The following is a 72089-nucleotide window of genomic DNA, read 5'->3' as shown; positions in this document are numbered from 1 at the left end:
GCAATATTATCCAGAGGTTACAAAAGTCACATCCATATAACATAAATACATACCTATGTGATACCTATGTGTATGTAATAGACATACAAATATACAGAAAGATACAAACATAAATCATAGCTTTTGTTTTAAAGTTTTAGCCATGAGACAGGTGTGATAATGTAAAACTCACTAGTTTATTAAAAAAAAGTTGGATCCAAATTATGTTTCTGGCAGATGGAATAAGTTCAGGTTAATTGCCCAGATGGCTTAAACTTTTCACTATATGTGTTGAAGATCTTTAAGATTTTTATTTGCTTAGTTTCCAAATAGCTTTTCCTTTCCTTTTCTTTTTTCCTTCTGATAAAAATTACTTCTCTGAAGTCTTCATTTCAAAGAGTTGGCCCTTATTTCTGAGAGAAAACAGGGTAGAATATTTATATCTCAAAGGCACATAAAAAAGAATGAAAGCTCCTCCAAGAAGGATTTTTGTTTCCTAAGCCCAGAATTTTTACAATATCTACAAGCCTTTTGAGATAAATGGGGGAGATTTGCAGACTGGTAAAAAGGATAGGTAGGCTTTTTCTGTTCTGTAAAGACTCAACTTGTAAGACAAGTTGTACAAGTTGTCCTCAATTTTTAGGACAGTTATTTTTAATTCCTCAAAGAATTGGGTTGCAACCTGAATGATAAGATGGAAATCAAAAGATTCCTATGTTCTAGATTTGGAGCTGTTTGTCTTGGGAATGTTTTAGTAAGTCCTCCCACAAAGGTTTCAGAATATTTTTCTTTCCCTCTGGGGACATAGTTTTATCTTAGCTTAGGGGAGAAGGTCTTTTAAAAAGTTCCTCTCAGGCTCTATCAGCTGCCAAGTTGACCAACTTTTAACCACAAAGCTACTTAAGAGAAATCCTTTCAAATATCTTGCCAGGTTTCTGCAAGGACAAACAGTAAATATTCCTGGCAGTATTAAACAACTTCATAGACACAAGAGCTGTCCCCAAAAGGGTGCAAAATATACTAGTCTCCCAAGACCTAAGATAATCAAAAGACAGACAATTCCTCTAAGAGATGCAACAGTTGGTAGGACCCTCGCAGCAATTGGAGTACAACTCACACCTCTGTCCAGGAATATCTAGCTGGCAGTAGGGCGTGACTCACATTTCTTTCCAGCCATATTTATAGAGCCTTCAACCTGATGGTTGTCAAGCCAAGTTCTCAGGACACAAAATGAGATAAACAAGAAGGCAATAGCTTTCTCTGAAGAGAAAATATATACAACTAATGGGTACCAAAAAAACAAATTCATAAGTCACAACTCAAGATCTAATTCTTACCTTTTTTTTTTTATTTTTTATTTTTTACTAGCAAATCCGAATTTGGAAAAGAAGTGATAATGTGAAAACTTACCTTTTTCTCTCAATCAGGCACCGTAGGGAGAGATCTAGGAAAGTTGACTTTGATAAGAATTACCCTTTGCGAGCTTCGGCCAATTTTCCCAGGATCCCATCTGCAAGATCTGGAGGGAGTAGGATGTCTTGGAAGGTGTCATTCTGGTCACAAGAAACTTAAAAGAGAAAAGATAACTTTCATCTACCCTTTATGGTGAGTGCTTCCCTGAGACTCTTCTTTTCCTAGAGTACCTTATTTTTTTTTTAAAGATTTTAAAATTTATTTATTCATGAGAGAGACACACACAGAGAGGCAGAGACATAGGCAGAGGCAGAAGCAGGCTCCCCATGGGGAGCCCGATATGGGACTTGATCCCAGGACTCTGGGATCACGACCTGAGTTGAAGGTAGATGCTCAACCACTCAGGTACCCTAGGCAGGGTATCTAAATCTAGTTTATCTAGGGTAAATTGTTCTCCTTTGTGGCCACTGCAATTTGAAATTATTTTGATAAGGTTAACCTGTTTGTTCAGCCTTAAAACAAAATTTTAGTCACCTAAAAGCTCACACTAGGCCCAGTCCAGTTTAAGTTGTATGCAGTCCAGACCCAGACCAAGTTCATTTTCTAAGTCAGAGCCAGTCCAACTCTGGCCAGTTTCTGGAACCAGTCTGGAGAAAGAAATTCTTTTTTTTTTTTTTTTTCAATTTATTTATTATTTATGATAGTCACACACACACAGAGAGAGGCAGAGACACAGGCAGAGGGAGAAGCAGGCTCCATGCACCGGGAGCCTGACATGGGATTCGATCGTGGGTCTCCAGGATCGCGCCCTGGGCCAAAGGCAGGCGCCAAACCGCTGCGCCACCCAGGGATCCCGAGAAAGAAATTCTTAAATAAAGTCTGAAAGCTTAGAACAAAAAAATGGCAGAACTAGGATGAGAAAAAGACTTACCTACAACCTTCCAAGGCAAGAAAGCAGTGAGTTCAAGGTTTTGCTTGGTTTCTCATTGCTTCTGAGGGCTGTCAGGGGTCTCATTCAGTTCCCTCTTCTGATACTAAAACTATTAAAGGTAAACTGAGGTATATTAAATATTTGAGAGTTTGAGCAAATATTAATCTGAACCTGGCAGGAAGAGCTATAAAATGAAAAACTTTTATAGGTAGAAAGGAGTAAGAACAGGAAGTTACTATACGAAGCTAAAAAAGAAGGTTGGTTTTTGCAAGGTTACTTTTCTTTCAGGGATGGCAAGTGTCTATTAGGCAGATTACCTAATGGTTCTGATCAGGTGAGTACTAATTGAATCATTTAAGATTCCATTTCTGGGAGAGCCGAAACTGTAGGTCTTGGTCTTGTGACATTGGACTTAGCATAAATGACTCCATTTTGGGCCCATTGTCTTTTTTGTTGTTATTGGAGTTTGTTTTTGTTTTTTAGAAGAGAGAGGGAAGGAGAGGAGAGGAGAGGGGAGGGCAGGAGAGGAGAGGAAGGGGAAGAGGAGGTGGGAATCTTAAGCAGGCTCAATGCCCAGCACAGAGCTCCATGTGGGGCTCAGTCCCAGAACTCTGAGATGAAATCAAGGCCTGAGCTGAAAGCAAGAGTCAGATGCTTAGCTGACTGAGCCACCCAGGTGCCCTTTTATTTTTGATGTTATTTAAAAAGAACCCTACTGCTAGATAATTTCATTGATTCCCAAATGGATGTCTCACTCAGATTCTACTTCTAAAGCTGAGCTCTGCATGTGCAAATTTCTGCAGAATGTCCCCACCTGGAAATCCTCGCACTTACCAGCAGAGGTACACTAGCTCATACTACCTTGTGAAAGCTTATTGGGCTCATCCTTTCCCAACTTCTTGTGCCATGATATCATCTTGGTAGCTTGAAAGTGGCCATGATGGGTAGATTTACATGATGGGAATCAGCAAATGCTCCAAATAGATTTTTCTCCTACCCCTTACTCCTCAGAGGGATGCTTTATCAGTACCCTATTGCTCACAGAAATCTCAGTCAACTTGTCCAGTGGAATGTTTTCTATTCTGCTTCTTCCTCTCTCTCTCTCTCTCTTTGTAAATGGTATTCACTAATCAGAAAACTGGCCATTGTCTTTGACTTATTTAATTCCCTTATGTTTATATTCAGTTATTTTCAGACATGACTGAGTCAATGTGCAGAGACCATACTTGTCGCTTTCATTACTAATAACAGAGATGTAGCTCAGTAGTGGAATGTTTATCTTAGGCTTGTATGCCTAATGCCCTATCACAGTGCCTATGAAAGAAACTTGAATATGCTACCCCAAAATTTGACTCTTTGGCATAAAAATTATTTTGAGTTGCAGGCAAGTAAGAAACAGTAAATACAAATTAACCCCCCCACCAAAAAAAAAAAACCCAATCCAACCCTCATTTTATTGGCCATAGACTTTTTAGCCCAGAGATGGCACCAGAGGAATCTGCAAACAAAACCTGTTAAACTAACCCTTATTTACCTCAATTAGGAATTTAAGGAAGTTATCTAGCTAAGGAAGATAAGAAGTACCTAGACCTGAGATGCCTGGGTGGGTCAATGGTTGAGCATCTGCCTTCAGCTCAGGGCATGATCCTGTGGTCCCATAATTGAGTCCTGCATCAGGCTCCCCACAGGACCCCTCTGCCTATGTGTCTATCTCTCTCATAAATAAATAAAATCTTCCAAAAAAGTACCTAGCCCAAGTTCGACTAGCACTAGCCCAAACCCCTATGTCTTTACAAATTTATTGTCTAAAAGACGTCAAAGCTTTCTGTTCTGTTTACTTCTTTGAGTGTTCATTCTCTTATGAAGACTCTCATGTACTAGTAAAAATTCAATGAAGTTTGCATGCTGTTCTGTTACTCTGTCAGTTTAATTTTTAGATCCAACCAGTGACTCAAAGAGGGTTGAGGAAAACTTTTTCTTCCCTGACACCTGAAAAACACAGTGTTTAAAAAAAATAGAAAAATCAAATCAAATCAAATCAAATCAAATCAAAACAAAACAAAAAACTCCCACAGTGTTTGTGTTTCCCAGCTTCCATTGTGTTTGGGGGTGGCCATGAGACTGAGTTGTCTGAAATGGAATACAAACAAAGGGGATGCATGCCATACTCTAGCCTTTCCCTAAGGCCATGATATACCTCCTCCATGCATTCTTTTCTCTTCTCACTTGATGCAAACTAAATAGGGCAGCAGCCTGTCTTTGACCATGGGGATGATGACGATATCCTAACAGGGGTGTTCTTAAAACTTCTTTGTAACATAGACCCCTATGGCAGTCTAATGAAGCCCTTGACCTCTTCTGCAGATATTTTTAAATCCATAAATGCATAGAATTATAACAAAAATTAATTCTGTTGAAGTACAGTTATCAACATTTTAAATAATTATTATATAGTTGTATAGCAAGTCTTTTTTTTTTTTTAAAGATTTTATTTATTTATTTGAGAGAGAGAGAGAGAGAGAGAGCGCGCACCAGCAGGAGGAGGGGCAGAAGGAGAGGGAGAAGCAGACTTCCTGCTAAGTTAGGCACTTGATGTGGGGCTCCATCTCAGGACCCTGAGAATCATGACCTGAAGTCAGATGCTTAACCATCTGAGCCACCCAGGTGCCCCAGCACACCAAATAGTACTGAGCAGCCAAGTCTAATATTTTACAATAATTTAAAAATGATGTTAAGTGTGAGTGATATTTCCAGATTCTGTAATAGCTGAATTGTGGTATCTGTGATTTCAATTGGTGACTGGGCCACAGGTACTGTCAATGCTATTATGATTTGTTGTCATTATTTGCAATTAAAGATATTACTAAATTTCATTTAGAATCTAGTGAACACAAGATAGTTTTTTTTTTCTATTCAAGTTTACAGACTTCCTAAATTCTGTGTATAGGGCCATTTGGGTGTCCATTGACCTAGGTTAAAACCATTGGTAGTGAATGATAGAGCTTCCATGATGGATACCTGGCTTCCCAGATGACCTCAAGGAGCAGAACCTGCCTAAACAATTACATGAGGGAGAAACAAATCCCTATCCTGTTTGAGTTACCATATTTTGGGAGTTTTTCCCCCTAGCAGTTCAACCTGCCTACACCTATTATTAAGTATTTTTTTCAATTTGCAGTCTTTTTTCCATTATTACTATTGCTACCTGGTACAGTTATTGCTGAAATATTACTTAGAAATTGTAATAGGTATTTCTTTTATGACTTTGAGATATAACTTGTATGCAATAAGAATATGTTCATTCTTTTTTTTTAATTTTTTATTTATTTATTTATGATAGTCACACAGAGAGAAAGAGAGAGAGGCAGAGACACAGGCAGAGGGAGAAGCAGGCTCCATGCACCAGGAGCCCGATGTGGGATTCGATCCCGGGTCTCCAGGATCGCGCCCCGGGCCAAAGGCAGGCGCCAAACCGCTGCGCCACCCAGGGATCCCCGAATATGTTCATTCTAAGTGAAGTTTTCTGAGCATTAGCAAATGTATGCACTTGTGTATAATTTAGAGAAAGACAAATACATGATTTCACTCATATGTGAAATATAAATAACAAAACGAACATAGGAGAAGGGAAGGAAAAAAATAAGATCAATCCACAATGAGATACCACCTTACACCTGTCAGAATTGCTAATTGCAAATTGAAAAGATACTTAATAGTAGGTGTAGGCAGGTTGAACTGCTAGGGGGGAAAAACTCCCAAAATATGATAACTCAAACAGGATAGGGATTTGTTTCTCCCTCATGTAATTGTTTGGGCAGGTTCTGCTCCTTGAGGTCATCTGGGAAGCCAGGTATCCATCATGGAAGCTCTATCATTCACTACCAATGGTTTTAACCTAACCAGAATTGCTAGTATCAAGTGTTGGTAAGAAATAAGAAGTCTTGGAGGATGTGGAGAAAAAGGAAACCTCATACACTGTTGGAGGGAATGTAAATTGGTACAGCCACTCTATAAAACAGTATGGAGATTCCTTAAAACTGAAAATTCCTTAAAATTCCTTAAAAATGAAAATACCATGTGATTTAATAATTCTGCTACTGAGTATTTACTTTAGGAAAATGAAAATATGAATTCAAAAGGATATATGCACTGCTATATTTATTGCAGCATTATCTACAATAGCCAAAATATGGAAGCAACCAAAGCATCCATTGATAGATGAATGGATAAAGATATGGTACACACACAGAATGGATTATTATTTAAACCATAAAAAAGAATGAGATCTGGCCATTCATGACAACATGGTTAGACATAGAGGGTATTATGCTAAGTGTAATAAGTCAAACAGAGAAAGACAAATACCATGTATTTGCACTTAAATGTGAAATCCAAAAAACAAAGCAAGTGAACAAAAGAAACAGAATTATAAATACAGAGGAGAAATTGTGGTTACCAGAAGGGAGGAGAATGGGGGGATGTGTGAAATAGATGAATGGGTTTATAAATTCCAGTTATAAAACAAATAGATCACAGAGATGTAGAGTACAGCACGGGGACTATCAATAACGTAGTAACTTCATATGGTGACAGTTATTGTGGGGAGCACTCTGTAATGACATGATTGAAACACTGTGTTGTACCTGTGAAACTAATATAATATTGTATATCATGTATACTTCAGCGAAAGAGGAAACTATATCCTAAAAAGGTGTTTGCTAAGTGTTTAAAGGAAGTTGAATTAATGGAAATTGAATTGTCATAGGCCTTTTTTCTGATTATTGAGGTGGTTATATGATTTCTCTCTTTTATCTTTAAATGTTTTCTAGAGCTAAACACCCTACCTTGCTCACTTAAACCCAACTGGGCCATAATATATATTGCATTTTTATACATAAGTCTGTTGTACCCTTAGTGAGTATACCACAAATATAATAAAGTTTGAAAATAATATGGTAGCAGGTTTTTTTTCTCCCTGAAGTTGTGTATACCTATGTCCTAATCCAAGCAATCCAATTTGAGTATATCAGATGACTTTTCAGTCAGGTTCATAAAAGTATTACTTTCAAAATTTTATTTTTTTATTTCAGTTTCCTATATATGTGTAATTGCAGGGAATTAGATGGACTTTAATATGTATTACTATCAAATGGTTAAGAAGTATGTCTAATGTGAGACACCTTACAGCAGTCAGAAGCGATTTATGACATTTACATACAACATGGAGGGTTGCTCAACACATTGCTAAGTGAAGGAAAAAATAGGAGTATTTAGCATAAAACTATTTATGTAAATTAAAAATATATACACAAAATACAGTATAAGGATACTCGCATATTCAAAGACATAAATCAAAAAGATCTTCCTGCTTTTTAGCTTTATGACACATCCTGCTTCCCACCTGGGATGGCTTGCCTGGTACCAATCCAAACTTGATAGGCAGTCAGTCCCCAGCTTAGAGCCCATCTCTACAGAAATCTCTCCCACATTCCAAATTCCTGTGACATATATATACATTTTTCCACCCAATCAATGTCATACATGAAACAAGGCAAAAAATATTATCATCTGTAAGCAGGTATTTTTGACATTTTCTTTCTCCAACTAGATATTAGGTTGAGTGACTGTATATATGCTCATTCCCCATGGAGAACTGGGTACTTTGGATCATTGGTTATTAGAAAAATATTTTATTTTCATGCCATGTCAGGACAACTAGCCTGTCCTTGTCAAGAAGAGAGGCTCTTGCAATCATTTTTGTTTACTACATTTTTCTTTTGAACTTTCCCCTTTTTTCTTCCTTTCTCTTACTTGAAAAAAAAGATGTTTGGCATGAACACAGACTTTCTAATTCCCTTTGCTTTGCTTTTTCCTCTCCCCTACTCATCACAGGCAAGATTGAAGATAGTGAAATCTCTAGTTTTGCTTACTCACCTGTTTTAATGACTTCTTCATCTGAGTAGATGGAAAAGTACCTGAGTTCTTAACTCTCTCTTGTAGCTGTACGAAACTTATTTTTCTTGTCCCTGTAGACATTTATTTTCATCTATCTGTATTCACTGTCACTTGGTTTATGATTAACCCAGAGCATAAGTTTGAAGAGGCAAGAAAGAATAGTGCAATTGGATGGTGATAGAATTTCCTAGGCTCTGCTAACTGGGTGTGTCCCAGAAAATCACCCAGAAAATCTTTGAGATTCCTGTATCTCTTCCCATATGTTACCAGAAATCCTTGGAATAGAAATTTCTTAGTTTTAAGACACATAAGTCCTGTGGTCATAGTGTAAAAATACCCCAGTGGCTCCACTATTTGGGTAGACATTGCTCTGAAAACTTGGGGTCTGAAGATAACTCTACTTAAGAGGACACATTGTTGGTGAACACCAGGCAAAGAAATGGTGGGTGGTTGAGAGATTTCTACCACTTTGAAAAGGATATAATAAAACAGGAAGGATTATTTGCTCTGTAGGACAGAAAAAGGTGGTGCAATTCATATCTCTGCTGAGGGGGCTCTTCCTTCTTCCCTGCTTCAGACCCTTCCCCATCTAACAGCATCAGTTTTAGCATGTGGCTGCTACTTTAGCTCTGAAACAAAACTCCAACTTCATCTGTCTTTTTATGCCTGGATGCCTAAGCCCTATGCCAATTCCTAAGATTTGGTTTTGAAGATCACGAGTGACATATTCAGCAAACAGCCCTGGCACAAAGCCTCTTACCATATCTGTGCTGAAAGACAAGTTATTTACTTATTTCTAAAACTGTCAGCTACCATGACTTTTGAGACTATAAAAATCTGCAAAAATGTCATGGTAATTGAAACTGTCTAGAATGCTTCAAACGCTTACTCTCAATTCCTATATATATCTTGATGAGGACCAGTAAAACCAGCCAATGGACTGGCACATGGACTATATGTGCATGTCTTTGGACTGTACTTTGAGAAGCACTGCTGTAAAGATAAGGCTATGTAAGAAAACTGGTGGTAGAAATATCCTATAGGACAGGAGATTACAGTAGAAAATCTTCACAAGGGAGCATGAAAACACAGGTAGGGTTTATTTGCGCATTCTGATATCACCATATTCCTTTTACATGTTATAGGCCTTTGGTCTAGAGAAAGTATTGATAAATTCGGGTATGTGCATAATGAACTAAATCATTGTATGATACAATTTGCATAATACATTAATTCACTCATCTCTTCACCCAATATTTATGTCTATAATGTTTTAGGTGCTAGTGATTTAAACATGAATTATAAAACATTATTCTTGATCTTAAGAATTTCATAATTTAGTTGTCCCAAAATTATAATCTTTATAGAATTAACAAACTTATTCCTAGAACATCCCATCCTGCCCAGAGATTTATTTGCCTTCTCAGCCACAATATTCCTGTGTCTAGACATTCCCTAGGGACAATCTGCCCTTCTGGTGACTCACCTTTTAGGTGTCAGATCCATGGAGATGTACTTGATGTTCTTGATTCAGGAATAAGGTCTAAGGAGAAAAAGCTGTTAGAGAATTTTTTAAAAAGTCATTATGTTCTTCCAAGGGTTCGTTATTTTAGGTTAAACTAGATATCACAGCATCCCTTTTGTTTATATTTGCTATTTTCCCATTCTTTGATTTTCAACCTGATTTGTGTCATTAGGTCTTAGATGTATCTTTTGAACAGCTTAAAGAGGGACTTAATTTTTTTAAATTCTCATTTGTAAATCACTGCTATTTAACATTAAGGAAAATTTGGTCCACTTAAAGTTACCGTGATTATGGATATATTTGAATTTATTTCTCTCATCTGCTTTGCTTTTTATTTACCATATTCTCCCTTCTTTCCTGTCCTCTTACTAGAATTATGTGTTTTTTAAAAAATGTACTTTAAGAGCATTTTAAGATACAAAAAACTGATTGGAAAGTTTTTCTAATTCTCCATTCCCTCCACCCCCACCCCACCTTCACAGTCTCTCCTTTCAATATCATGGAGGGGTGCACTTGTTATGATCAAGGAACTTACATTGACACATCATTAGCACCCAAGTCCATATTTGATGTTAAGTTCATTTTGGGTATCATACATTCTATGGGTTTTGACAAGTGACAATGACATGTACTTACAATTGTACTATCATGAAAAATAGTTTCACTGCCTTAAAAATCTCCTGTGCTTCACCTATTCATTCCTTCCTCCTCCCTAACTTCTAGTAACCACTGATTTTTTTTGCTGTCTCATTATGCCTTTTCCAGAATGTCATATAGTTGGAATCATATATGTAGTCTTTTCAGATGGGCTTCTTTCATGTATCAATATTATGCATTTAAGGTTACTCTGTGTCTTGCCATGGTTTGATAGCTCACTTCTTTTTAGTTCTGAGTAAAATTGTGTTGTCTTGTTGTACTTTAGTTTATCCACTCACCTACTGAAGGACATCTTGGTTGCTTCCAATTTTTGGCAATTATGAATAAAGCTACTACATGCATCCATGTGCAGGATTTTGTGTGGACATGGGTTTTCAGATCATTTGGGGGAAATATCAAGGAGCATAATTGCTGGGTCATATGGTAAGAAGATGTTTAGTTTTCTAAGAAACTACTGAACTATTTTCCAAAGTGGTTGTTACCATCTGACCAGCAATGAATGAAAGTTCCTGTTGCTCCACATCCTGTCCAACATTTGGTATAGTCAATGTTTTGAATTTTGGTCGTTCTAATAGTATGTTGTGATATCTCATTCTCGTTATAATTTTCAATTTCTTAATAACATAGGAGGTTGAGCATCTTTGCATATGCTTATTTTCCATTTGTATATCTTTGATGAGGCAAATGTTCATGTCTTTTGCCCATTTTTTTGAGTTGTTTTCTTATTGTTGAATTTTAAGAATTATTTATATATTTTGGATAATAGTCTTATCATATCATCATGTCATGTCATAGCATATGTCTTTTGCAAATATCTTTTGTCACTCTGGTTTGTCTTCTTATATTTTGATGATTACATTTTTCTCCTTTTCCTCTCTTTATAAGCTTTGGAAGTTTAATTGTGTGTATGTGTGTGTATGCACATATGTATATTCAGTTAATGAATTTAAACATTTAATATGCATATTTAACAAAACTTAAAATTTATCTTTATCTTTTGCTGTTCCCTTTATGCAAAGAAACACTTGGCTCCCATGATCTCCTGTATTACATTATTTTATCTACTATTTATTTAAATTTTGTTTTTAATTCTTCTAATTATTCAATATTACAATTGTCTAATAGGTTTATTCAAAGAACAAATGTTTTTAACATGCTTACCAAGTGCCATTGTTCACTGTATGGAAAAAAAAAAACTCTACCCATTTTGTCATTGCCTTACTATGATCGGTTTCTAGGTATACAACTCATAATGTTGAGATAAGGATTAACTTAATACATGACAACATTTAGAACAGTGCCTTGCACTAAAAGTTCAGATTCACAGGAAGTTGCAAAGAGAATACAGAGAGCTCCTCTGTGCCCTTCTTCCAGTTTTCTCCAATGGTTGCAATTTACATAACTATAGATAAGATCAAAACCAGGAATTTGACATTGGTACAATGCATGCTTATAGTTCTCTAACATGCTATCCCATATGTAAATTTGTATAACTACCATTACAACCAGGATACAGAATTATTCCATCACCACAAAGATCTTCATTTATCCCTTTGTAATCACACCACCCTGCTCTCCCACTATTACTAACTTCTGGTGACCATTAACCTATTCTGCCTATAATTTTGTCATTACACAGATTTTACATAAATGAAATTATACCATATGTGATGCTTTGAGATTGGCTTTTCCACTTAGCATATAGTGTAGAGATCCATCCAAGCTTTTGCATATGCTAACAATTTGCTCCTTTGTATCGCTGATAGCATTCCATTGTTTGCATGATCATTTGCCTACTGAGGAGCATTTAATTATTTCCAAGTTTGGCGTATAGCAAATAATGCCGCTATGAACAATTGTATACAGATTCTTGCGTGAACATAACATTTACTTTCTCTAGGATAAATGTCCAGGAGGGTAATTCCTGGGTTGCATATTAAGTGCAGGCTTAGTTTTTTATTTTAACCTGAACTGTCTTTTGATTAGGAATTTTAGTTTTATATATAATAAATAACTGATAACATGCAGACTACCTTCTACCATATTATTTTGTAAATCCAATTTCCAGGTCTTGGTTTCTTTTTTCTCATTTCATTTTTTAATAAAATGTATTTCCTTTGTTACATATTTTTCCTCTTCTGGTTTAAAATTAGATATTTCTTTGTGAGTTGCTCTTAATTAAAAAGAACAGTAAGCTTAAATTTCTATTTTAAAAGATGCATCTAGAATTTGTTAGCATGTAAAATTTTTCTATTGCTACACTGTTATCACTCAAACCAGTATTAATTTGGTAGAGTTTCCATAACAAAATTCTACAGACTGAGTGGTATAAACCACATAAATCTATTTTCTCACAGTTCTGGAGGCTATAAATCCAAGGTCAAAATGTTGGCAAGTTTGGCGTCTTCTGAGGTCCCTCTTCTTGGTTTGGAATTGGTCTCCTTCTTGTGTTCTCACATGGCCTTTCCTCTGTGCATGTGCCTCCCTGGTGTCTCTTCTCTTTTTCTTTTTTTTTTTTTTTTTTCTTCTCTTTTTCTTATGAGGACAGCAGTTTTACTGGATTAAGGTCCTACATAAAAGGCCTAATCTTAACCTTTTTAAAGACCTCATTTTTAAATATGAAATTATATTCTGAAGTACTGGGGGCTGGGACTTCAACATACAAATTTGGGTGGGACAGTTTAGTACATAACACATGTTATTATCATCTGGAATCTCAGTGTTTATATGTTCACATCCTGGCTCTATCACCTACTAGCTCTGTGACAAATGGCAAGTTATTCAATTTTTCTGTGCCTCAATATCATCAGTTATCAGGTGTATAGTACATAGGATTGTTAGGAAAATGAAATGAATTAATACATGTATAATACTTAGAACAATGTTTTGCACTTAGTATAAGCTCAGCAATTATCAGCTACTACCATCACCACCTATACTACTATTCTTTATGCTTAAGGGTAAGTTTTACATATTATATATTAGCTCACAATTATAACAATATTGTTGTGTTTCTAGTTTCTTCAATAACCTTACTTCTAAAATCTACTCCTATATACAAAATTGATTTATCTTGTTATACATTCTTTAGTGCTTTCAGAGAAGGCCAACATAACATTGAACAGGTTTTTGTTTTGCCTCCACAAATAGTTAAGTTTATGTAGTATAGGACCATAAGATGAAAAATATTTATCTCATAGCTTTGAAAGCACTATTCTATTTTCTTCTTGAATCTAATGTGCCTGATGAAATATCAGATATCATAGTTAATATCCTTCTGGAACTTTTTAAAATTTTCTTTTCGTCCTTGATCTTATGAAATTTATGCAAATCCTTTTTATCTTGGTTGGCACTTTTAATGGCTCATGACCCTTTAAATCTGGGAACTAATACCTGCTAACTTTCCTTTCACAATTTTGATCTCATTTTCCTTCTATTCTATATTCTGGAGGAATCCTTAATATTTCATCTTACACTGTGTATTGTTTTCATTTTGATTTTCAGTGTATCCCTCTAGTTTTTTCTTTACTCCACCTATCACACATTCAATTTAGCAAACATCTAGCTAACTCTAAGTATGGTTGCAACATCTTATGTCACTCCAGAAATGAATTAGATTTTAAGTTCTGTATAACTTACTGCTTCTTTGATGTGCAAATTTCTTCTCGTTGTGCTCGATACCTTTTCTTTCAAGTATTCACCATTTTCAAATGATTGGTAAGTTTTGGGGATGCATTTATCTTTAAATTTGAGACTCACTACTGACCCACTTGCAGAGATGTATTTTGTCGTGCTTCATTTTATTGTGCTTTGAAGATATTGCATTTTTGTTTTGTTTTACAAAGTAATGGTTTGTACCAACCCTCCATCTAGCAATCTATTGATGCCATCTTTTTCAGCATCAATTGCTTACTTTGTGTCTGTCACATTTTGGTAATTCTTGCAATATTTAAAACTTTTTCATGATCATATTTATTATGGTAATCCATGATCAGTGTTACGATTCATTGGAAAATTAGCAATAAGTTATTTTTAAATTAAGGTATGCACATCTTTTTTTTTTTAGATATAATGGTATTGCACACTTAAGAGACTACAATCTTCTCAGGGGTCTCTCCTGATTCTGTCATATGAAACTTTTGTGGCAGTCCAGCCCTGAATTCATTTTGGACTGGAGTTTTCTAGTTAATCTTATCCCTTCTGATATTAGTCTTTGGATTTTCTCACACTCTGTTTTGTTGAAGGAAATTCTTTTCTGGTGTGATAATGAAGTTTTATAAATCTCCTTCCAGGCATTTCTGTGGACTTATTTTAGAGGGAAGGATACAGTGTGTGCCAAGTCCACCATTTTGAATAAATTCCATAGCTTTTCTCATTTATCATCAGCTTCCTACCTTCTACTGTTAATATATTGTGTAAAACTCCTTTATACTGTGAGTCACTTGTTTTATCTTTTATCACTAGATAGTGATAAATAAAAGCTTTAGAATCTTTGACAGTTTTTAACTTTCTACTCATCTGTAGGCAGATTTTCATTATCCATAAAGTAGGATATTAACAGTACAAACCTCTTAGAGTATGTGAGGATTAAGTGTAAAAACATATGCAGGCACTTGGTAGTTTCTTTAATCCGTTTCTTTCACTATTTGTTTCCAGAGAAATATGTAAAATAAAACTGTTCAGTTTCCACACAAACTCTTTGTGTCCACCTTTACTTATTTCAAAAAGACTCATAGCAAAAAACAGAAATAATATGATTTCAACTATTGCCCATCAGGGTATCCAGAAAGTATTTTTTTGGGTATCAATCACAGATCCTAGGACTATTTAATTCTAATTTTCTATGGTTTATAATGACTTTTACAACTGCATCTGAAATCTCTATTTATTACTCTCTAGGGGCAAGTTGACCTTACAGAAACACATTACCCAGGACTCTTCCAGTTGTAGTTTCCAACTCATGCTAGTAATTTCCATGGCAGCTAAAGGAAAAACCAAAAGGAAACTGAATGACTCATCTTGGGAGTCAAATAAGGTAAGCCAATTCTCTAAGCCTTTAGGTTCTGCTGTCCTCTTTCCTTGGATCCATTCTCAGACTGATCCTCTTCACACTGTAGTCCCAAGAAGCTTACGTCATAATGGTCTTCAGTGTTCAAGATCTCTCAATGAGAGATTCAGAATTTATAGGTCATAGAAAAACCCCAGCAAAAAATAACAATTCTGATAGACTCTGCTTGGACCAATCACTTATGCAGGCAGTAGAACACTTTCATAGATGAGGAGGATCCAAAGAGACGCAGAACCACATGGTTGACAGTTCCAGTAGTATGATATAAAGTGGATAAGTTGCAGTTCTCTAGGAAAAGAGGGGTTCTGTTATTAGAAGGGAACATTGGCCAGGACAGAAACAATGCTCAGTACAGAAGGCAAAATAGTTGAAGGTAGGTAAGAGAGGGAGTCATTTTTCCTGCCATTAATACTTTATCTCTAGGGAAGAGTTTTTTTAAATGATCTTATTTATTCACGAGAAACACACAGAGAGAGGCAGAGACAGGTAGAGGGAGAAGCAGGCTACCTCAAGGGAGCCTGATGCAGGACTCCATCCAGGACTCTGGGATCACAACCTGAGCCGAAGGCAGATCCCTAACCACTAAGCCACCCAGGTGCCCCTCTAGGGAAGTTTTATCTGAAAGTTTGCTTTATCCTCATGAGTCATCTAAATTACTTAATCACTCATTCATTCATTTAGTCCCAATCATGTATTGCATACCTGCAGTTGCAGACTTGGAAATAACGGGGAATCCAAGGATGATCTCTCAGCTCTAAAGATCTGGGACTATTTATAGGTGATAAAGATATATTCCCTGCTCTCATGAAATATGTAATTTACTTTCAGTGTTACCTATGTTATCAGACACATATAATTATTTCTACTACAATAGAACATTACAGCCCTATGAAAATAGTGCCATGGGTGCACAGAAGAGGGAGTGGTTGAGTATGCCTATATAGATCTGGGACTTGAAGGAGAACAGATCTCTTTAATTAGAGAATGCTATGAAAGGTTTTCTTTCCATTAAAAAGGAACAGCTTAGACAATGGATTTAAGACAGGAATATATAGTCAATATGATCCTTACCTAGTTTTGGAAGTGGGAAACCCATCAAAGGGACACTTTTAGAGCCAAACTTAGTGTGAGATATAGAAGTTTAGGTAATGCTGGCATACTCCTAGTTTCATTTCTAAGTTATTTCTATACAAGTTTATCTCTTTAGTTGGATTATAAATACTTTCTGGTCAGAGACCAAATCTAATTCTTCCTTGTTTTTCTAAGTGTGCCAAACCCTTTCCAGGAGCCACTTGGATCAATATCATTCTTCATGTTCCAAAAAGAGTAAATCTTTCCTGGCAACACAAAGATACAACTATTAATATGTCCATACTCTATGTTCTCTTTTAAAGCTTCAGTCATCAATAGGTAATAATGAAAAATGCAATCTTTGTCCATAAACTTTTGATTTCTGAGCCACAACATGAAAATATTTTGTGATACATATCTCATGGGCTTTGGCAGACTCGATGAATCTTGGAGTCTTTCTGTAATATCATGGATATGTTCTCCTGAAAGAGAACACGTCTTTACTACATGCCATGCCATTCTATTCATAAAATAGCTCTGTAATTCCAAATAGGTGACTGTTAGTCACTGTTGTATCCAGCTTTCTCCCTGGCAAATGTAAGAGGAGTCTTTATTTTATTCAACACGTACAGATTGAACCAATACATTCTGGGCATTTTCTATATACTGTAGACAAAACATCTAGTGAGCAACACAAGACTCTTATAGTTAGGGAGCTTAGAATATACCATTGAGTAGAGCAGGTAAAAATCAGATGTAAAACTAACTTAATGAGATCATCTTGAATAGTGATATACAGTTGCATAAAAAGGGAACATAATAATTAGCTAATAGATGGAGGACCTGCATCTAGATTGTGTGGCCAGGAAGAATTACCTCTTAGGAGACATTTGCTCTGAGGCTGGATTTAGAATCTACTGAAAGATTTTTATCTAAGGGTGTGAAATAATTTGATATGTATTTTCAAAAGAACAATCTAGCAGCTGTGTAGAGAATGCTTTATAGAGGTTTCAAGATTATAAGCAGAAAGACCAGTTGTTGCCTAACTCCAGGAGAGAGATAGTATAGTCTGAACCAGGATGGAGCAACTGAAGTAGAAAAGAAGAGACAGATTGTCTACATAGAACAAATTATGGCAGGACTTGGAAATGAGAGGAATGGATGAATAAAGGATACCTTTTGACTACTGTGTGGATCTTGCTAACATTTCTTTTTTTTAAACTTGGAGACTAGGGACAAATATGTTTTGGAATATAAATCAAGAATTGTACTTTGATCATGGTGAGTTTGAGATACCTCCTAGATAGGGAAATAGAGAATTAAGTAGGCAATTAGATATGCAATTCCTAAATACAATACAGAGACCAAAGTTGAAGACAAATTTAGAAGTCATTAAAACTATAGGCAGTATTTAAACCAGAGGGTAGAAACCATTCAGAATGAGACTATAGAGCAAAAAGGTGAGTAGGATTGAACCCCAGGGTATTCCAAATTTAGAGGCCAAGTAGGGGAGGTAGAATTGTCAAAGGAGAGGGGGAGGAACTTTCTAGACAGGCAAGAGGAAAACATAGAGTCATGTTAAACAAAGGAAAGTGAGGGTCTGAACGAAGAACTTAAATGACACCAAGGGGCTGAATTGGATGAACACAGACAAGGGGCCATCATATTTGATGACACAAAGGTGAGCTTAACAGGAGAAGTGGATAGCATAAGCCAACTTGGAATGTATTGTAACAAAGAATAGGAGGCAATGAGGAGAGTAAATATAGAATCACATTTTCAAGAAGGTTTTGTTCAAAGGGGAGAAGATGTGTGACAGTAATTGAAGAGAAATGTAATACCAGGGATCTATAGGGTTTTTTAACACATAGGTTTTAAAATTTTTGTTCCTGTTTTTAGAGATGTAAAATATTAGAGCATGGTCTTGTTTTCTAAGGAAATGACCCAGTAAAAGAGTAAGCTGATGACTGTAACAGTTATCAACTTATTGTCTCTCAGCTCCAAACTTACCCTTCAATATATTCTCTGCAATAATGGACAGAATGCTATTAAGCTTCTCTCCTGCACATTGTTAAACGTTCTCAGTAGAGGGTGATGAAGGGACATTGTAGGAAGCATCATCTATGCTGACATTTTCAGTGGCTTTGCAGTGGGTTGGTAGTGTGGATACTGGGCCATCTGATGGAGCTCTTTCCCAGTCTTGTTCCCAGGACCTGTCCATCATTTTATGACCTTGCAGACTTGTCCTGGACTAATGATAATCTTCCCTGGCCTTTGCTACCCAGAAAATGACACCACAAAACTTCCTGCTGATGAAGGCCTCCTGCTTGCATGGGCACCCATTCCTTTGGCAGGTCTCCTGCAGAGTCCCCACCTGCTCTGCATGCCCATGCCCCTGCTGGCCAATCATCTGCACTCTGCCCACACCCACACAGGGTGTTTTTTGCTTGCTCAGCAACTGCACACTGGGCATGGCCTGGACCAACAGCAACCTCTGCTACTTTCACCAACAAGGTCTGACCCTCTGCCTTGGGAAGGCCCCTTCCAAGTTGCTCCCTCCTTGAATTTCCTCCCTCTACCCTAAGGGTACCATGTGGTTTCCTTACATATTATAATCTCTCCTTTATCAAGGGTTTACTATTTCTCTATTCAAGACTTCTTGGGTTTAGTTCATGGTGTGGTTTCTACCTTTTTTTAAATTATTATTATTCATGAGAAAGAGAGGGGGAGAGGGGGAGGGGGAAGAGAAGGGAGGGAGTGAGGGGGAGAGAGAGAGAAAGAGAGAGAGAGACAGGCAGGCAGAGAGAGAAGCAGCTCCATGCAGGGAGCCCCACGTGGAACTCAATCCCAGGTCTCTAGGATCAGGCCCTGGACTGAAGGCGGTGCTAAACCGTTGAGCCACCTGGGCTGCCCCTGGTTTCTACCTTCTAATTGGATCCAGATGATACGGCCACAAGAGAGATTATAACTGCAGGAATTTAGCACTAGCTGCTACTTAGAATATGCCAGTTTTTAAAGCATTTTCCTTGGCCATATCTTCATATATGTAATTAAAAAACTCTCACCTTCTTGGTTTCTTCTCAGTATATATTTAACATCCTTGCCTCTTTATAATGGTTTTCCTTGAAAATATTTACCTCTTTGTTTCTTTTAGGAGTATTTATCCATCTGTAAGAATCTGTCCTGCCCAAAAGGCTGGGTGCCAGACATTTTCACCTTTTACTCCTGTTAGAAGACCAAATTGCATTTGCTGCGTACATAGTTGGCAATTATCTCAGATAGGAAATGGCCACACCAAATGTCGAGACAAAGCAAGAGTTACCTCTATATTTATGATGATTTAGTTTTTGGAAGAACCAGAAGCACTAATCTCTGAGCTATCCTGAATGTATTATCCTATCTGGGCTTACACTTTCTCTTAGGATTTATACATTACAAACTTATTTCCCTTTCTTTACTTAAATCTCCAGGTCACATTCTAATAGGTAGTCTCTGTTCTAAAATTACAGCCCTCTGTGTGTCTTTTTAAAAAATCTGCCCCTCGAATAAGACCTCTAATGCCCCTTATTCATTCTCACTACAGCCGAAAAGTGGTCATGGAAAGTCACTTTACTAACAGAGAACAACACATGCTGTGCCAGGTTTCCATGGTTTCACAACTCTTGTTCATTCTGACCTTAACAACTGCAACAGTCTACGGTGATGCCCTGGTTCAGGGAACCTGCTCCTTCTCTTTTCTCATCCCTTAACTGCCTTCCCACTATAATTATAAAATTCAGGGGATCCCTGGGTGGCGCAGTGGTTTAGCGCCTGCCTTTGGCCCAGGGCCCGATCCTGGAGACCCTGGATCGAGTCCCACGTCGGGCTCCCAGTGTATGGAGCCTGCTTCTCCCTCTGCCTTTGTCTCTGCCTCTCTCTCTCTCTCTCTCTCTCTCTCTCTCTGTGTGACTATCATTAAAAAAAAAAAAAAAATTCAAACTCCTTGCCATAGGCTACAAAGGCCATACATAATCTGGCCCCTGCCTTTGTCTCTAACTTCTTCCTCCATATTGCTTGCATTGACAATACTCCAGGCATAATGATCTCCTCTTCCTTATATAAATCAAGCTCCATCATGTCTCAGGGGGTTGATAGTTGTCATTTTTTTTCTGTTCCATCTTTCCCTCATGGATACCTCCTTTCCACTAGTAGTTTGATTTCACTTGAAATGCCTTCCTCTCTGAGATGCCTTCTCCACTATCTTTGTTACCTCCATCACCAGCATGCTACCACTGTCCATTACATACTTTGTTGACACTACTTTAGTAGGTTGGAATTATTTTCTATCTTTTTTATTGCAGTGTAAATTTTTTTTATGGCAGAGAATTCATGTGCCTTTTTGACCACTTTATCTCTAAAGAGTAGAACAGTTCCTGGCACATGATAATATTTTTTGACCATCTGAATGTTTACTGGGCTTTGAACCATGAACCATGATTCATGGGCAAATAAGTAGAAAATTTATTATCCCTTACCCAGAGGAAGCTGGATAAATAGATTGTTTTTATTATAATTGTTCTTGCCTAGAAATACCAAGAGTAGGTCAGAGGCCCAGTGGTATCTGGGACATGGTTTAGAGTGAAAAATTAAGGAAGAATATGATGCCGAATTGTTTTATAATAATTATGTTGTACCTTTCAACTGAAATTCTATCAATCATTCTTTTTTGGCCAAATTTTGGGAAGGTCTGTTAAAATGCAAGAGAGAGAGATTAAAATGTTGATTACAGAAACCAGTGTTGTTGATTATCTACATCATGGGTTTCCAACATGTTTCATCACAAGCTCTCCCACAAGTCCAACACACCTGTAGGTTAGCATGGCTGACAGCCTGGCTGAAATGGTATAACAGAACCTGTACCCTACCCACCAGGCACCTCTTCTAAGTCCTGTCCATTCAGGAAGTACCTGAAGTACCACCTAGAGCACCCAGATCTGCACAGATCAAGGTTTGAAAAACCATAAGTTTTAAACTGACTCCTTTATTTGGGAAATAGGCCCATAGAACTGAAGTGCTTTATCCAAAATTGTAAAATTACTGTCAACAAAAGGACTGAAGCTCAGCTTCCTAAACTCTAGGGAACTGTGTTTTTACCTGTGTTGTTCTATATTCCTGGAAGATAAATTCTATCAAATTAAATTAGCTCCTAGCAGTTGGAGTTCTTCTAGGGAGAGAAAAGTCAGAGGTTTTCAGTATCCAGGGGGCCTTGCTTAGAATTCTGTTGCTCCTCTAGGACTCTAGGCATGGAGAATTGCCTTTCAGGACTTCTCTTGCCACTTGGATGTCATCTTGAGCTTGTCTTTAGCAGCAGAAACAAGAAAAATGAGACCATTATCTCCAAATATTTTTACATGACTTTATTGCACTGGATTTCCATGAATCAGAGACAACTTTTAACCATTAGGTGTCCTGACTTCCCATTTGTGAAGAGTGGCATGACTCTGATCAAGAAGTATGGTCCTTTTTCATGGGTATTTTCAATTTTTATTCTTAAGTAGAAGCCCAATTAGAAGTTATTTATTTGTTAAATTGGTTGTTTATTGATTAGCAATGGTGCAGATCTCATGCTAATTGGGAGTTCAGAGCCAAACACAAGATCTGGCATGACTGCAAACACTTTATAAATATTTTTAATCAAGTGAATGAATTTCAGAGGTGTTATCTAGCAAATATAGTTTAATAATATATTAACTTCATTTCTGACTACAGATTGAGGTGGATGCACACTCTTTGTGCCATATGCAATTGTTATATCCCAGGCATCAATGAGGCCCACATTAAGATCTTGAAAAATTTCCTTAAGGGCAAGATACTGGACATAACCATGAAAGTCACTAAATCTTTCCACATCACCATGCATCTCCCTGATGTTTTCTGCCTTGATAATAACCATAGTGTCTGGGCTTCTCAGAAGAAGACGCTGAACAGCTTTGTGGACATTGAGGGCCCTTCGGATAAAAACATCGATGGGGAAGGGCCTGAAATGCTGGCCCAGAGAAATAACAATGACAGTGTTTTTTTCTCCTCCAGTTCTGTCAATGACTCGGGCAATGTATTCAATTTCTTTCACTGAATAGGTCAATGATCCAATCAGAGGGTAACCATGTTTTTGCCACTGGATGTTGATATTCTTGTCCAAATCCACAGCAAGCTGGTGTTGAAATTTTCCCGATTCATGCAGATCCACTGACTTCAGCGCTGATGACAAGTAGGCAATCCCAAAATAGAAGAAGTATAAAGTTATAAAGATCTAAAGACAGAAGAAAAGTTTTGGTGTTTATAATCAGATAAGTTAATCATGCATAACTGATTTTATTATAGGTTTAAATGAAGGAATAGCTTTGAAAATTATTTTAACAATCCAAAGTGTTATACAGGTAAGAGGTTATATATGTTCATTTGTAGAACCATGCAGAAGCAAACTGATTGGGGATGTAAGCACTGCAGTAACTTCATGGGAGCATGATGTAGTTAATTTTTTAGGTATTATATTTGTACATTTCGTGAGCTGTAGATTAAGCTTGAGGCTTGAGAAAGTACTTATGTCTTTACATTAAAAAAACAAGTAAACTTATTTCTCCAAATACTCAGAGTTTCCATAAGACTGGAATTATATTCTATACTTTTGTGTTTCCTTTACATATGCTTAGAATAGTACTGAGCATCTCATCTATAATAGTATTACTATTCACTTGTGAAGGTCTTCATAGTTTACAAAGCATTTATTTGGATATATTCATTCGCCTCAAGGCATGTTCCTTCCTCCCTACACAAACAGACACAGACACACTGTAGTCCTTCTTATCCACTGAGGATACATTCCAAGACCCCTGGTGGATGCCTGAGACTGCAGATAGCACTGAACCCTATATATACCATGTTTTTTTCCTGTACATATATACCTATGATAAAGTTGAATTTATAAATTAGGCACAGTAAAAGATTAACAACAATGAAAATAAAATAGAACAATTATAACAATATACTGCAATAAAGTTATGCAAATGTGATCTCTCTCAAAATGTCTTGCTGTACTGGACTCCTCCTTTTTCTGTGATGACGTGAGATGATAAAATGCCTATGTGATGAGATGAAGTGAGGTGGATGATGTAGGCATCACAACATAGCCTTAGGCTACTATTGACCTCACAATATGTCAGGAGGATGATCTGCTTCCAGACTGCAGTTGACAGCAAGTAGCTCAAACTGTAGAAAATGAAACCAACTCCTGGGTATATACACACATACACACACACATACATGCAGACACATTTAATTATCATATTATAGAAAATCAAGAGATGAAATGACCTGCTGAAGCTAGTAAGTGACAGAAGCTGCACCTCAATTTGAAGCTCCTCCCAACTCTCATGAAAACTGTCTACCCAACCTTAGAACCTATGAAAACATGAGTATAATACTAACAGAATAAAGCCAAGTCCTTCCATTTTTCATCCTATAAATTAGGCCTTTATCAGACTATCAGGGCCAGCTGCTTTGTAGTTAGAACTTCTGAGGAAAATATGTAGAAAAGGATTATTAATGCTTTGTAACAAGTGCCATCTTTGAAGTAAAGGGCTACATTTAGTTTTCACCCAAGGCGTTTGAAAATAAAGATACTGGAACATTAGTTGAAGGAAGATGGCAATATCATTGTCTTCGTTCTGCTTCTGACTTACTTCAACTTCCTTTTCCAAAGCATGCTATAAAATTTAACTTTTAACAAAATGTGCAACAGACGTTTTGCTACAATTTAAATGGTTAGGCAAAGAGGAGGGAACTCATTAAACTCAGACTTTCTATAACCTAAGGAATTCAGTATTGTAGAATGGAATGCTAAAGATTACCACCAGACCCTTAATCTTATAGACCAGGAAACTGAGGTCTAGAAGAATTCAGAGGTCACAACTGAAAACTCTCCCCTTTGGTGGGAATTCCACCTACTGCTTGGAGCTGAGGCCCTACCGTTCTCTTTTTTATTGGGAGGATCAGCCTACCTTCTAAAGTGCGAGATCACAAAAGTGGCAGCCATGTCAGAAAGGCTGTAATGGAGACACATAAGGTGAGCTATTCCCAGTAATGACAGCCAGGAGCCAGGACCCGGGACCCAGCAGGCAGGCAGGCAGGCACCTCATTTTCCAGTTAAGAGTGCTAAGGTCTACTAGTGAATTCTGAATTATTATTGGTGTATCCTTGGTTTAGTAAATAGAGCAACTGGACTAGGATTCTAGCCACTGGATTCCAGCCCCAATTTGGACATGGGATAACAGTCACAGTAGCTCTTGTTCACTGGGCACTATGTGTCTTGCAATGTACTAAGTATTTTATAACCATTATCTCATTGGGTCTTCATAACAACCATCAGATAGTATTATTATTTGTAGTTGATGGATGAGAAAAATAAGGCACCAAAAATAAGTAACACACCAAAAGTCATAGCTTCTGAGTGGCACAGCCTACGTACATTAGACAACACAGCCTATACTTTTAAGTATTATTTCTAACTGGTGCTAAGTCATTGCCTTGCTCCTGGAAGTTTTCTTTTCAAGTAATGATAACAGGGATGATAGCTTACACCAAAGAGGACCTACCTATGTAACAATTCTAAATGCATTGTATATATTACTTCATTCTACCAGGTGGGTTATTTTTTCATGTTTATTTTATAGATGAAGAAGCTGAGAAGGACAACGGTTATATAACTTGCCCAAGGTTACCCAGGTAGAACATGAAGAAGCCAGATTTTGCTCTGAGATCATCTAGGATCTAGAATCTACATCCTTAATCATTATGCCAACTGTAGAAAATGGGCAATGTAGTATCTTACATTATTTTCAGCTCTGTCAATGATTTTCTGGGCATGCTGGGTACATACTCAGGTACACATTGGGATACAGATATAATAAATCTTTTCTACACATGCTCCTTCCAGTCAGATTAATGTATTCTTTTAAAAGAAAGACAATGATGTCTTGAAAAGTTTTAGTGTGTTGTGATTAAGAGATATGAAGAAGAGGCATTTCCTATTGCTCCCTTGAAATAAAAAGTAAATTTCTGAAAGGGATATGAATAATGGCTTAGACTGAGGCATACTGTTGATACTGTTTTTGAAATATTCCATCCACTGGCGGACTGTGGAATCTCCCATTAGATACACGAATTTTCCTGTTAGGCATTCTTTCATTTTGATCGGAGCCAAACTACAGGAGACAGGATTCCATGTCTCTTTCCAGACATGTCCACCAGGGATTGTGGATGTCATTCCAAACTTGCATTTCTTTTTCACTGGAACAGTTTTTCCTGCCAAAGAATCAGCAAGATAAGATCTAAAATATCACACATGCATCAGTATTTATTAAGAACCTACTATCTTTTCTAAGTATCCTTTTAATGGGTCATGAGGGAGGTGAAAAAGCCTATTGAAGCATCATCATCTTAATGTAATAGTTATTTTTAGCAAAATTTTTCTCTGATATGAATATTCTAAATTATGCCCATTAATGTTTATTATAGAGAACATATTTTCTCTACCCACTCCCCACAAAGAACTCTCTTGGTAAAATTTAAATATTTGCTTTCCTATGGAAGTAAAGTTATCAATTCTTGCTTAGTAATAAAAACCCAATTATTTTATCATTTTAAGCCTACTTTACCTCCAAGTTTGTCCACTCTGTCACAGTGTCTTAAATGACATCAGCAAACTAAATTCTTTGAATAGAGGGTCCAGGATGGCAGCATAGGAAGATCCTGAACCTACCCCCTCCCATGGACACACCGAATCTACCACTACATATACAACAATTCCCCCTGAATAACTGAGGTCCTATTGAACAGCTGCTTCACAACAAATGATAGAGGGACTGCATAGAGAAAGGTAAAAAGATGGAGGCATGGTAACCAGGGGAGCCCTGTCCTCAACACAGCAACCTGCATTAGGGAGGGATATCATGCAGAGGACCACACACAGATGTGCTTGTCGTGGGCACAGCAGAAAACCATCTATTTAAAAGGCAACTAGTCTATAAGTGAAGTAAATCCATTTACTAACCCTGCATCATCTGTCATGTAAGTAGGGGAACTACTGAAATGCTTTCTGGGGTGGGAGATGCTGACAAGTGCCTTTTTTTTTTTTTTTTTCATATTCCCTCTTTGCTATAATAGCATGGATAGAAACAGGGTCAAGTGCTCTAGCAGCTTACTAGATCTGCCCTATGCAAGTCCTGAGTCTCTAGTTTACAGCAGTTCCAGCTTCCCCCAAGGCACTACCCTATCCCAAACGCCCTCACCCCTGTTTGTGCCCTCCCCAGCTCCATCTGTCCTGCCAAGGGACCCCAGAGTTGCATGCCATAGAGTTTCCCAAGGTCACGCCTGACCCAGCCATCTTGCCAATGTAGCCCAGGTAGCCCTGCATGGTGTGCATCAGGAACCCCCAGGCATGCACTCACTCAAGATTTAGCCATCTCATGAGGATGGACATAGCAGGATCCCCTGGCCCATGTCCACTCCAGGTCCAGCTATCTTATCAGGATGGCCCCAGCACAGTTCACCCTGGAAACCCCAGGACCCACACTTGTTCCAGCCCCAGTCATCCCACCAAAACCACAAGGCACACAGCTCACACGGGGGATGCTCCTATACAAGGCCACTCTTTTAAGACAGAGAGGTAACTATTCTGCCTAATTCATAGAAAAAAACCCCACAAAAATGAACAAAGAACAAAGAATTTGGTTCCAAATGAAAAAAGCAAAATAAAGCCCTAGAAAAAAACCCCAATGAAACAGAGATAAGTAATTTATCTGATAAAGAGTTCAAATTAATAGTTATAAAGACATTGACCAAAATGGATGAGTAGAGGGCTTCAAAAAAGAGTTAGAAAATATAAAAAATAACCAGAGCTGAAGAATACAAACTGAAATGGGAAGTAAACTAAGGTAAATCAACAGCAGATTAGATGAAACAGAAGAATGGAATAGCAATCTGGAAGACAGAGAAGTGGAAACCATCCAAGCTGAATGGCACAAATGCTTTTTGTTTGTTTGTGTGTTTGTTTCAGGAGTTGAATTAGTGACATATATAACATATAATTTATAGTGACATATACTCATCTGAATAAATGCCCTCCTTAATGCCCATCACCCATTTAGTCCGTTCCCCCCACACACATCCCCTTCCAGCAATCTTTAGTTTATTCTCTATAGTTAAGAGTTTCTTATGGTTTTTATCCCTTTCTGTTTTTATCTTATTTTTCCTTCCCTTATGTTCATCTGTTTTGTTTCTTATATTCTACATGAGTGAAATCATATGTTATTTGTCTTTGACTTATTTCATTTAACATAATATAATCTAGTTCCATCCATGTTGTTGCAAATGGTAAGATTTCATCCTTTTTTATGGTTGAGTAGTATTCCATTGTCTATATATACCATATCTTCTTTATGCATTCATCTGTCAATAGACATTTGGGCTCTTTCCATAATTTGGCTATTGTTGATAGTGGCTGGTATAAACATTGGGATGCATATGCCCCATTTGAATCAGCATTTTCATATCCTTTGGATAAATACCTAGTAGTGCAATTGCTGGGTCATAGGTTAGTTCTAGTTTTAACTTTTTGAGGAACCTCCATATTATTCTCCAGAGTGGCCGCACCTGCTTGCATTCCTGCCAACAGTGCAAAAGAGTTCCCCTTGCTCCACATCCTTGTCAACATCTGTTAGTTTCCTGAGTTGTTAATTTTAGCCATTCTGACAATGTGAGGCGGTATCTCATTATGGTTTTGATTTGTATTTCCCTGATGATGAAGGATGTTGAGCATTTTTTTTTTCATGTGTCTGTTAGCCATCTGGATATCTTCTTTGGAGAAGTGTCTATTCATGTCTTCTTCCCATTTCTTAATTGGGTTATTTGTTTTTTGGGTGTTGAGTTTGATATGATCCTCTCAATAGATACAGAAAAAGCATCTGACAAAATATAGGATCCTTTCCTGATAAAAATCCTCAAGAAAGTAGGGAGAGAAGAAAGGTACCTCAACAAAATAAATTTTAAAAATTAAAATTAAAATAAAGGTAGTCTAAGGTAGCTATGGAATAACATCAAGAATACTAACACTTATACTATAGGGATCCCAGAAGAAGAAAGAAAGATAAATGGGGAGAAAACTCATTTGCATAAATAATGGTTGAAAATTTCTTTAACCTGGAGAAAGAAATAGACATCAAGGTCCAGGAAGCACAGAGAGTCCCAAACCAGTTGAATCCAAAGAGATCTATACTAAGGCTGGGTACGCCAACTAAAATGGCAAAAGTTAAAGAATCTTAAAATCAGTAAGAGAAAAACAATCAACATAGGAAACACTGTGAGACTATCAGCTGATGTTTAGCAGAAACTTTGTAGGCAAGAAGGGAATGGAAGCATATATTTAGAGTGCTGAAAGGAAAAACTTATAGTAAAGAATATCTAGCAAGTTTATCATTCAGAATTGAAGGAAATATAGTTTCTGGGACTAACAAAAACTAAAGGAGTTAATCACCACTACACTGTACTTACAAGAAATTATAAAGGGTTTTCTTTAAACAGAAAATAGGCTATAACTTGAAATATATACATATATTCATATCTATCTATACACACACATATGTGTGTGTGTGTATATATATATGAAAAAAATCCATTGGTAAAGGCAAATATATAGAAAGGTTGTAAATCAGCCACTTAAAGCACTAGTATGGGGAGTCCAAGATGGCAGAGGAGTAGGAGACCTTAGTTTTGTCTGGTCCCAGGAATTCAGCTAGATAGCTATCAAATATTCTGAACACCTGTGAACTCAATTGGAGATCTAAGAAAAGAATAAGTGCAACTTGACAAATAGAAAAGTGACTACTTTCTGTAAGGCAGGAGGTACAGAGAAGTGAATTTGTGGCAATATATGGGAAAATAAATCATGGTGGGGGGGAACCTCCATAAGCTGGCTACTGGAAAGTGACATAGCAGCAGCGTGCAAAATTGGAACTTTTAGAGTCTGTTCCAGTGAAGGATGTCCTGACCTGAAAAGTGCTCAGGTGGCTAGGCAGGGCAGAATCCTGCATGGGACAATGTGGTCTCAGGTCCTTGGAATCACAGGAAGACCAAGGGTACCTGAGTGCAGCAGAGTTCCCAGGCCTCAGAGTGGGGAAGCTGGCTGCAATCAGCTTGGGGTGGCCATATACCATGAACCACAGCAGGGTCCAGGCAACCACTCCCTGAGCAGGGACCCCACAAACAGCATAACTGACAAGACCCACCCCTTGCTTCCTCCTCTGGAAGGAGCAGCATGGGTGGAAGCCACAGGAGTCTGAAGGATTTGGAGAATTGAAATGGGGTTGTATACCTGAGAGAGAAACCTGCTTAGGCTGGGTGAGCATGGAGAGTGAATAGAGACCAGGGAGACAGGAATGACTGTTTTTCCCGGACGGTGCACTGAGGAGTAGGGTCCCAGGCTTTTGGCTCCAAGCCTGGAGATTGGGAAACTGCCGTTTTCATTCTCATCCTCTAAAGTGGTATGTAAAGCCTTCAGGGAACAAAAGCCACATAGAGCAATCTGGAACATATTATTTAGCCTGACCCCTTGGCAAGGGTGGTAAAATTCTGCCAGGGGCAAAGACACCTGAGAATCAGTGCAACAGGCCTCTCCCCCAAGAGATTAGCAAGAAGATTGGCTAAGAGCCAGTTTACCAGTCATAGAGAACTGCAAAACTCCAACATTAGGGGAAAATAGTAAAAAGATTCATCCTTTTACCCCCAAGATTCTTAGTCTTTTAATTTTAATTGTTTTCTCTCTTCCCTTTTTCAACAAATTTCTTATTTTATCAACTCTTTTCAAAAATCTTTAAAAATTTTCATTTTTACCCTTTCTGGCTGGAACCATGGAGGGTGCAGAAGAGAAGAAGGTTCCTGCTGTGCCAGAAACCCTTAAGAAAAGGCAAAGGAATTTTGCACAGTTGAAGATCAAGCATCTGAGAAAAAATTTTGCCCAAAAGATGCTTCAAAAGGCAAGAAGGAAGCTTATCTATGAAAAAGCTAAGCATTACCCCAAGGAATACAGGCAGATGTACAGAACCGAGATTCAAATGGCAGGGATGGTGAGAAAAGCTAGCAACTTCTAGGTGCCTGCAGAACCCAAATTGGCATTTGTCATCAGGATCAGAGGTATCAATGGTGTGAGCCCAAGGGTTCGAAAGGTGTTGCAGCTTCTTTGCCTTCGCCAGATCTTTAATGGCACCTTTGTTAAGCTCAACAAGGCTTCAGTTAATATGCTAAGGATTGTGGAACCATGTAAGCATGGGGGCATCCAAACCTGAAGTCAGTGAATGAATTGATCTACAAGCGTGGTTATGGCAAGCTCAACAAGAAGCGAATTGCCCTGACAGATAACACATTGATTGCCTGATCTCTTGGTAAATATGGCATCATCTGCATGGAGGATCTGATTCACAAGATCTATACCATTGGAAAACGTTTCAAAGAAGCAAACAACTTTTTATGGTCCTTCAAATTATCTTTTCCACATGGCAGAATGAAGAAAAAGACCACTCATTTTGTAGAAGGTGGAGATGCTGGCAACAGGGAAGGCCAGATCAATAGGCTTATTAGAAGGATGAACTAAGGTATCTACCATGATTATTTTTGTAATCTGATCACTTAATAAATGACTGCTTTCAAATGGTTAAAACATTTTTTCTAAAAATGAATTTAGAGTTACATTCTATCCTTTCATTGTGTTTAATTTTATTTTTGTATATACATAAGTTTTTCTTTCTTTACAATTTTGGAATACAGTTTCTTCTAACAAACAGATCAAAGTACACCCAAAATTTGGTGTATGGCTCTGTTCTCTTCACCTATCTGATCATATTCTCTTTTTTTTGAAGTCTTTAATTTTCATCTTTACAGTTACATTCTATCCTTTCAATGTTATTTTGTGTATGTGTGTGTGTGTGTATATATATACACACACACACACACATACATACACAAGTGTTTGTATATATACAAATTTATATATATATATAAATTTTTCTTTCTAAACTTTTTTTTTTTTAATTTTTATTTATTTATGATAGTCACAGAGAGAGAGAGGCGCAGAGACACAGGCAGAGGGAGAAGCAGGCTCCATGCACCGGGAGCCCGATGTGGGATTCGATCCCAGGTCTCCAGGATCGCGCCCTGGGCCAAAGGCAGGCGCCAAACCGCTGCGCCACCCAGGGATCCCTAAATTTTTCTTTCTTTACAATTTTGGGATCTAGTTTTCTAACGAGACCAAAATACACACAGGACCCAGTGTATTGCTCTGTTCTGTCCACCTGTCTTACTATATTCTTTTTAAAATTTTAATCTTTTTTTTACAGTTTTGGGTGTCTTCTGATTTGTTTATTGTATATTTCTCTGGGGTCATTGTTGCCATTTTAGCATTTTGTTCTTGCATTCATCTGTTCTCTAGACTGAGAGACAAGATGGAAAACTCACCTCAAAAAAGAGAACAAGAGGCCATACTGACTGCCAGGGACCTATATGGTATGGATATAAGTAAGATGTTGGAACTAGAGTTTTATTCTGGGCTGGGCTTCAACAAAGGATAGAAGGAACTGGAGAATCTGTTTTCAGAGAAATAAAAACTAAAATTTAATAAAGTCAAAATAAAAAAGACTATTAATGAGATGAGATAAAAATGGAGACTCTAATTGCTAGGAAAAATTAGGCAGAATAGAGAATTAGTGATACAGATGACAAAATGATGGAAAATAAGAAGCTGAGAAAAAAAGAAATAAACTAGAGGATCATGAGGGGAGAATTCAAGAGTTAAGTGATAACATAAAGCAAAAACAATATTAGAATAATTGAGACTGCAGAAGAAGAGGAAAAGAATATCCAATGGAAAAAGACAGTTTCTTCAAAAAATGATGTTGGGAAAATTGGATAGCCACATGCAGAAGAATGAAACTGGACCATTTCCTTACACCATACATAAAAATAGACTCAAAATGGATGAAAGACCTAAATGTGAGGCAGGAATCCATCAAAATCCTAGAGGAGAACACAGGCAGCAAACTCTATGACTTTGGCTGCAGAAAATTCTTGCTAGACATGTTTCCAAAGGCAAAGGAAACAAAAGCAAAGAATTGTTGGGACTTCATCAAGATAAAAAGCTTTTTTCACAGTAAAGGAAACAGCTGACAAAACCAAAAGACAATGGATAGAATGGGAGAAGGTATTTGCAAATGTCTTATTAGATAAAGGGCTAATATCCAATATCTATAAAGACCCAAAGAAAAAATAATCCAATCAAGAAATGGGCAGAAGACATGAACAGACATTTCTCCAAAGAAGACATATAAATGGCCAATAGACACATGAAAAAATGTTCCAAATCACTTGGCATCACAGAAATACAAATCAAAACCACAATGAGATACCACTTCACACCAGTAAGAATGGCTAAAATTAAAAGTCAGGAAACAACATATGTTGGTGGGGATGTGGAGAAAGAGGAACCCTCATATACTGTTGGTGAGAATGTAAGTTGGTGCAGCCACTCTGGAAAACAGTATGGAGGTTCTTCAAAAAGTTGAAAAAAGAACTAACCTATGACCCAGCAATTACACTACTAGGGATTTACCCCAGAGACACAAATGTAGTGATCCAAAGGGGCAACTGCACCCCAATGTTTATAGCAGCAATGTCCACAATAGCCAATCTATGGAAAGAGCCCAGATGTCCAATGACAGATGAATGGCTAAAGCAATGGAATACTACTCAGCCATCAAAAAAGAAAGAAATCTTGCCATTTGCAGTGATGTGGATGGAAATAGGGGGTACTAGGCCAAGTGAAATAAATTAATCAGAAAGACAATTACCATATGGTCTCACTCATATGTGAAATTTAAGAAACACAGATCATAGGTGAAGAGAGGAAAAAAATAAAACAAGACAAAATCAGAGAGGGAGACCAACCACAAAAGGCTCTTAATCATAGGAAACAAACTGAGGGTTGTTGGAGGGGAGGGGGAAAGGGGTAACTGGCTGATGGACATTAAGGAGGGGACATGATGTAGTGAGCACTGGGTATTATATAAGACTGATGAATTAGGTAGTAATAATATATGTTAATTGAATTTAAATAGAAGAAAACTTCAAAAAAAGAACTAGTATGAAGGTTGAATACAAAAATAGTTTAATTGACTATGACAACAGTAAGCAGTTAAAAGATCACAAAATAAAAATATGTAAAATAAGACATCAAAAAACCCTCCAGATAGTAGGGGGTGAGGGGAATTTAAAAAAATTGTACTGTTTCTGAATGCACTTGATTTTAAGTGACTATCAGCTCAAAAAATATATATATATATACAAACATGTACATATATGTGTCAATATATGAACCTTATGGTATCCACAAACTAAAAACTACAATAGATGCACAAAAGAGAAAGGACCTCAAATACAACCATCAAGAAAATAAACCAAAAGGGAAGAGAACAAGAGAAGAAAGGAACAGAAGGACCACAAAAAGAACCGGAGGACAATGAATAAAATAGTAATAAGCACATACTTATCAATAATTACTTTAAGTTTAAATGGACTAAATGCTCCAATCAAAAGGAAAAAAAGAATGCACAAGTTACCAGTATTAGAAGTGAGAAAGTATCACTAAAGATTCTACAGACATTAAAAGGATAACAAGGCAGTATTACTATAAAAGTGTATGTCAACAAATTTCAAAACTTCAATGAGATAGATAAATTCTCTGAAAAATATAATTTACCAAAATTGACACAAGATGAAATAGAAAATCTGAATAGGCATAGTCATATTAAATAAATTAAATTTGTAATAAAATCTTCTCAGAAAGAAAAAACAGACATAGGGTGACAAAACAGATTAAAAAAAATAAGACCACCTGTATGCTGCCTACAGGAGACTTACTTCAGATCTAAAGACACACAGGCTGAAAGTGAAGGAAAACAAGATATTCTATACAAATGAAAATAAAAAGAAAGCTGGTACATAATATTTGTATAGGACAAAATAGACTTTAAAACAGAAACTCTAAAGACAAAGAAAGGCATCACATAACGATAAAGGGTTAAATCCAAGCAGTGTATGTTTTATACTTATGCAACCTAAGATGGGAGTATCTAAATACATAAAACAAACATAACAGACACAGGATGAAATTGACAGTAATACGATAACAGTAGGAGACTTAAATACTCCACATTTCTGCTATTGAGTAGATCATCCAGACAGAAAATCAATAAGGAAACATTGGCCTTAAATGACACATTATATCAAATAGACTTAATAGATACCTATAGAACATTTCATTCAAGAACTTCAGATTTTTTTTTTTTTAAGTGCATAGGGAACATTCTCCAGGATAGATCACATTAGGTCACAAAATAAGTCTCATTAAATTCAAGAAGACTGAAATCTTAACCAAGCATCTTCTCTAACCACAAAAGTATGAAACTAGGAATCAATTACAAGAAGAACTGGGGAAAAAATGAACACATGGAGACCATATAGCATGTTACTAAACGACTAATGGATTAAAAAGAAATCAAAGAGGAAATAAAAAAAATACCTTGAAACAAATGAAAACAGAAACATAACTCCCCCAAATCTGTGGGACATGGCAAAAACAGTTCAAAGAGAAAGCACATAGCAATATAGCAAAAAATAAATTTTAAAAAGTCTAAATAAACAGTACAATTTTATACCTAAAGAAACTAGAAAAAAAGAACAAAGCCTAACTTTAGGAGAAGAAAAGACTTAATAAAGAAAATGGTGGAAATAAATGAAACAGACTGAAAAAAATTATAAAAGATCAATGAACTAAAAGCTGGTTCTTTGAAAAGGTAAACAAAATCAATATACCTCTAGTCAGGTTTATCAATGAAAACAAGAGAGCACACACACACACACACAGACGAAATCAGAAAAAAGAAGAGTGCCTGAGTGGCTCAGTTAAGTGTCTTCCTTCAGTTCAGGTCATCATCTTGGGGTCCTGGGATCCAACCCCTAGTTGGGCTCCCTGCTCCATGGGAACCTGCTTCTCCCTCTCTGTCTGCACCTCCCCTTCCCCCACTCATGCTCTCTCTCTCTCTCTCAAATAAATAAAGTCTTTAAAAGAAAGAAATAAAAAGAGAACTTACAAATGATACTATATACATAAAATATCATAAGAGATGACTGTGAACAATTATGTGCCAAAAATTTGGAAAACCTAGAATAGATGAATAGCTTTCCAACTCTGAATCATAAAGAAAAGAAAATCTGAATAGAACAATTACAAGGAATGAAATTGAGTCTGTAATTCAAAACTTTCAAAAAGGAAAAGTCCAGAATCAGACAGCTAGCTTCACAGGTGAATTCTAATAAATATCTAAAGAAAAGTTAATGCCTACTTTTATCAAATTATTCCAAACAATTTAGAAGAAAGGAATATTTCCAAACTCATTTTATGAGGACAGCAGTATCCTGATATCAAAACTAAGCAAAGACATCACATTCACAAAATGATAGGCTAATATGCATGATGAAGTTAGATGAAAAAAACCTTAAGAAAATATTTAACAAATCAAACTCAACAATACAATAAAAAGATCATACACCACAATTGAGCAGGATTTGTTCCAGGAATGCAAGGATGGTTCAGTACCTACAAATCAATGTGACACACCATATTACCAAACAAGGATACAAATCGTATGATCACCTTAATAGAGGCAAAGAATGAATGTGACAAAATGCAATATACATTTGTAAGAATTCTTAACAAACTGAGTACAGAAGAAACATATCTCAACATAAGAGACTCTAGGATGGCAGGTTGTAAACCTCTGTTACATTTTGGACTCCTAGTGATGTGAGGAGGAGACAATGATAGTGATATGGGGAGGTAAACACCCAGGTGTAAACAGAATTTTGACATTTGAAGGTTATTATGTTAGATGAGCAGGTAATCTGTTGCCCAAGAAATAGATTAATGTTCAGTTACAGTTACTAAAACTGGTTTATGATATCCTAGTGATTCCAATCACTTATTCACTTGAGTAATGGATATCTTGACTCACCACAGAGAAGCCTAATGGGCAGAGTACCAGTAGGAAAAGAAAGAAACCATTTAGATGAATTTAGTGCTAGGCACCACCCATCATCACAGGGAGAACTTACTGTTGCATTTGGAGACACTGATGACATTTTTTTCCATAATCTCTACACCCACATTTGACCTTAAAGAGAAAAATACAGAAATTAATCTGCAGGTGACCCCCAAAATCAGGAAACACAAGAAGCCACATTATCTATTGTTTTCAGTTACTTCTTAGTGCTAAGAATTGACTATTGACTACTGATTAAATTTTCCTTTCTTTGCTTATTAGTCCAGGGGGTACAGATACCCACAAGGTGTGCAAGATAACTTATTGAAGTGCAGTAAGAATATATTCAAGCACACATTTACACATATGTTTCTCATTCCCTTTTGATTTTTATTCTGTTTATCTTTTTGTTTCAATGATAAGGGTTAAATATCCAAAAAGACTGAGGACTACTGGAAAGTAAATACTGTCCCCAAAAGAATTCACAGATTTTTTTCTAAAATGGCTCTTCATAGAATCCCCAAATTTGATATACTCATGGCACTTTCCTTTGGGGCCACACAGAGGCTAAATCATTACCATATTTTCCCATGTAGTCTCTCTTCCCAGGTAGTCTCCAGAAAAAAATTATTTACCTTTCAAAGAGGCTCCATTCTTGTTTGCTGAGATAAGAAACATCCTTGTTTTTGGAATGCATGTGTGTGAGAGCAGCACAGGGCATGTGCGGTGGTCTTACACAGTAGAAGGCTTCTTGGTCTTGAGCATCCAAGTACTCACACAGCTCAGTGCTGGAGTTTAAAACCAGGGCACAATCAGTATCGACATGGGAGGTACCACTGGCAAACTGGCCTGTGAAGATCACCCTGTCATAGCCTTGGTTCCTGGCCCTCCAGAGAGCTGACGCCCCTTCACTGGGGTGGATAAGCAGGAGAGACAGAGAGACCCAGCCCTCCCAGAAGAGAGTGAAGCTGACCAGGTAAGTGCCATTGTTGTAGTCGGTCACATTTCCTGATGCACCTGCCTTCAGGGCTGGAGAGGACATCCTGGCTCTCAGGAAGTCCCCACCATATTCCTTCCTGCGTCCCAAGTGGTCCCTCCCCTCCAGTACAACATCTAGCCGATCCCCCCTGCAGTAGGCATCTCGAGGGTGGAGGATGGTAGCTGTGCTATGTGCTGCACTGGTGGTGGTATTCATGTGGGTGAAAGGTCTGGGTGGGATCAGCTGGTCTAGTTTCCCTGTGATTCTCTTTATTCTTAGCTCGGTCTCAGCTGATGAAACTACTGGATGCAGCGGTACTTCAGGACATGGGGATTTCATGACCAAGTTCCAGTGATGGAGGGTGATGGGCAACCTCAGTGCAGTCCATATCTGAAATGATAATAAATACAATAAAGAACATAGAAAATGTTTTTATATAATATAGTAATTTTTGGTAGGCTAGCCAACCTTGATCTTTTTTTTAAACTTATTTTCAACATTTTATGTATTTATTCACGAGAGACACACGCACACAGAGAGAGAGAGACAGATATATAGGCAGAGGGAGAAGCAGGCTTCCTACAGAGATCTTGATGCTGTACTCTATCCTAGGACCCTGGGATCATGACCTGAGCTGAAGGCAGACGCTCTACCACTGAGCCACTCAGGCGTCCCCAACATTGATCTTTTATAGAATAATGGGAGATATAAAAACTAAAAGGATATTGAAATTCTATTATCATGTAGGTTTCATGGGCAAAATAATTTTCCTTAACTTTGTTTGTGGAACTCCACTTTTCACTGGCTAACCTATTTTGGGTTCCAGGATATTCTTCCCTAAAGTGGTGTTGGTAAAATACACCTTTCTTTACTGAGCAGTTGTGAAGAAATGATTTTCTTAACTGAATAGTGCACAACAAATACTTAATTGTTCTATTATTTTGTAATCTTTAAACTAGAATTCAGTCATTAAAAAAATATTTAAGAAAATGCTTAAGATGCATGAGACTTTTATGCAAAATATGATTATTTTTTTCTATTTGATATTTTATACTTTGCTTAAACATTCTAGGATATTTATTAGTATTTTTCAGATTGTTTTAGTTAACTCAGGGAATAATAAACTTATGTTTATAAACACTCATTTTCTAATCATAAAATAACACTGATTATTAAAAAGTGAGAGAATGCCGAACTGTATAGGAAACAAAAATCAGTGACAATTCTATCAATCATGGATAATTAGTGTTAATATTTTGGTGATTTTTCTTGCATTCTCTATATGCCATTTCACATGATTGTGAACAAATTGAATATTACCCATGAGTTTTGGCATTTTAAAAAGCAGTGTTATAAAAACTCCACCTTATATCACTGCCTCATGTAGTATCCCAACCTATGGCTATGGCTTAATATTTTACATATTCCCATATTTTTTGGATATTTATCACTCTCAACTTTTCTCTTACTTATGCTTCTATAAAGAACACCTTTTGGGGGATCCCTGGGTGGCTCAGTGGTTTAGCGCCTGTCTTTGGCCCAGGGCGCGATCCTGGAGTCCCGGGATCGAGTCCCACATCAGGCTCCCGGCGTGTCTCCTGTGTCTCTGCCTCTCTCTCTCTCTCAGAGAGACTCTCTCTCTCTCATAAATAAATAAATAAATCTTTAAAAAAAAGAACACCTTTTGGTATAAATCTTTGCAAGCCAGGTTATTTGCTAAGAACTCAAGAAATAGAATTATTGGTTCAATGTGGTGAATGCTGCTAAAGGTCTTAATAAATGCTATAAAATTGTTTTTCAGAACAATTCTCCTGCAGCCAACAATGATAAACTCTAAATCAAAACCAAAAAAATCTCCCCAAGTGCTGGAAAGTGACTGCTACAAGCAGATGGACACTGGAGGGATGTTGAAACCTGCAGTAAGGAACGGCACTGGACTTGCATTCTAAGGGGGTATTAACTAAATAAAGTTCTTCCAGTGGAAGGGAAATTACACAAAGAGAAACACAGATCTTCAGGAAAGAACCAAAAGCACCAGAAATGGCAACTATATGGATAAATATAAAAGACTATGTGTTTGTCTTCTAATCTCTCTAAAATGCATGTAATTATTTAAAGTAAAAACTATAATTTTGTAATAATATGGCAATGATGGCATAATGAATGGGGTGGCTAATAAATGAAAGTAAAGGGTGGCAAGGTTATTACAGATCACATGAAGTAGCATGACCTTACCTGATATTAACTATAAAAGAATGTGTATTTTAATTCCTAGAGGAACTACTTAAAAAAAACTTATAGCTTTAAAAATAATAAAGAAACTAAAAGGAAATTCTAAAAGAATTCAATTAATCCAAAAAGAGGAACAAAGGGGCTAAACAGAAAACTAACAGCAAATTGGTGGACCTAAATCCACTCAGTAATTTCATTAACAATAAGTTGGCTAAATGTTCTATTACAAGACAGAGCTAAAAAAGCAAGACCCAACTATTTGCTGTTTACCAAGAATGTAATTTAAGCATAAAGTTATGTATAGATTGAAAGTAAAGGGGCAGCCCTGGTGGCGCTAAACCGCTGTGCCTGCAGCCCAGGGCGTGGTCCTGGAGACCCTGGATCAAGTTCCGAGTCAGGCTCCTGCATGGTGCCTGCTTCTCCCTCTGCCTGTGTCTCTATGAATAAATACATGAAATAATAAAAAAAAGATTGAAAGTAAAGATGGAAAACAACATGCCATATAAGCATGAAAAAGCTAATATTAGTGTTAAAATAAACTTCGAGACAAAGTGTCACCAGACATAGAAATGGACATCTCCATCTCTAAGAGTCAATTTGTGTTAAGAGTCAATTTGTGGTAAGTGTCAATTTGTAAGAAAATATAGCATCATAAATTGTGTATTGTACCTACATGTGCATGTATGTATATGTGGGAAAAAATTGACAGAATTTAAGGGATAAACACAGAAATCCACAATAATAATTAGAAACTTAAAAACTTATATCAGTGGTTGCTGCAGGAACTAGATTAAAAAATAAGTAATGACCTATAAATATGAACATTATCATAGTAATCACAATACATTATCGGTATTTTTTAACTGCTGCACCTCCACATTTAAATTTTAAGTGATTTATGATAGAGTAATAATCTGTGCCAAAATTTTTTTAGTAAAAATAAACAGGAAAACCTGATTCAAGATGGAGGACAAAGAACATATTATAGTTTCAATTTCTCACCAGAAACTCTAATGAAATATAGGGAAAAAATTAAAAATTTCTAAGTATTCTGGGAAATAGGACAAGATACCTTAATTAGATCAGAATTTATAAGAAATCTGAAAAATAGGAGTGTGTTGCTGTCTCAGTTGGTAGAACATGAGACTCTTGATCTCAGGGTCATGAGTTTGAGCCCCACATTGGATGGAGAGATGAAAGAGAGAGAGAGAGAGAGAGAACAATCGATCTGAAGAACAAAAGGCAGATGAGATTAGATCAAGTAACAAAACCATGGCTCCAAATGCATGTCAATGAGAAGTCTGTAGAAGATGGAAGCCACTCCAAGGATTCTACAACTGGAGGAAGTTGGTAATTAGAATAAGAGAGGATAAAGGAGTAGCCCACAGGAAGATGTATTGGAATGGTTAACACTTCCCTAGATTTCTGCCTGTGTCTGGCCAGGCAGCTAGAAATAGGGACTTCTGTACTTTACTGTGAGTAAAAACCATAGATATTTAAGTTGGAGGATATAGGATAGGACCCTGTGTGCCTGGCAATACCCTAGACAGATGGGGAACATTCATTGCCTTGAGTACTTTTTGCAGCTCTGCTACAAATATGATGGACAAAACAGGTAACAGGACCCAGACTGGCCACCACAGAACCTTAAGTGTAAGAATATACACACAACCAAGAATTGGTAAAAATTTTATGAAAGCCAACTCAAAAAAGAAAGGTATCAAGTTCAATAAAGAAAAGACCAAGGAACAGAAATAGAAAATGCAAAACAAAACTTTAGAGCAAGTATATTTCAATCCTCAAGGAGATGCTAGGTGATACTTGCAACCATCAGCTAATGAATCTGAGACCTTGGAAAGCAAAATCTTGCTGTTCAATATGCACAAGTCCACTGCATTCCTCCATACCAGCAAGAAGGAATTAGAAAATGTATTTTAGGGATCCCTGGGCTCAGCGGTTTAGCCTTTGGCCCAGGGTGTGATCCTGGGGACCCGGGATTGAGTCCCACATTGGGCTCCCTGCATGGAGCCTGCTTTTCCCTCTGCCTATGTCTCTGCCTCTCTTTCTCTCTGTGTGTCTCTCATGAATAAATAAATAAAATCTTTAAAAAAAGAAAATGTATTTTAAAAACACCATTACAATAGCTACAAAAATCAGAAAGTACCTAGTTATAAATCTAAAAGATGTAGAAGACATGTATGCTAAAATTTTTTAATTTACTAAAAATTCTTGAAGTAGATCCAAATAAATGTACAGAGATTACATGTTGCTAAAAAGCAAAAATAAAAATGTCACTTTCTCCAATTTGATCTGCATGGTTAATGTAGTACACACAAAATTTAAGTAAGATTTTTCCATCAAATCTGACAGACTGATTCTAAAACATATAATAAAAGAGTAAAGGGCCGAGCCTGGCCAGGAACTTTGTGAAGTTGATTAAGCAGTGGTAACTTGACCTACAAGCTTTCAAGACTAAATATAAAACTAATTATTATTATCATTAAATTAATTATATCAATGTGGTATTGATACAGGGAAGAAAAATAGGTCAATGAACTAGAACAAAGAGACCAGAAAGGGACGTGTACTTATCAGAAATGTTGCTATCTGACAAAAATGAGATGGCAAATCAGCATAGAAACAACTACAGAGTAAGAAGAGCTGAAAGCGTGATTATCCATATGGATATAAAAATCAGGAAAGAATAAAATTCAGATCTGGTGCAGGGTTAAATGTCTAAAGCAACCTGTAAAAGTTTAAGAAGAATATTTAGGTAAAAAATCTGACACTGAAGCAGGGAAAGGTTTCTTAATACCCAAAAAGAATCAACTGTTTAAAAAGGCAGATAAATTTTACTATATAAACATGAAAATGTGTTGTTCAGAAATTCCTTGAAGAAGCTAAGCTAAACATTGGGAGAAAATCCTTGCAGGGGCATATGTAAGTGACAAAGGAAGAGAGCGTGCATGCCACCATACACATACACGCATACAATATCATCGTCTCCCATGCTAAATAATAGTTATCATATATGTTTGTGTGTTTATTTATCTTTCTATCTCCACACCCAGCATGAAGCCCAACACGGGGTCTCAACTCACCACCCTGAGATCAAGACCTGAGCCAAGATCAATGGTTGGAGGTCCAACCAATGGAGTCCCCTGGGCACCCCCAAATATGTCAGTTCTTCAAGGTCATGTAAGCTGTTGAGACTTCCCTACTATAATCTATGAGTCTGGTTGTTTGGACTTTGCTAGAACAGGTGAAATAGGAAGTAAAAATATACTTCTGTAAGACACAGAAAGAAAGAGATTCTTACCTTTGTAGAGTTTTTAAAAACTGTAAAAGTGATCCAGGAGGCCAACAGAAACAACAATACCAACAGTGACTTACGATTTGCCATATTTCTAATGATTAGGATCCTACAAGAGATAACACGGAACAAGCACACTCACAATAGAAAAGAAATGCGGAAATACATGAGAAGTTTACATTTCTTGATTCTTTTGTCCTCAGTAAGTTTCTCCCAGAACAGAACCTTGCCCCACTCTCCCCCACACAGCTGCTCTTACCGTCCTTCCAGCTACTGTCTCTGGTGATCAGTTTGTACCTTCACCGGAAGCACTATTCTGAGACAGGTAGCCCACCATGGATTTTATGAAACTGAGCCATTAATGGCCTGGAGGATGCAAGGCTGCTCATGTTTAGGTAAAGCCTCCAGGCTATTTTGTCCCCGCACAGAGTTCCTGTTCTCTTCCCTTAAACACAAACTGCAGATACAACACATATGAGCAAATATTGACTGACCATTATCCCAGGGCCCTTTTAATATAACTTGATATTTCCAGCTTCCTTATTATAATTCTATTATTATGTTCCTTTTTCTTGTTTTAACCACCCTTTCTGGTACCACTGAACCTTAAAAAGATTTTAAACCTTAGATTTTTTTTTAAAAAAAGAATTTAGACTTTTTTTTTCAAAGTTTTCCTATTCTAACATCTCCATTTCTGTCACTGTGCAAAAATTTCAAGTTGTCCCTTAAAAGCAGATTGCTTAGGGACATCTGGGTGGCTCAGTGGTTGAGCATCTGCCTTTGGCTCAGGGCGTGATCTTGGGGTCCTGGGATCGAGTCCCGCATTGGGCTCCCTGCAAGGAGCCTGCTTCTCTCTCTGCCTCTCTCTCTCTCTCTGTGTCTCTCATGAGTAAACAAAATCTTTTTTTAAAAAAAGCAGATTGCTTAAATGCTGCCTTTCTAAAATTTTCTGTCTTTCAAATTTATTCCCCCCTAGAAGCATCTCCTACCCTGGATCTCCAGTTAATATATAGACATTAGAAGTTTGTGCACCCAAGAGTAAACACTACCTCTTCCCCCACCTGCACAATTTTGAAAATGTTTTCATACCTTTAATTTAAAGGTTATGTTTAATCCTATACATAGGAACTACTATAATCTGTGTGTAGAGTCTCTGTTTTGAAGACAGTAGTGTACCAGTGGGGTGTGTCTCCTCTGTGCCAAAAGAAAACACAGGTAAAAGTTGCAGCTTGCATGCTTTCAGCTTGCATCCACAACCTTGTGCATATTTCAATAAAGGTTGCTATCAGGCATATCAGTTCCCCCTCAAGGAGAGGCCTGGATCACAAACTAACAGTCATCAGTGCATGCATAATGGAGGAGGGAAAATGAAATCCTGAGTATAGATTAGATAATTTTAATGTTTTTAGACTTTGTTAGCCTAGTTATAGTACATATACGAGAGATACCTGATGAGAAAAAGAGTGAATGAAGCTGAATGTTTGAGTGATTGAGAATAGTCGGTCATTCCTGAAAAGCTGAAACTGCCTAGTTTCCATCTGAGCCTTGTCATCAAGACCCACTTGCCAAGATTCAAGTGTCTATTACCTTGTACATAGTAGGTACTCAATAAAATTTGCTTAATTTAACTAATAGAATCTCAAATACTATGTAGGCAACACAATGATATTTACTCTCAAGAAAACAGAGTGATCGATTATACTTCTGAGTTTGAATCTATCTGGGATTTACATTTTTTAAAAGATTTTATTTATTTATTCATGAGAGACACAGAGAGGAAGACATAGGCAGAGGGAGAAGCAGGCTCCCCTTGGGGAGCCTGATATGGGACTTGATCCCAGAACCCTGGAATCATGCCCTAAGACAAAGGCAGATGCTCAACCACTGAGCCACCCAGGTGTCCCTGGGATTTGCATTCTTGAACTGACAGAAATGGTGCCAGAAAGAGCAGGTACCCAGGACAATTGCAATTGCACCAGTGCCCACAGAGAGCAGTAGCTGATTACACTGTGGATCCCTCCAGTCTCGTTTGTGCTGTTCCACACAGGAATTTAAACATGTCCATCTGTCTATGAAAGACTCGAGATCTGTTTCATAAGGACAGAATAATCTTTCCAGCATCCTTGATCATGCTCTACTGAACTAATCTTAACAATACTTCTCTATGTCATTACATATGACAGTTGGAGAAGCTGTTATAACCTTATATGTATGACTGGGTCCAGGATTGTTCATTTCTGTCCTAGGGAGCCTCTAATGAGAGATAAATATTTGTAGTTCTGGTTTGGTTGCTCCTTAGGAGACTAATGTTAGCAACCACTCAAGTTCACCACCTACTCTGACACGCAGATTTATGGATTTTAATTTGCTCTAGTTATGCAGATGCTGATATTTTATGTCAACCTGACATCTCTTCATGAGGCAGGAATAACAGATATGCTTGACTTAACTGAGAGCATAGGAGAGATTTTAAATGGTTTGTCCAGATCATCTAGTATGCTTTAAAGCAGAGCTGAGATCAGGATTCTTGTCACTTTGACCTCTGATTTAGAGCACTTTCCACCACTCAGCATGACTCCAACACAAATGGTATAACCAAGTTCCGGTAAATCCTGTGGTTCATATATTTATTGTCCATTATGCCTAAAAGACCCTCAGCCCCCTTTAACCACTCAAAACCTGATGTGAGCAAGATAAATGGTCCTCCTTAGTGTATTCTCTTTGCAGTTAGTGTGTGGCTTTGATTGAATAACTTCCTTTCCTCTAGGTTTATAGGTCTAACGAGAGATAGAAACATGAAAGCTCAATCAGGGGATCATGGGACTATGTGTTTACAGTATAAACCCATGTTTACAATTCAGGAGGTCATCAGTTCTTTGGGGTATGAGTAGGGTAAGAGTAGTGCTAACCAGGACCTAAAGAAGCCCATGCAAAATGGGCAGACTGCCAGCATTGGCAAAGCAAAGAGTTGATGTCCAGGGAACTGTCACTAGAGACTGAGCCACAAATTAGGGAAATGGCTGCTGGGGCCCCAGGAATCACACAAGATATGCCCGTTGCCAAAGAGGCTGTACTGAATGGTAGAGCTCATGTCTGTGGTATCTGAGCATCCCTGGAGAGATGAGAGAGGATAGGATACCAAAAATGATTCAGAATTCAGGCAGTGAGGGATCCCTGGGTGGCGCAGCGGTTTAGCGCCTGCCTTTGGCCCAGGGTGCGATCCTAGAGACCCGGGATCGAGTCCCACGTCGGGCTCCTGGTGCATGGAGCCTGCTTCTCCCTCTGCCTGTGTCTCTGCCTCTCTCTCTCTCTGTGACTATCATAAATAAATAAAAATTAAAAAAAAAAAGAATTCAGGCAGTGAGAAGTTGGCACACAGGACTCTTGAGGCGACTAAATAATGATGGACACAGGCTGTTGCAACTCAATCATGTTAATGGAGGGAAAAGGGCCAGCAATGTGGCAGGAATATGGACAGATAGCTGGCTATGGCTCCAGATTTACTAGGAACAGTATCACAAACTTTGCATCATTTTCAAGTATACTATGGGAAAAAGCCTATGAAGTTCAGAGTGACTGCCATTTTCATAGCACTTTTGGAAAAAGTAGTGAAAAAGTGGTGTAAAGCTGCTTGGTTATGCTTAAGTTATTGTTACCCTGCCACCCTGTAACAGACATGGGCATCTATTTAACAGACAAGTTGTATAGTGGGGGCAACTGGGAATGAAAACATTGTCATACCACCAGAACTTCCTTTTGTGGGTGACTGCCTACCACTCAGAGCTCCAGCTGCTGAAGTTTGAAAGAGACACATATATGTGAGACAGGAAGCAGTTGGTGGGAGTAGGTGTGGAGAGAGCCACAGATTGAACAACAGCCAATATTTATTGAGGACTTCCTGTATGCCAGGAGCTATCCTAGTGCTTCTTAAGCAAACCTACTTAACTCTCAGAACTACACTATGATGTAGTTACCATTTTCAGCTGAGGAAACAAGTCAGAGTACAGTTAAATGTTAGCTGAGTTCACACAGTTAGTACACGGAAGAGGCAGGCCTGGGAGCCAGATCTTCAGAGCTGCATTTTTAACCACTCTACAGTAGTGCCATGAAGCAGAAACAGAGAGTAGAGACCAGTTAAATGTTAATAGCAGAAGCAGGAGAAATGGACACAAAAGTGCTTGAATCACTGAAATGGTGGAGCACAATAAAAATGGGGCCTGCTCTGGAGATGGTTTTAAACCCATCATTAGGACCATGTCACGTCCTAAAGGCTCTTCCCTTTTAGCTAGTTCCTCAGCAACATTTTAGGATCTCTGTGAGGCACTGCAATATGTTGGGGGCCTGGGAAGAAGGGTTTTATCTTACCCCTAAAATTCTCAGACAGAATTCTCAAATGTGAGAAAGTCTCAAAATTACATGAAACTAGCTACATATCTTACAAACACAAATCACTATATTTTTATTTACCAGCAGCCTGAAACATGTTTTCTATGAAGGTAAAAAATTAAACATAGGCAAGCTATGAGGATTTCATTCAAACACAGCTGGTCTTCACACCTTAGTGATACCAGCAGCACATGTCTAGGAATTTCCCTGGTTAGGTCAATGGACATGTTTGCTCGGATAGTGCTTTGGTTGGCTTCCTTAAAAACCTTCATGGATTTGAACAACCTGAACGAGAGAATAGAGGCATCAGGCCATCTAGTCATTTTATGGCCAAAACTTGATCAACAAGTGTGCCTGGTTGAGACTTTACTTCCAATGTAGAATGAAGAAGAACTTTAAAAAATTGGGAGCAGTCTTGCCCTTCACACTAGAATTCCTCCACTACTGAAACCCTTTTGGTCATATGACTATAGAGGAAATGTAGGCCCCTTTTTTTCCTGTGGAAAACATGCAGCAACTTAAACATAGATGTTTCAGAATGAAAAGTATTCCATTTCATAATATACATACATTGTTAGGGTACATCTTTTCTCTGCATTATAATACTGCAGTAACTATTATAGTCAAGAGCTGCTGCAGAAGCCTAAAATTAGTGGGAGTTTGATGAGAAATAAGAATATCTTCCCACTAATATATTTATTAATTTCAAACTGAAAAAGAGTAACTTTACAGTGAGTAAAATCAACACTGGCTTACTCCAGTGATCAGGTTAATATTTGTAGTTATAAGGTTTATCTTTTTTCATGATTGTTGTACCAAGGGCACATCACTTCTGTGTTATTCTTGACAAAGAATAAAAAAAAATTCATTAGGTAAAAAAAAAATTCATAGGTAGAAGTAAACATGTAATAAAAATAGTAGATTAATCACTAATAAAACCAGTATAAAGGCTAAAAGAAAAAAGTAGCAAAATCAATTATATCAATAAAAACTAATCAAGGGATACACAAAACAAAAGATATAAAATATGACATACATAAAACAGAGAGAGGAGAGTAAAGATGTAGTGATTTCATAAGGTATTTGAACTTAAATGGCTGTCAATCTAACATAGATTGCTAGACACATAGAATGTAAATATGAGTCCTGTGGTAGCCACAAAACAAAAACCAATAATAGATATACAAAAAAATTTTAAAAAAGGAATTCAAGCACTAACATTAAAGAAAACCACGAAACCACAGTGGAAGATGGCTAGAGAAGAAGAATGACAGAAGAGAACAACAAAAATAACCAGAAAACAATTAACAAAATAGCAACAAGTATATACCTAAAAATAATTACTTTAAATGTAAATAAACTAAATGGTCCAATCAAAAGATAGAAGATGACCGAATAGATCAAAAAAACAAAAACAAAAAAACAAAAACAAAACAAAACAAAAAAAACATGACCCATCCACATGTTGCTATAAGGGAGACTCACCTGAGATTTAAAGATATATACAAACTGAAAGTGAAGGGATGGAAAAAGTTAGTTCATATAAATAAAAAAAGAAAGAAAGAAAGAAAGAAAGAAAGAAAGAAAGAAAGAAAGAAAGAGAAAGAAAGAAGAAAGAAAGAAAGAAAGAAAGAAAGAAAGAAAGAAAGAAAGAAAGAAAGAGGCCAGGGTAACAATATTTATATCATACAATACAAACTTTAAAACACAGACTGTAATAAGAGATAAAGAAGGCCCTTACATAATGATATAATAAAGGGATCACTCTAACAAGAGGATTTATTTGTTAATATCAATGGATCCAAAACTGGAGCACCTATATACATAAAGCAAATATTAAGAGACATAAAGGAAGAAATTGGCAGTAAAACAATAATAGTAGGAAACTTTAACACCCTACCTACATCAATGGATAGATAATCCAGACAATCAATAAGAAAACAATGGCTTTGAATGGCATACTAGACCAGATGGACTTAACAGATCTATATAGAATGTTTCCATTCCCAAATAGCAGAATATGCATTATTTGTAAGAGCACATAGAACATTCCCCAGGAGAGAGAACTTAAGTCAAAAAATCAGTCTCAATAAATTTAGGAAGATTAAAATTATATCAAGCATTTTTTTTTCTGTCCACAATATAAAACTAGAAGTCAGTTATAAGAAAAGTTGGAAACAAGCAAACAAACACAGAGGCAAACAACATGCTCCTAAACAACCAAGGGGTCAAAAAAATACAAAGAGTAAATTAAAAAAATGAAGACAAGTGGAAATGAAAATAGTTCAAAATCTTTGAAATGCAACAGTGGCAGTTCTACAAGGAAAGTTGATAGCAATACAGGCCAACATCCAGAAAAATCTTAACAAACAAACCTTACATCTTCAGGAATTAGAAAAAGCAGAGCAAACAAAACCTAAAGTTACCAGAATGAAGAAAATAAATAAAGATTAAAGCAGAAATAAATGAAATAGAGAAAAAAATAGAGCACACCACTGAAATCAAGAGCTGGTTCTTGGAAAAGACAAGCAAAATTGATAAATATCTAGCCAGACTCACTAAGGAGGAAAAAATACATGACACATATAAAATAAAAAAATGAAAGAAAAGAAGTAACAACTAACACTTCATAAATACAAAGGATTATAAGAATACTATGAAAATTTATATACAAAAAATGGACACCTAGGGACATGGATAAATTCCTAGAAACCCAGTCTTCCAAGACTGATTCAAGTAGTAGAAAATCTAAACTGATAGATTTCTAATAACAAAGTTGAATCAGTAATCAAAAAATTCCCAAGAAACCAAAGTCAGGATCAGATATCTTCACAGTTGAATTCTACCAAACATTTCAAGAATTATTCTGTCAAATTAATTCCAAAAAATAGGAGGAAGGAAAACTTCCAAATTCATTCTATAAGAGCAGTATTACCCTGATACCACAACCAAAGTCCTGATAAAAAACAAACAAACAAACAAACAAACAAAAAAACTATAGGCCAGTATCTCTCATGAACATAGATGCAAAAGTCTTCAAAAAAATTTAGCAAATTGAATTAAATAATACATTAAAAATATTATTTACCACGATATGGTAGGATTTATTCAGGGTTACAAAGATGGCTCAATGTTTGCAAATCAATGCAATACACCATATTAACAATAGAAAGGATAAACCATGTGATCGACTCAATATGCAGAAAAGTACTTGACAAAATTTAACATCCATTCATGATACAAGCTTTCAACAGAATAGGTTTGGAGGGAACATACCTCAACATAATAAAAGCCAAATATGAAAAATCCACAAGTTACATCATATTCAATGGTGAAAAACTAAGAATTTCTCCTAGGATGAGGACCAAGATAAGGATTTCCACTCTTGTCACTTTCATTCAACATAGTACTGGAAGTGCTAGCTTCAGCAATTAAGAGGACAAGAAAAAAGAAATAAAAGTCATCTAAATTGGTAAAAACCCTAAGGATTTCATCAAAAATGATTAAAATTAATAAATGAATTCAGTAGAGTTACAGGATACAAATTAATGTACAGAAATCAGTTGCATTTCTATACACTAGTAACAAAATAGTAGAAAGAGAAATTAAGAATAAAATCCCATTAATAATTGCACCAAAAAGGATAAAATACTTAGGAATAAATTTAACCAAGGTAGTGAAAGATCCTTACTTTGAAAATTAGAAAACATTGATAAAGAAATGAAAGATGAAACAAATGGAAAAATATTCCATGTTCACAGACTAGAAGAAGTAATATTGTCAAAATGTCCGTACTACTCAAAGCAATCTACTGATTCAATGCAATCCTTATCCATATACCAGTAGTATCTTTCTCAACATTAAAGCAAATAATCCTAATATTTATATGGAACCAAGAGATGCTTAATAGCCAAGGCAATCTAAAGAAAGAGGAATAAAGCTGAAAATATCACAATTCTGGATTTTTTTTCTTTTTTTTTTAAGATTCTATTTATTTACTCATAGAGACAGAGAGAGAGAGGCAGAGACACAGGCAGAGGGAGAAGCAGGCTCCATGCTTGGAGCCTGACGTGGGACTTGATCCAGGGTCTCCAGGATCACGCCCTGGGCTGCAGGCGGCGCTAAACCGCTGCGCCACCGGAGCTACCTCAATTCCGGATTTTCAAGATATACCACAAAACTATAGCAATTGAACACTATGGTACTGGTATGATAGACACATAGATCAATAGAACAAGATACAGAGCCCAGTAAGTAACCCACCCAGTAAATAAACCCACACTTATATGATTGATTAATCTATGACAATGGAGACAAGAATATGCAATAGGGGAATGACTATCTCTTCAATAAATGAGGTAGCTGCACAGACAGCTAATGCAGAAGAATGAGACTGGACCACTTTCTTACATCATATACAAAAATAAACTCAAAATAGATTAAGGGCTTAAATGTGAGGCGTGCAAGCATAAAACTATAAAAGGAAATCTTTGCAAGTCTTCTCCTGGACATTAGCCTTAGCAACATGTTTATGGCTGTATCTTCCCAGACCAGAAAATGAAAGCAAAAATAAACTATTGGTAATACACCAAAATAAAAAGCTTTTGCATGGCAAAGGAAACAATAAAATGAAAAGGTAACCTCCTGGATGGGAGGAGATATTTGCAAATGAAGTATCTAATAATGGATTAATATCCAAAATATATAAAGAACTTACATAGCTCAACACCAAAATAAATAAATAAAATAAAATAATGGGCATAAGATCTGAATAGACATTTTTTTTTAATTTTTTAAATTTTTTTATTTATTTATGATAGTCACAAAGAGAGAAAGGGAGAGAGGCAGAGACATAGGCAGAGGGAGAGGCAGGCTCCATGCACCGGGAGCCTGATGTGGGATTCGATCCTGGGTCTCCAGGATCGCGCCCTGGGCCAAAGGCAGGTGCCAAACCGCTGCGCCACCCAGGGATCCCTGAATAGACATTTTTTTCCAAAGAAGGCATACATATGGCGAATAGGAACATGAAAAGATGCTCAGTATTACTCATCAGGAAAACACAAACAAAAATGCAACAAAATATCACCTCACACTGGTTAGAGTGGTTGTATAAAAAGACAAGGAATAGCAAATATTGGAAAGGATGTGGAGAAAAGGGAGCACTTGTGCACTGTTAATGGGAATATAAATTGGTATAATCTTCGTAGAAAAGAATATTGAGTTTCCTCAAAAAATTAACAATAGAAATACCATTTGATCCAATAATTCCACCGTTGGGTATTTACCCAAAGAAAATGAAAACACTAATTCAAAAAGACATAGGCACCTATGTTTATTATAGCATTATTTATAATAACCAAGATACGGAAGCAACCAAAGTGTCCATCAATAGATGAATGGATAAAAAGAACATGTGATATGTACACACACACATGCACACCCACCTCCCCCCCCCCCACACTGGAATATTAGCCATTAAAAGGAATGCGTTTTTGCTATTTGCATTAATATGGATGAACACAGAGTATACTACACTAACCAAAATAAGTCCAAGACAAGTATGATTTTACTTATATATGGAATCTAAAAACCAAACCAAACCAACCAAACAACAAATTCTCAACAGAGAATTTGAGACAGACTCATAAATACTGGAAACAAGCTGGTGGTTGCCAGAGGGAAAGGGGGTGGGGAGATAGGTGAAATAGTTAAAGGAGATTAAAAAGTACACACTTGTAGATATGAAGTATAAAAGTCAGATGAAAAGTACAGCATAAGGAATAGTCAATAATATTGCAATGATGTAAAGTGACTACATCCATTGTAGTGAGCATTGAGTAGCTACAGAGTTATTGAATCATTATATTGTACACCCAAAACTAATATAACCGTGTATATGAACCACAATTTAAAAAAAGATTTATGATTGTGAAAAACAATAAGACTTTCAGAGTTTGGAAGAGATTAAGAAGACTATGACAAAATTCAATGTGGGATCATGGCTTGGGTTCTGGAACAGAAAAAGGACATTAGTGGAAAAAATGTTAAAATTCAAATAAAGTCTATAGTTTAGGTAATAGTCACTAATGCATCAATTTCTAGATTTTGTACACTGCATAATAATTATACAAGATGTTATTATGTGAAGCTGGCTGAAGCATATATTAGAATGCTCTATACTATTTTTGAAAGCATTCTATACTTATAAAATTATTTTACTTTAAAAAATTTAGGGGTGCCTGGGTGGCTCAGTCAATCGAACATCTGCCTTCAGCTGAGGTCATGATCTTGGGGTCCTGGGATTGAACCCGGGTTGGACTCCCTGATCAGTGGGGAGTCTGCTTCTTCCTTTCCCTCTGCCCCTCTGCTCTCACTTGTACTCTCTCTCTCTCAAGTAAATAAAATCTTTATAAGAATTTTTTAAAGCATTCTCAAATAGTAGAAATAATATATTTTCCTATGAAATGTTACATTTTCCCTAAATCATCTACCAAATAAATTTAGCAAGTAATTTATCATGTCCACACAGATTGGTGCTACTACTTCTATCATTTCATGTTGCCATCTATACATGGTATAGTCCTGGGCTCTTCATCTTGCTTGGTAGGTTTTTCATTGGTAAACGTTATACTATCTTTTTTTTAAGATTTATTTATTTATTTTAGAGAGAGAGAGAGTGCATGGAGAGGTGGGGAGAAGTTAGAGGGAAAGACAGACTCTGAAGCACACTCCATGCTGAGCATGGAACTCGATGTAGGGCTTGATCCCAAGACCCTGAGATCAGGACTTGGGATCATCAAGAATCCGATGCTTAACCGACTGAGCCACCCAGGCACCCCATTGTTGTTGCTGTTGTTGTTTTACAAATCTTTGTATATCTTTTTTTTCTGGGGTAAATCTACTTCTGATGCTCCAAATTTTCAAAATTAGCTATCCAATATACATTTTTCCTCACGTGTTATTAAGAATCAGTGTTCCTAGAGTAAGGTAGCAAGATGGAATGCTAACGGGATGCCGGCTCCTTCATTTGATTGAAAAATGCATATGCCACAGAAGTGAGAAGATGGTATATTCAGATATTAGTAAAAACTATAAAATCTCCCTAGAAGTCCAAGATAATTAGATTCTGATGTACCTGTTGGGGGTTAGGGTTTAGGAAGAGGAAGCCAAACCAGGGCAGGAGAAAGCTGATAGCCATAAACAGGGAAAAGATTGAGGCAAGCCTTCTGGGCCTTTTTAATTTCTTTGCAATGTCCTGGTTAGAACATTGAGTGTTACCTTGTAACTGTAGGGAGAGAAGCAGCAGCACTGTATTTCAGTACCTACCTGGAGGCAGTGTAGTAGCCTCCGCATCACTATAGAAACCTGAATGCAGGGAGGGGAAACCTGCATGTGCAAATGAGAGACTTAGTTGAGGACTAAGTCCTAACTCCTCCTAACTTCTCCCCTATTGCTACCCATGGGGAGGCCATTATCATTTTATTTGGGATGGTGCTTTATTGTGTGGGATTTCACCATATGTTTAGTATTCCCAACCCCTTGCCCTAAATGACACGGTAGCAACAGTGTCATTACAATGGCCCCCAAATTCCCTTCACACATTTCCAAATACCATTTGTGGTTGAGAAGCTGTGGTTTAGGGGATTAGATCCCAAGAGGATGACAGCTCTTGGGAAAAGCTGTGCTTTGGTGGAGGTATAGAAAAGTCACTTGAGATCAGTGTCACATTACATGTGCGTGACAAACTGGAAATTGTTGAGAAAAAAATCAAAATAGGCTCTTAGCCCTAAAGAACCCTTCTAAGAATCTCTGTAAACTCACTACACCAAGGGCACAAGCTAGGGCTTGGAATTTGGCCTTTTATCCCAGAGAAACATTACTGTTGACAGTATAGATAATCCCAAGGAAATGTGGCATCACAAGAAAAATAATGAGACATCTGAAGGTACAAACACTATGTAAGAAAGAGAAAAAGTAATGGAACACACAGCAAGAATTAGAGTTATCATATCATTAGAGGGAGAGCAAGTGGATATACTGATTGGTTAGAAAGCAGAAACAAGCAGTCATAAAAAAAGAACCAGTTGAAGATTCTCTATCAAAAACAAACAATACCCAAAATAAATGACAGTCTGATGCAAGAGTAGAATGCATACAAAAGTCCAATTAGGAAACTGAGAGATCAGGTTGAGGAACTCTCCCAGAAATCAAAGAGGAAAGAGTTGAAAGAATATGAAGGATAAATTAAAAGATATGGAGCAAAGAAATAAATAGGTCAATATCCATAAGAATCTCAGGCTGGGTAAAATCCAAGTAAATAAGAAGAGATACTACATTACTTTCAAGTACCTGTGAAAATAAAAAAAAATAGACCGCATCCTAGGTCACAAGGAAAACTTCAACAACTATTAAATTATTTAAATGTAAACAACAATGAAATCACATCAAAATTTTGACAGTGAATAACCGTGAAATTACCTTATACCAAATGTTGTAGAATGCCACCAAGTTACACTAAGAAGGAAATATATAACTGTAAATATAACTACTAAATAGCAGTAAGAATTAAGACCAGATGAGCTAGATGTCAATGTCAGTAATAGAAAAGGAACAGCAAAGTAAACTTGATGAAATAAGGATATCATAAGTAAAAGAGCACATGTTAATAGGGTATAAAACAAAAAAGCAATAATTAACAGAATAAAAGCCTTAATTCTTAGAATAAAACTGAAAAGTGAGTAACTTGCCAGTAAATGTGATCGATAGAAAGGGAAAATGTACAAATAATTAATTTGGGGAATAAAAAAGTGTTTACTACAGCTGCCACAAAGACTTTTGAAATCATGAGAGAAAACTGAAATAACTATATCAATACATTTGCAAAGCTTGACACAGGAATTATTTTCAAAATATATGACAATAAAATTGATGGGAGAAGAAATAAACTAAAAAATGGTAATTATTCCATGCGCAGAATAATTCTTCTAAAGACTATAGCATAGGGGTGGGAGGGAGGCTAACTGACAGTAGAGAAGCCTGCCAGAGAACCTCAGCCAGGTGACCAACATGAATCGTGACAAATCGTATCAATAAGATGTACCCTTGATATACAGTGATAAAAATAACACTTCACCTCTGTAGTCTTCTCCAAACCCATAACTTTAACTTAACCCGGAGAAAAACACCAGATAAATCTCAACTGATGAACATTTTATGTAAAATACCTAATCAGTACTCCTCAAAAATCAAGTAATCAACAAACAAGTCTGAAAAACTATTACAGCCAAAAGGAATTTAAAAAGACATGTTAGCTAAATGTAACATGGGATCTTGGAACAGAAAAAGGATATTGGATAAAAACTAAAGAAATCTGAATAAAGTAGTTTTTAGTTAATGACAATGTATCAATATTGGTCCATTAATTATAACAACATACAATAGAATATGTATTATAGTAATATATACTACATATATATGTTCATATCATAATATAAATGTCTGATGATAATATGTTAATAATACAAGAGTGCAAAAGTATTTGGGAACTCTACTATCTTCCCCATTTTTCTGTAAATCTAAACCTCTTAAAAATTAAAGATTTTTAAAGTATAATTATTAAAGAATATAAATTCATAATAAAGAAAAATTTCTCCACCATGTACCACAAAGCACAAGTTTTACCTGATTTTCTACCCCTTTTACCTATGTTATATAAACTATTTAGAAATAGAAAAAAAGGCTGAAAATTCCTCACAGTATTTTGTGAGAAAAGTAAAGAAAGGGAAAATTAATCCTAAATAGATTATCTAATTGAATTCTGTAACATATGAGGGAAGAAAACCATCATGGCTTAGTATTATCCCAGGAAGACGACGTTAGACATCTACTGTATTTTGCCATGAGGGACTGACTCAGAACCCCTGGGTTCATATCAAAAGTATATTAAGCTAAAGACATTTGAGATTTAATAGATGCGAATAGTAGCCTTCTTGGAGCAGCCCTTATCTGATTAAAAACAGCAACTTCTGGGCAAGGAGACTACCATAAATGTCCCTCTGGGGAGTTTCATGGCCATGAAAAAGACAAGTGGCACCTGCATAAACAAACATTATCACAAACTTTCTTATATCCTATTTATTCTTCTAAAAAGCAGGTTGTCTTTCCTAAAGGAACTATTTGTTCTTCCCAAAGAGCCTTTTCTCCCCCCTTTCTTTTCCCTAATAAATTAAAGATTGTGTTTATTTATTCATGAGATAGAGAGAGAAAGGCATAGACATAGACAGAGGAAGAAGCAGGATCATGCCCTGAGCTGAAGGTAGATTCTCAACCTCTGAGCCACCCAGGTGTCCCCCTTTTCCCTAACAAATTAGATGGGTAAGCCTCCAACCTCAAACATTAAAAAGACAGCTACCATTTTGTTGGTTTCCATATGTACATATATAAACCTTTTCTTCTTGTTACTCTGTCTTTTGTCAGTGTAATTCACAGAACTCCAGTCACTAAACAGGAGGGAAGAGAGGAACAGTTTTTCTTCCCTGACAAACACATTAACATTTAGATGAAGGAAATGCGATCATTTCATTTGATGCTAGAAAAACATCAATAACATGCAGCAGTCATTTATAATTAAAAAATAAAACAATGTAAAAACAACTTCTCAGCAAACTAGAAATAGAAACTTGATTACTACAATAAAGGACATTTATTAAAACCCTACATCCAATACATTATGCTTACCTGTAAAATTTTAGAAGAAATTATACTAGTTAGGAAGAAATTAAAATTGTTTGTTGCCACAACTTCTACTCAACATTTTCCTGGAGTTGTAGCAAAAGTAGGAAGGAAGATCTTAAAAGGAAAAAAAAGTGACAGAAGAGGCAAAATGACAAAATTGTCTGTTTCACAAAAACATAAATGTCCACATAGATAACCCACAAATTATTAGAATTAATAAAGTTTGGTCAAATTATTTGATACGAGATTGGAAGTTGAATATTGATTCCTAAAAATTCATATCCACCTGGAATCTCAGATGGTGAACTTATTTGGAAGGAGAAGCAGGCTCCCGTGGGGAGCCTGATGTGGGACTTGATCCCAGGACCCCGGGATCACGACCTGGGCCGAAGGCAGATGCTCAACCACTGATCCACCCAGCTGCTCCAAGGCCCCAAATTCAATGATTGATACCTTCAAAAAAAGACAAAAGGACACAGAAAAGAGGAGATCCTGTGAAGATGAAGGTAGAGGTTGGAATTATGTTGCCACCAGCCAAGGAATTCCTGGGGTCACTAGAAGCTGAGAGTGGCAAGCTTGAGCCTTCTTCCCTAAAGTCTTCTGAGGGAACAAGGCCTTTCTGACACATTGATTTCAGACTCCTGGCTTCCAAAACTATGAAAGAATAAATTTAAGTTGTTTCAGCCATGCAGTTTGTGGTACTTTGTTATGGCAGCCCTCGGAAATTAATCCACGTTAAAAAAAAAAATCAATTGTGTATCAAAGCAGTAATAATGACTAACTGAAAATATTATTAGTAAATACCATATTTGCAGTCACATATAAAATTAACCAAGATATAGAAGATTCTTATGGACATTATAAAATGTAAAGGACATTAAAAAAAGGTCTGAATAAATAGAATGGTACATCATGTTTATCTATAGGAAAGCTTATCTTCTCTCATTAAGGAATCTTCTTTTAAACTATTGTACATCAAAAAAAAATAATAAACTATTGTACATCATACCCTTAGGAATATGCTCACAAAGAGGTTATACATGATTTTCAACATTTGTGCAATTCAGACTTTAAGGGGAAAAAAAGAAAATCCAAGAAGAAAAACTAGAGCAAAAGAACTTGGTGGACCAATGTTCTTAGCAGCAATGTCACAATAGCCAAACTGTGGAAGAAGCCAAGATGTCCAATGACAGATGAATGGATAAAGAAGATGTGATCTATATATACAATGGAATATTACTCAGCCATCAGAAAGGATGACTACCTACCATTTACATAGATGTGTTTGGAACTGGAGGGTATTATGCAATGCATCACCTGGAGAGGGACGCCTGGGTGGCTCAGTTGTTGAGTGTCTGCCTTAGGCTCAAGGCATGATCCCAGGTCTGGGGATTGAGTCCCACACTGGGCTCCCTGTAGGGAGCCTGCTTCTCCCTCTGTCTATGTCTCTGCCTCTCTGTCTCTCATGAAAAAATTAATAACATATTTTAAAAATTAAAATAATAAATCAGACAAAAACAATTATCATATGGTTTCATATGTGGAATATAAGAAATAATGAAAGGGACCATAAGGAAGAGGAGAAGCTGAGTGAGGAAAAATTAGACAGGAAGGCAAACCATTGAGAGACTCCTAACTCTGGGAAACAAACAAAGGGCTACAGAAGGGGAGGTGGGTAGGGGGATGGGGTAACTGGGTAATGAACATTGGGGAGGGCACAAGATGAAATGAGCACTAGGTGTTATATGTTGGCAAATTGAATTTAAATAAAAGGAAAAAATGAAAGAAAGAACTTGGTGGAAACATGGCAAATTATACTACATTCGCTGCAAATGTTGACAAATAAAGGACATTGGGTATGAGATTACAAGTTCTGTAAACCAGCACATGTGTCCTGGGAGGGAAAGTCACCAACACACTGGAAAGATGACTGCATAGAGTAGAGCCCACCTTCTAGAAAGATGGCCTAAATTGAAAATAACCCTTGTAAAACCAATATGAGGCCACATACAGGGTTTTATTTAATATCCCTAATCAAGTTATATTCTGATAACCTGAAAGGTTACTTATCACTGGTATAGGTATTTTATTTATCTTATATAATGATAGAGTTGGCTAATTAATGTTTTACTTAGGATTTCCATATGTATGTTCCTAGGTTAAATAAAGCCAGTAATTTTATTTTACTGTCTTCATTGGCTTTGGTATGAGGTTTCAAAGGATAAGTCACAGGCTTTCCTTTGTTTTCTGAAAAAACTTGTATAAAATAGGATAATCTCTTTCATAAAAGTTTGATAACTCTCACTCGCAAAACTATCTAAATCTAGTGTTTGCTTAGAAGAAAGTCTTTATTTTCTTAATGCTTACCACTCTTTTTTTAAGTTTTCCATTTCTCCGTAAGCTAATTTTGGAGTTTTATACTTTTCCAGAAATATATCATTTCTTTTAGTTTTCAAATTTGTTGGGTAATAGGTTTACAGCATTTATTCTATATTTTGTTCACTAAGACTGTCAATTTTTAAAGGACTTCTCTTTCTTCTTAGTCTTTTTTATTAAAAAAAAACCCTTATTTTAGTTAAAGTTAATACTTTACATAGTAATATATATATATATATATAATATATATATATATATATATTATATATATATATATATGGCTTCTGTCCCTGGTTCCTAATACAAAGTTCCTAAAACTTTCAGTGTCTTGAGTGACAGGAGTGTTTTTATTCATAATGAGCTGCTTTAGAACTGAGCTTCTGAGGAGACTCAGGGTGGGGGACCTAGATGGCTTCAGGATGGGGATTTGTCACCAGAAGGGTAAAAAATGTGATTATAGACCCCCCTGGGGGAGGAGAAAGGGCTGGAAACTGAGTTATAAAAACTCCTGAACAGTATTTAGAGAGCTTCTGGACTGGTGAACACATCAGTGTGCTGAGGAGGGTGATACACCCATAGAGGGTTTGCAAACTCTGAGTTTCCTTCTTATACTTTGTCCTGTGCATTTCTACCTTAGTTGTATCCTTTATAGTAAATAGGGAATAGTAAGTACAGCACTTTCTTGCATGCTGAGAGTCATTCTAGTAAACATTCAAACCTGAGGAAGGGGTTAGGAGAGCCCCTCAAATGTATAGTGGTTGGTTAGAATTACAGTTGTCCCCTAAGACTTGCAACTAGTATGTGATATGGGGCTGCCTTGTGGGGTCTGTGCTAATTCTGGACAATTCGTGATAGAATTGAGTTTTTCGACACAAATAGCTGGTGTTGGAAAATGGATTGGTATGTGGGTAAATGACATATTTTGTGTCAGAATAAAATCATATATTCTCCATTGTTGTTTGGTTCTCTAATTTATGGATTTTTTTCTGACTTGCTTGTTGGGATTGTCTCCTCTGGTTTCTTAAGTTCAAGAGTTATATAATTAAAACGTTCACCTTTTAAATGTATTCAAAGTAAATTTCCTTCTAAGTTTTGTTTAGATATATGTTACGAATTCTGACATGTATCAATTTTGTTGCCATCTAAACTAAACTGTATGTATTAACATCATACAGAATGCATTCTAGGACCAGGAGGAAGTCTAGGCTGCCTGTTCTTTTTTTTTTTTTTTAAGATTTTATTTATTCATTTATTCATGAGAGACACACACTGAAAGAGAGAGAGAGAGAGGGGCAGAGACACAGGCAGAGGGAGAAGCAGGCTCATTGCAGGGAGCCCGACGTGGGACTCAATCCTGGGTCTCCAGGATCAGGCCCTGGGCTGAAGGCATTGCTAAACCACTGAGCCACCTGGGATGCCCTAGGATGCCTGTTCTTACTACTCTTACTAATATTTTACTTGAGATGTAGGAGCAAGGCTGAGAGAGATTCCTTCCAAGACATGCAACCTCTGCTAAAGCTGTGGAGAGGGTAGGAAAGCTGAGACACGTTACCTGGAGTCAGTCCAAGCCTTCACCAGGTTCATTGCAGTGGCCTGCCAAGGTGAGGGGCATGGTGAGACAGGGGAGGACAGAAGGACAGGCCTCCAAAGCACTTCAGGCTGTGCTGATCTAGTGCACTGCAGTGCTCTCCAAAGGTTAGAGGCAAGGCCTCTGGATGTAGAATATACTATAAAGCACACTAATCTGAGAGTGAGACTGAAGAGCAAATAGAAATCCCCAGAGAGCCAAAGAAGCTAGCATCATGAACTAAAAATTGGAAATTTGATGACTGGTCTCTAAAGCATGAAGGGATCTGTGAAGTCTTGTGCATGATCAGACCCAAGCTCCACTGGAGAGAAAGCTCTTACTCTGTCTTTAAAATTTTTAAAGCTAGTGATGAACTAACTCAAAGTAAAGCTTCAACAAAGCCCAAACAGCTCAACTATAGATTAAATGGACTCAATCCTGCATTCTGGTAACTCAACAGAAGGAATATGCCCTCTTTTTGGGAGGGGCATAAATATTATTTACTTCAATATCTACTCTTTGTTTATACAAAATATCTGACAGAGTCAAAAATTACAAGTCACATATGGAAGACTCAAAGTCTGCTTGTTGGAATCAATAGTCAAATATTTTAACATAACCCTGAAAAATATGTTAAAATCTAGTGGAAAAATTGGACAGTGTGAATAGATATGAGAATTTCAATAGAGAAATAAAAATTATTAAAGAGAACCAAATATTTTGAAGGAGCTTATAGATGAAAATGTTAAAAATGAAAAAAATTCAGACATGAAAATTATATTGGAATTATAGTGGACTGGACTCAGAATAAGAACAGCATGCTTGAAGACAAGCTAATAGCCATTATATGCAACAAAAAAGCAAAGAAAGCAAAAAATCCTCAGGGAGTATCTATGATTTGTGGGACAGTATCAATTGGTCTAGCATACAAATAACTAGGGGCCTAAAAAAGAAAAGAGATAATGGGGTAGTGAATATTCTGGAGAAATAATGACTGAGAATTTTCCAAAACTGATAAAAGACTTTAACTCACAGATCTAAGAAGCTCGATGAACCCCTAGGACAACAAAATGAAGACTTCCTCAACCAGGCATATCATAGTCAATCTGTTGAGAAGTGAAGATAAGAAATCTCTTAACAGCCCAAGAAAAAGACATATGATGTACAAAGTGTATTAGTCAGGACTCTCTTGAGAAACACAACCTGTAATATGTATGTATATATTACGTATTGTGGAATTTGTAGCAGAAATAGACATAAAACTATATAATCACAAGGGCATAAAGGTAGCAGAGAATAAATAGACTTATGCTGCTGAATAGTTCCTACATTAATCATGAAGCAGTATATTACTAGAAAATAGACTGTGATAAATTAAAGATTCACTTTATAAACTCTAGAGCAGGGGTGACAACTTATTTTTCTAAAAAGGGCCAGATGGTAAATATTGAAAACTCTGCAGGCCAGAGTGTCTTTGTCACAAGTATTCAACTCTGCTGTTGTAGTATAATGTGGAAACAACTATAGACCACATGTAGACATATGCTGGACTGAGTTCCAATAAAATTTTATTTAGAAAAACAAGCTGTGGGCAACCATAGTTGCTATAGTTGAGCAACCACTGATAAAACACAGAGGTATAGCTAAAAATTCAATGAGCCATGGAAGGATTTGTGAATGAGTGTTCATAGCATCATTATTCACAATAACTCCAAATTGGAGGAAACCTGAATTCTGTTAACTGGAAAATGTTGCATATTTATATAATGAAATAGTATTCAGCAATAAAAAGGAATGAATTACTTATATATACTAGGGTCTGGATAGTCAAAACTGCTATGCTCAGTGAAAGAAGGCAGACACAGAGTACTATATTCCATGATTCCACTTATGATACAAAAAAAAAAATGGAAATATCTAGAAAAGGCAAAGCTTCAAAGACAGAAACTACCACAGTGGTCGCTGGGCTGAGGATGAGAAAGGATTGGGAAGGGGAATTAATAGCAAATGGGCATGAAGGATCATGGGATGATGAAAATATTCTATTACTGATTTATGATAATTATTGTACACAGTCATGAAACAAAATAGGTTGAAATGGAGGAGGTCTGAGGGTAGGAAGGCAGCTAGGAGGAATAATTATAGGATTCCCAAAGAGGGACAAATCCAGGGGCCTTTTCTGACTACACACTGCATGTTCTTTTTGTCTTTGGGATGTTAGCCAACCATTTCCCGTGTTTTAAACATACTCCTCAGGTTTATGACAGTCTTCTCAGTTACAGCAAATCATTAAGGCAGGGTCTCTAGGGGTGGTAGGTGATTATATGCAGTTTGAAAGATGATTCAACTATATACTTATAATGGGTAGATTATACAATATGTGAAAATATGCCTTAATAAAGTAATATTTCAATAAGTCAGTAAAGATTTCTGTTTCTACAGAATATAACAAGCTGCAAAAACTACACTCTTATTCTAACAATCAGGAAAAAAGCCAGATAAGACACAAAAATTGTAACTCCCTTGAGTAGAGAGTTCAAGTGGCAAGACATTTCAAATGATCTAAAAAACAAACAATCTGATTTAAAAATGAGCAGATGAGCAACACCTGGGTGGCTCATAGGTTAAGCATCCCACTCTTGGCTTTGGCTCAGTTCATGGTCTCATGGGTAGTGGAGTCTGAGCAGTAGACCAAGAGGTACCACTAATTGGTGAAGGCATAAAGGAAGCGACTGGCAGCTGCTAAGAGATGAGTATACAGCCCTGCACACTTCCCCTCCAACCCTTAAGCAGAAGCCTTAAACTGCTTGAGGAGAGGCTGCAAACTGTAACTCCCAGGGTCCAGATAAAACTCCATGGCTGAGAAAGAAAGATTAGAAATACAACATCTTCCTTGGGAGACAGATAGGTGGCTTTCTTGCTCCCAGGACACAAAGATCCACTGCTGCAAAGAGAGGAGGCAAAAGAATAAATTCTCTACTCCTAGGGAAGAGGCAGAGAGCCTTACTGGACCCAGGAAGGTCTACCTCTACAATAACAGGGCAGGATACTCCCACCTAAGACCAACCATAGGCCAAGCCAGAGAGTGGCTGCCATGGGAAGGAGAAGCAGGAACTCAGACAGGCTTTCATAAAGACTCAGGCACAGAGGACTTGCCTAGACTGGGGCTGAACCAGGAAAACAGAGAATCTCTCCTGCCTCCACTCCAGGTCTGATACCCAGTAGCAAAGGAACAACAGCAGCCTGCAGTGGGGTGGGGGTGGGGGAGGGGGGGATGGACATCATGGTGACATTGGCTTCAGAGAAGGTTGAGAGCACAGGGTGCAGCAGGAACACTGAGGAAAGACCTTCCTACCTCTCAGCCCCCACCTTAACCGTAGGGCAACAAAGAACTTGAAGCCTTTGGTACCTAGAAGCTAATAACACCAAGAACGAGTTATTAGGATGTTGCTAGGATAGCAACACCACTCCATTGTTCTTTATGCTGGTTTTTTTTTTTTAAGATTTATTTATTTATGAGAAAGAGAGAGACAGAGACAGAGACACAGGCAGAGGGAGAAGGAGGATCCATGCCGGGAGCCCGAGCGGGACTCGATCCTGGGACTCCAGGATCGTGCCCTGGGCCAAAGGCAGGCATCAAACCGCTGAGCCACCCAGGGATTTCCCCCCCCCCCTTTTTTAAAGATTTATTTATTTATTTATGAGAGAGAGAGAGAGAGTTTATGCTGGGTTGAAGCAGTACTTAAAACTATATGGGAACCTCCGAAGGATCTGTTACACAACTGAAAAAAGTCTTCATTTTTTTCCAACACAAAAAAGCCAGTATTTCAAATTGTCCTTTTGATTACTACCTATAGTGTTTTACACAGTGGGGCAATACACCCTAGTAAAATTCACAATGGGAGAGGGAGAATCAGTGAGGGAAGGGTCATATTGAAAGGGGACTCTGAAACATCACCTGAGTTAGTAGGCAGATCTCTTCTATAAAAGAATATGTATGTAAATTGAATGTCTAGAGTGGATAACGATTTTCTAAAGTCTTTTAATCCTTCCCACCTTTTGAAAAGGCTTGAAGTCACCAGGACCACCTGTACTCAAGCTTGAAACTATCCATACAATTTGTTTATAAGATTAAGAGTATAGTTTCAAGAGTCAGACTGCCCCACTTGCAGGCTGTGAGACCTTGGACAGGTGCATTAAGCTTCTAGTGTGTCAATTCTGTCTATTGTAAAATGAGGATTGTGATGAAATTTATCTTACAGGGTTCATGTGAGGATTAAAAGAAACATCCCACGTAAAATGCTTAGCACAGTGAATGCTGCTCAGTGTATGTTAGCTGTGATAATTCTAATTCTCATCAGGAGGTAATAAAGTCCTTGAATCACTCTTGAAGTTAGAATGAAATGAAGGAGATAGAAGAGAAGGATATTGTAGAGACTGAATCAACTTGTTGACTCATTGAACTGAAGGATGAGAAAGAGGGTGGGATGGAAAATGGTGCTGCATTTTGAGACCCCCCAAGGGCTAGCAGAATGGTGGTGCTGTTGATACACTGGAAAGCATGCATCAGGTTTGTAACAGGTGGTCCATTTGGCTCCAGCCCATTCCATTTGGGATTGCAAGCCAACTCACTACTTTTTCCAGTTGAAGCCAGAAATCCAGATAATTATGTGAAATCTCTTGAATATTTTATATTCTTGAAAATCTGGAGCAAATAAAACATGACTGTGAGATGCAAATTTGCAACCTCTGTGTAGGATCTTAGAGGTTCCACTGCTGTGGAATTCCTCATTATACGTCCCATAATACCTTTCCCATTAAATATTGGTTGGATAAATGGATTTTTGATGAAAGGATTTTCCATAAAGCATACATACCAATACTTATTGATTTTATAAGTTTCAAATTTATAAAAGTGTTTGGAGAATGAGATTTTAAAACCTCACTTTCTTGTTTGATATTTAACAGTTTAATATTGGAGATGCAAAGGAAATAAACATTACAAACATATTATGTAGAGTGAACCCCCAGGCAGAATTGTTCAAGGAAGAGGTAGTCTTTTCGGTCCACAGACACTACTTTTATTTTTTTCAGTAAGCTCGATAATCTTGTTATACAGGTAGTAAACCATCTAATTTTCCTCTTGATTCCTCTGCTGATGCCACATTTTTTTTTTCTGACTGAGAAGACAGTTTTAAAACATTTTAGCCTTTGCTGCTTATACTCTGTATTGTATTCTCTTTTCTTGTTAGAACTGCCTTTACCCTGCTTTCTCCCCCACCTGCCTCTGGAAAGCTTTCTTAAACATGGATGGCATCTGTATTTGTAGGCTAGAGAAGAGCTCGCCACAAAGTCTGAGTTCTAGTTAATCAGGAGACAAAGACATACTTGGAAGGAGGGTATGCAAGGCAGAGAAAGAAGTAGGTACAAAGGGGCACCTGGGTGGCTCAGTGTTTGAATGTCTGACTTTGGCTCAGGTCATGATTCTGGGGTCCTGGGATCGAGTCCTGCATTGGGCTCCCTGCAGGGAGCCTGCTTCTCCCTCTGCCTGTGTCTCTGCCTCTGTGTGTCTCTCATGAATAAATGAATAAAATCTTAAAAAAAAAAAAAAAAAAAGGAAGCAAGTACAAAGCATAAAGGTAGCAGAATCATGTTATGTTTAGGAATGATTGTGGTACAGAGTGGCTACGAAACATGTGGGGAGGCAGGAGATGAAATTGGAAAGTTGGTTTTCATGATACAATCTCCACCTCTTCATATAGCCTCCAAGACTTCATCCTGGAGTATTTCCAAACAGAAATGCCTCCCTCCCACAGAGACAAAGACACACCCAAAGTTCTTTGTGAGCTTTAGATGAAAGAGATTTAGGCTTAAGTACATGCTCTGCAACATACCAGGTACTTGACCTCAGGAATTACTTAAAATCTTTGGACCCCAGTTTCCTTATTTGTAAAATGGAAATCAAGTATGTTTATCTCAAAGAGTTGTTGTGAGGACTTAGCTACATGAATGTGGGGTTTTTTTTAATAGATTTATTTATTTATTTATTATTTATTCATTCGTGAAAGACACAGAAGGGGGTGGGGAGCCAGGACACAGGCAGAGGAAGAAGCCTGCTCCATGCTGGGAGCCTGATGTGGGACTTGATCTCAGGTCTCCAGGATCACGCCCTGGGCCAAAGGCAGGCACTAAACCACTGAGCCACCCTGGGATCCCCTGAACGTGTTTTTAATAAACTTAACACAGTACTCTACATGTAAAAAGTTCTCAGTAAAGGGCAACTAGTAGTAATAACAGTTGTGTTCCAAAAATACAAAATTACTCTGAATGTACTACAGTCATCTTCAACATATTTTTGTAGATGTTGTGCCTTCCACCTGGAGTCTCTCTAAAACTTCCTCTGACTTTCCTCCCCCTACTCTGATTGCTCTTTTATTTTAAATTTTAATTCCAGTATAGTTAACATACAGTGTTATATTTACCTCTGATTGCTTTTGATGGTTTCCCACTTCAGCGTAGAGATTGCTTAACCCAGGGTCCCTTGGGAGATCCATAGATAGAAATCAAAGGAGAATGTGAATTTAGATCAAAAGAAGATTAGATTTTATTTTCCCTAACATCTCGCTAAAATTCAGCATTAAAATTTTTTTGAATAGATAATAAAGTGCCATAGTATTAGTGATATCTAACATTCAAATGATTAGAAATCACAAATATTGGGATGCCTGGGTGGCTCAGTGGTTGAGCATCTGCCTGCCTTAGGCTCAGGGCATGGTCCTAGAGTCCTGGGATCAGGTCCCACATTGGGCTCCCTGCATGTAGCCTGCTTCTCCCTCTGCCTGTGTCTCTACTGCTCTCTCTGTGTCTCTCATGAATAAATAAAATCTTTTAAAAAATCACAAATATTTCATATCAAGTCCCAGTTGTTGCAGATATCATGAAATAGCATTTATTCTCATTACTACTTTGAAATTGCTGTAGTTATTAGACCTAACAGTAGATATTTTTAATTAATGGGTAAATAGAAGGGCATATATGTCTACATCAGATTTTGAAATACCTTGAAAACTGTAATTCAATATAATTGGTTTTCTTTGAAGTCCTATATATTTTAATTCATGCATGTAATAACATTTAATGACAGAAAGGGTTCAGAGATCATGAAAGGGTTCTATGGCACACACACACACAAAGAAAGATTATGAAACTCTGTCTTAGCACTTACTATAGTATACTGTCCACTAATTTAGATAAATACACTGTTTTCAGTTAGAAGTTAGTGTACAGTCTCAAATTTATATTCTGAGCAAAACTTTAGTTTCAATTAATGCCATCATCTCCCTCCATCAAAAAGACAAGACACAATTACTTACTTTTAGTTATAGACAGTTGGTGTCCAGTGAGCTCATTGAGCATGGGTGTTCTTTAAATTAGGATTTCCTGGGCACCTGGGTGGCTCAGTTGGTTAAGCATCTGACTCATGGCCTCAGGATCATGGGATCAAGCCTCAAACTTACTCTGAGCTCAGTGGTGAGTCTGTTTGGGATCCTCTCTCTCTCTCTCCCTCTGCCTCTGCCCATTCCTCGACTCTCTCTTTCTCTCAAAATAAATAAATAAATTTAACAAAAAAATTTGGATTTTCTTCTCTGGTTCAAGTGTCTTGTCTCCCTAAAACAGTTTTATATCCTTTAGCATAAACCCCAAAGGACTTTTAACTTCAGCCTAGGTTGTATTTAGTCAGCAGGAACATTATTACTCCCAGAGTTATAAGGAAAATCCAGAAGATCTACAAAATGCTAACTGTTGCTTAACTTACCAGAAACTGGGGTCACAGACCAACCATCTAGCTTAAAATCTCAGGAAAGACTACTTCCAAGGACAAAAGGGACACAAATACTGACTTCTGAGGGAACAATGAATAATAAGAATTTAGTTACATTTTTTTTAAACAAATTGCTAAAAGCTGAGTGTGGGCAGAGGGTGTGAGAGTACAGAACTCCTAGGAATGAAGACATAGGAAACATTTGTACTTACTGATTGTTCTTCTCCTTGGGTCTCCACCAAACACTCATGAGAAAGACTAGGGTCAGTGCAGAAGACTAGACAAAGCCTCCTCAGCGGGCCAGGTCTGGAGGAGAGAGAAGCTCCTTGATGGGAAAGACACAAAACCTCTCCTGCATCCTCTTCCACTAAGAGCTAAGGCCTTATGCCACTAAAAAAGAACTGTAAGCCCTGGCCTTTCTAGAGCCAAACTATAGTTGGGGAAATGGAGAAATAAAACTGTGTGCTGCTCAGGGTGGGGCGGGACAGGAAACTGACCTCTACCAAGATCATTAGAGATTTCCTAATGCTGCAAGGAGGCAGGCGGCATCACCAAGAAAGCCACTCCAACCTCTATCCAACGTAGGGACACAAAGCCTGCCTAAGATTGAAGCTGAACTGGAACACCAGAGAATCCCACTCCTTCTCCCCAGCAGGGTAGACAGCACCAAGTGAAAAGCAACTGCTGTCAACCATGAGAGAAGGAGCAAGAGCTTGGAGAAAGATTCATTCTAAGACACAGGGAAGGATAATACTAAGGATGAAAGAGGAACACTGAGAAAAATCCTTTGTTGAAACAAAACCCACCCTAAACACCAGTAACTCCAGAGAATCTTGAAGCTGATGGTGAATTCAAGGTCACCATAGCAACAACAGAGACCCAAACCCAGCTCAACTCCTGATTAGACTGAATGAACTCTCTTCGCCCAACACACACACTATTGACCTAGGAGAAGGGGTGTAGCTTTTCTGTGCATAAATACTATTTATTTCAGTGTGTATTATTTTCAACTTTGTGTTTGGCAATAAATAAAAAATTTGTGAAACACACAAAATAAACAAGAAAAAATAACCCATGGTAAAGAGCAAGGCAAACCATAGAATTAGTCTTAGAGATGACCCAAATATTGGAATTATAAGACAGGGGCAGTGACAGAGGGCAACTATGCCTCTGGTAGCTATGATGGCTACTTTTAAGTGTCTACTTGACCAGGCTAAAAAATGCCCAAATAGCTGGTAAAATATTATCTTGGGGGAATATCTAGGAGAGTGTTTCCAGAAGAGATTAATGATTCTAGCCAGATGGAGTAAAGGTCACCCTCACCCCTTACTACTGTAGACAGATATCATCCTATCCACTGAGCCCAGAAGAGCATAAGAAGATGGAAATAGGATGAATTTGGTCTCACTACTTAAACTGAGACACTTTTTTTTTTTTCTTTTTTTAGCCCCAGATGTGTTTCTGGTTCTCAAGCCTTTGGACTCAAACTAGAAATTATATATATTTTCTCCCAAGACTCAATGAGAAAATAAAGAATCCAATTACAGAGTGGAAAAAAATTTGTTCATTTCACCAAAGAAGATATACAGATGGCAAATGAACATATAAAAGGATGCTCAACATCATTAAACATTAGGGAAATAAAAATTAAAATTATAATGAGATACTACTACACATCCATTAAAATATCTTTTTTAGAAAAAGCTATAGAATTCAGCAAAGTTACAGGCTATAAAATCAATGTACAGAAATCGATTGTATTCCTATACACCAGTAATGAGGCAGCAAAAAAAAGAAATCAAGGAATTGATCCCATTTACAATTGCACCCAAATACCTTAAGATACCTAGGAATAAACCCAACTAAAGAGTTAAAAGATCTGTACTCTGAAAACTATAGAAAAC

General features: G+C 37.1%; 1 protein-coding gene and 1 pseudogene across 21 annotated transcripts; one reads left to right on the top strand and one right to left on the bottom strand.

Moving 5' to 3' along the window:
* Nucleotides 1-21980: 21980 nt before the first annotated feature.
* On the bottom strand, nucleotides 21981-71041 carry NXPE4 (neurexophilin and PC-esterase domain family member 4). 21 transcript variants are annotated; one of them, XM_035716992.2, is made up of 8 exons: nucleotides 70398-70639; nucleotides 69737-69960; nucleotides 68846-68903; nucleotides 43307-43409; nucleotides 37412-38145; nucleotides 36850-36908; nucleotides 25732-25938; nucleotides 21981-22836 (listed from the first exon to the last, which is right to left on the bottom strand). In XM_035716992.2, the coding sequence occupies exons 4-8, from the start codon at nucleotides 43388-43390 to the stop codon at nucleotides 22301-22303; spliced, it is 1620 nt and encodes a 539-aa protein (XP_035572885.1). In that variant the 5' UTR covers nucleotides 43391-43409; nucleotides 68846-68903; nucleotides 69737-69960; nucleotides 70398-70639; the 3' UTR covers nucleotides 21981-22300. The 21 variants fall into 21 exon arrangements, with proteins under 21 accessions (XP_035572885.1, XP_048965893.1, XP_025321239.1 ...); XM_049109936.1 differs by lacking the exon at nucleotides 70398-70639 and adding an exon at nucleotides 43560-43757 and having other exon boundaries at nucleotides 69737-70202; XM_025465454.3 differs by lacking the exons at nucleotides 43307-43409; nucleotides 69737-69960 and adding an exon at nucleotides 70992-71041 and having other exon boundaries at nucleotides 70398-70510.
* Nucleotides 29810-31320, top strand: LOC112671303 (60S ribosomal protein L7-like; annotated as a pseudogene).
* Nucleotides 71042-72089: the final 1048 nt, after the last annotated feature.

This window comes from Canis lupus, chromosome 5, assembly GCF_003254725.2.
Source record: "Canis lupus dingo isolate Sandy chromosome 5, ASM325472v2, whole genome shotgun sequence".
Lineage (NCBI taxonomy): Eukaryota > Metazoa > Chordata > Mammalia > Carnivora > Canidae > Canis > Canis lupus.
Note: the sequence above shows the minus strand (reverse complement) of the source record. Positions and strands in the feature narration are given on the sequence as shown.

Bases quoted from the DNA above. Each gene is read 5' to 3' on its own strand.
- NXPE4 (XM_025465451.3), bottom strand. From the start codon at position 70,435: ATGAGTGTTTGGTGGAGACCCAAGGAGAAGAACAATCA. The intron at 43,410-70,397 runs GTAAGTACAAAT...TATCTCTTGTAG, and splicing joins CCCAAGGAGAAGAACAATCA to GATCCTAATCATTAGAAATA. The intron at 22,837-25,731 runs GTATGCCTCAGT...ACTTGTCATCAG, and splicing joins TTTCAAAAACAGTATCAACA to CGCTGAAGTCAGTGGATCTG.